The sequence below is a fragment of the Leptinotarsa decemlineata genome, unplaced genomic scaffold, assembly GCF_025532065.1.
Source record: "Leptinotarsa decemlineata unplaced genomic scaffold, Ldec_3_MD MMD2_tig00000035_RagTag_RagTag, whole genome shotgun sequence".
Taxonomy (NCBI): domain Eukaryota; kingdom Metazoa; phylum Arthropoda; class Insecta; order Coleoptera; family Chrysomelidae; genus Leptinotarsa; species Leptinotarsa decemlineata.
The window spans coordinates 3,513,264-3,585,352 of NW_027412540.1; positions in this window are offsets into that span (position 1 = coordinate 3,513,264).

The window sequence follows — 72,089 nt, forward strand, 5'->3', positions numbered from 1 at the left end:
AGATGAGAAATGTAAAAATGTTCGTCATCAGAATATGGTTTTTGATTCAAAATTCATATCATTCATATATTCATATCATTTATTCATATTAGACTTGCTAAATAAAATTACTGCATTTTTCGCAAAACAAAATTACGAAACTTATATTGAAGATAAATTCTAGGCTGGTAGGCCGTGGTGGAATGAAACTCGAATACCAAACGTTTCGTCTTCTGCTTTTGTCTTTGCAGTCAACGTATAGAACAGAATGAAAGAGAATACACATTCATTCTGTAAACCAACAAAAAGTTGGATAGAACATATCAACATGGTACTGAGTCGGCTATATTGGACACTTTCAAAAAGAAACTTCCGTTTTCAAAGTAGATAGATGAGAACTGATGGCTTTGTCTGAGGGTCAAATTTTATGAAAAACCTAATGGTGAAAACCGCAAATCGATATCTATCATCGTTCCTGAGTAACAGCATGTTTTTATTCGAAAGTGTGCATTTTCTAAAAAATGCTGTAACTTTTTTTCTGTCAAAAATTTCTCAATGCTATGAAAATATTTGCGAAGCAATTTTTACTTAGAATCTGTTCGTAGGAAAAATCTAATTTTTTGAATGAGATATCATTAGTTATTGATGGAAAGCTATTTTTTTAATGAGACACTTTGTATGTTCCTGCATATTTCAATAAAGTTCAAAATAACCTTGTCATAAATACTTGATGTTTTTTGCTAGAGTAATCTTTGAAATACAGAGCTTCTGAGTTTTTTCATGTAGACTTTCAAACGCACACTTTGATCAAGTAGGTTTTGGACGTCTCGACGATAAAACAGAAAGAAATTATTCAACAGTGAACGCATAGTTTCAATAAAACTGATAGCAATTCATACTAGTTATATTTAGTATTGATAAATGAAACTTCAATAATGATAATAATGATGATGAAGAACAAACAATGAAATATATTTCTTCAGAGAACGAATTCGAAATGTTTAACAGCTTCTCTCACATACAGGCGGTACCATTTCTGAACGATTTTTGCCGAAATAATCAGTTCAATAGAAGTGGGATGAGTAAAACTCCCATTCGTATCTAGAATTGGTCGGCAATTTGAAAATTAGATTTATAAACCTTTCCTAGAGGTAAAAGTCCATAAGCGTTGGGTCCGGTGACCTAACCGGCCAGCAAATGGGTCCTTGGTTGGCTATTCGATCACTACCAAAATTTTCACTCAAAAAATCAGTGACAATTGCAGTGTTGTGAGGCAAAGCCCCGTTTTGTTGGAAATATATTTTTCCGATCTCCATTAGTGGCAGTTCATCAACAAGCGGATCAATATTTCGCTTTAAAATTTTTAAATACCTCTGAGATGTGAAAGTGCCATTATGAATGAATGGGCCGATGATTCCACCTCTGAAAACACCCGCCCACATACTAAATCTAAATCTTCCTTGGCTTCTCTGCTCCACAATAGAATGAGGATTTTGTTGTGCCCACGTATAAGAATTGTAGCGGTGGTCTATCTGTCTGTCCAAATATGATTTGACGAAGAACAACGCCTGGCTTTTTGCCAGGAACCACTGGCAAAAAGCCAGGCGGCGTTCAAAATCTCCTGGTCTAGTTGATGAACTCTTCTAGTTCTGTATGGCTTGAATTTGTGTTTTTTCGAAATTCTCCTAACGTTAGTTCTTGGTAGGTCTGTTGATATTTTCAAATGTCGCGTTGATGTTTTCGGATTATTTCCAATACCTCCTGAAACGAACATTTCTTCCAACTCCTCATTTCTATTTGATTCATATAATCTGGTCATTTTCTTTTCAAATTAAGCACCATCAATTATGTTGTGTCACAATCTTTTGAAAATGTCTTTGAAAGGTCATCTTCTCTCTGGATACCTCACGTTATACAAATTGCTTCTGCATTTTCCACGGTTTGTATAAAACACACTAGCATATCCCATTTTTCATAATTCTCATACTTCATTGCAAATCTGTTTGAAAATTGAAGAAAAATCACCACTTTAAGAGCGTCTTTACTGCTCAAATGAAAATTCTACAGCTACCAGTAAATATCTGCATTCTGTTTCATCGCCGCATCGTCCCAAGCCTACTTGATCAAAGTGTGCGTTTCGAAGTCTGAAAAAACCTAAAAGTTCAGTATTTCAAAGATGACTAGCTAAACATCAAGTTTGTTACATTTTTGGGAAAGTAATTTTGAGCTCTTTTGAAATATGCAGGAATATACAGGGTTTCTCATAAAAAAAATCCATCAATAACTTTTGCTTAAAAATACTCAAAATTGCTCAAAAATACTCAAATACTCAAAAACTGTGATAGATATTTACAGAAAGCAAAGAATAAATTTACTCATATAATAATCGGTGACATAGAAGACCTTCTTTCTGATAGTGAAATAGTTGAAGAATATAATATATTGTTATATATTGAAAACAGAGGGATTCATTTCATATATTAATGAAGTGACTAGACCAAATAGTGGTACTTGTCTAGACCACATTCTTGTCAAAAGTGACTTGCAAATTAATTGTTATATCTTCAAAACGAGTATAACCGATCACTACACAATTGCCATAACACTTGATTTGGATAACACAGAGATCGATAAAGGAACGGAAACAAAAAAATTCACTAATTACGGAAAACTTAAACAAGATCTATTATCAGAAAACTGGAAGAATATGTTTATAATAGAACATGCCAATAATGCGGCAACAATATTTGTGAATAAATTACGATATCTTATTGAAAAGAATACAATTATAACGAAACCTAAGAAAAAACATAAAGTAAAAAAATCCTGGATTACTGTGGAGTTAACAGAGCTCATAAATATAAAAAATAAAAAGTATCCGGGAGTAAAACACTCAGAAAAGAATATAGTTCATTAAAAAATAAATTAAATAGGTTACTGAAAGCTGCCAAGAAAACATATGCTCAGAAAATAATAAATAACAATAAAAACTCAAAAGAACTATGGAAATGTGTCGATGAGATATGCAATAAATCTAGACCTGAAACGAAAATACCGATTATTCAATCAGAGAATGGCTCAGTGATAAAAAATACTTTGGAAATTTGCAATAATCTCAATGAGTACTATGCAAATCTTGGTCAAGAATATGCCCTTAAAATTAAAGAATCGGCTAATTACAATTACAATGAACAAAGATTACAGAATTCAATATATCTATCAGAAACTAATGAAGAGGAGGTTTACAAAGTTATTATGGAATTAAAACAGAAGAAATCTCCAGGTCATGATGGAATTCGCTCAGAAACGCTCAAATTGATTGTCAATGAAATTAAAACGCCATTAACTCACCTGATCAACAAATGTTTACAGGAAGGCTACTTTCCCAAAATATTCAAAATTGGAATAATAAAACCACTTTTCAAAAGTGGAGACAAAACAATAGTGAGTAACTATAGACCTGTATAACTGATCTCAAACATAGCCAAAGTTATAGAGAAAATTCTAAAAATAAGATTAGTGAATTTTACTAGGAAATTCAAATTGATATCTGATCAGCAATACGGATTCAGAGAGGGAAGGTCAACGGAAGATGCAATACAAAATTCAACTACTTGTATTTACGAAGCTCTTGACAAAAAAATTCCAGCAATGTGCATCTTCGTTGATTTATCCAAAGCTTTTGATACCGTTAGTCACACAAAACTCCTGAGGAAATTAGAGAACTGCGGAATACGTAGAAAAGCTTACGACATTTTCGAAAGCTATCTATGTGACCGAGAACAGAGAGTTAGTATCGATGGAATTATGAGTTATCCCAAAATTGTTACTTATGGTGTTCCGCAAGGAACGGTTCTAGGACCAATCCTGTTTACAATATATTTGAATGAACTATTGCAGATACCAACAAAAGGTAAAATTTTGAGCTTTGCTGACGATACGACTGTCTTGTATACCGACTCTTCATGGAACCAATTGAAAATGTTTGCAGAAAAAGATTTCATTGAGATCGAAACATGGTTTTGTCACAATAAACTTTTGATCAATTCCGAAAAAACTGAATATTTGCCTTTCACATCATACTGCAGTACATTACCCAATATGGTACCACTAAATATAGGAAACAATAATCACATACCTGACGGCGAGTCAATAAAATATCTAGGTATCCATCAAGATAGACATTTTCGATGGCACCTACATATGTAAGAAACAATCAGAAAGTTAAGAGGTACACTTTCTAAATTCATTAACTTAAAAAACTTTTTTGACATTCAACATTTAAAAACGTTGTACTTCGCACTTGTCCAATCCCAACTATCCTATGGTATAATAGGTTGGGGAGGAGTGAATGATTGTTATCTTAGGAATCTAAACGTCATACAAAAATGGATACTGAATATTATATTCAATAGGAAAAACACTCATCCAACTGCTGCCTCATTTCAAGAAGCGAATGTATGTGATATTCGACAAATTTTTTGTATGAGCATACTCAGTAATGTAAAAAAAGGAAACATCAAAATAAAACCAATCATCCACTCCTACAATACTAGGAAAAAGGCAAACTCTTTAAATGCACCACGATGTGACAAAACCATAGGATAAAGAAATGCAACATATCTGGGACCACGCTTATACCAAATATTACCAGTAAAAATAAAAAATATCAACAGTTCTCACATGTTTAAGAGAGAAGTAAAACCATTCATGAATACCAAAAGAGCTTTCTTTTCTGATTTTGTTAATCAAACTATTTCAAGCAGCAATTTAACTCAAGCATTTGTTGAGCAGACGAAAATAACTATGTATTCTGTCTGAAACTACTGTCTCTGTTAATAAGGTTATTGATTGATTTATCATTCATTATCTTTCAATGTTAGATCAAGTATTTATACAGTTAATTACAATGTATCCTTATCATGAACAAGCTAAAGATTTCTATGGCTTCTGTGATTATCTTGTTTTTTTTTTTCGATAGCACTCTATGTAATGTATGTCAGTGTATGCGATAATAGACATTATTATTATTATTATTATTATTATTATTATATATAGATACGCAATTTTCACTTTCGAGTTTGACATGACATTTGACCTGAAGGCACAGCCATCAGTTTTCATCTATCTATTTTGTAAATAGGAGTTCCCCTTACAAGTTTTCAGTTTGGCTCACTATGTACAATATGAAAAATCAATGCTATGTTGGAACATGCTATTGGAACATGAATAACAAATAAAAGAGACAACAACTATAAAACAACAACTATACTTGAAAGGGAAATAAATACAAAATAGAGAATTTGGGCAATTAAAAATAAACCATCTATACTGTAAAAACAGTTCTTGTAAAGAAATCATTTCATCTGATTCGAGATCTGTTCGTATTTCATTGCATATAATGGGGACTTCCAATGAAGAAATGAATTTTGGCTATGTAGAAGTTTGAGTTATTACGACTGGAATTATTGTGAATTTCTGCACAAGTTTTCAATTTGCTTCTATTGATATGAATTAACTCAATGATTTTTAGAGAAACTTTTCCACTGCTGGTAATAAATGGTTGCTTCATATTGTTACTAATGCTTGAATGAAGTAATGCGTCTGATACCATAATAGATGATGTCTGCCGCAGTGGCAGACAAAACGTTTGGTACTTCAGATTCCATTCGACCACGGACAAACAATTCGGATTTTCTCTCAATACTTCGGCCGTGAAAGCCTATGTTTATATATTGTTACACAATAGCCTAAAAAATGGCAAAGAAGAATAACACGAAGTAGCATTTCTCATTTCAAAAAACTTTGGGACAAATCGTCATGAAAACTGTTTATGATAGGATTTCCATCAAGCTGCTGATGATGCTAACTTGGTTAGGGTTGATGATACATTTTGAATTCTAGTTTTGATTTTGTTGTCTGTACTATGATCTGTCTGATATTAAAAATATTTCAAATCTTTTCATGAAAATAATGTATTTTAGTGATGTCTGAAAACCTTGAAATCTTTCACGATCAAGTCTTTTCCCTCTCTAATAATTATCTATTCATTGCTTCTCTAAAATGTTTACAAAAAATTCATCTTAACTACTATTGCAAAAAAATCTGAAATATATTTCTAGAGGAACATCTTCCTATCAACTGGGGTAGTAATTATCTGAACACTCAGTATATTCTCGACCATTCATGGTTTCATAAAAATGAGAACCAATGAATGAGTTTCTAGTGATACAGTTCAGTAAAGGATTCAAATCCGGCGACCTCAGTGGCGATCCTTCAGACACCGCTCAACTTATCCAGTACTTAATATATTCCGTGAAAATTCGCCTTCTGTTGATAGGTTGAAATTGTTTGATGATTATTCGAAAATACGTGTCAGTTGATGAAATTTTCCAATTATATGAATGTATTCTACGTAATGTCCTACTGACGAAGTAGATTCATTTCAGCTAGGGATATGATAATATAATGAATGTGAGGATTGAATGAATGAACAGTCTTTGAAATATATTCAAAATGGTGTTGAGAATGGGTTGAAGATTATTGTTTTCAACCAATGAAGGAGCTACACGACACATTTTGTTTTGAACTCAGGTTCAGCATCTATCATAAGAAACAATAAATGTCGTCAGAGTTCAATGCCATCAGCACCGATTAGATTGAAGCATTCTTCGATGACCAAATAAGTGATTTTTTTTTGGTGAAATCATTTTTTGATAGTCATTTGGAAAAAAATTTAATTTTTTGTAATTGATAGATGTAGCCCAAATTTTTATCTTTTTTCATCACTTTTATTTGTAAGTAATATTACTGCAGTTCCGTTCTATGAAGACATTTCTGAACAATTACAATCAACTCAGTTCATTGAAAATATCCTTATAGGACGAAACTTCAGTAACATTAGTTATACATAACAATGGTAAAAAAACATAGTAAGTTCTATTTTTAATATTTCATAGAAATAAACTGCAGTTGATTCCACCATAGTTTCAAAAAATTTGAATAAAACATCAATTCATCAGGAAAAATACACTAAAATGGTAGCGTAAAAAGGGCTGGTATCGTTATCAATCCATTTCGCTCAATAAAGTTCAATGGATAGGTGAAAGTAGTGTATTGAAGTTTTTAGTATTGACCTAAAGAATTACTAAGTTTTATGAAAACAAAACTAAAAAAGTACGTATCCCTGAAGTGTCTTCGTCATAATATCCCATATAGGGCTGATATGTTAAACACGATTCAACGTGAGACAAACTTAAATTGTACGTCATTAAATTACTCCTCGTTACAATTGATGATAGTAACATTCATTTCGTTTTCAAGAAAGGTACTGCCATTGATAGTTGTTATAAGGGTAGTTATTCGCGGAAAGATGATGAACCACCCATTGTGATCAATAATCTAATTGAGAATAGCTATTCAAAAGTCAAAATAATGGAACTCATCACAATTATCACAGGCAGAAGAAAGTCAATGAAACAATGAACATTCCTAAGGAATCAGTTCAATCGAGTATTTTCTAGGTTTTTTGATTGAGACAATCGCTTTGATCGATATCCACTTGGCGTATTCAGACACCAAATGAAGTACTCATTTATTACTCATCAAAATGTGTAGGCAAGAAGTGGATTCTTTCAGACAACTGGAACTGAATTCAACTTCTCCTTAAAAAATCAGATTCAAAACTCTTGCTCCTCGATTCATAGGTAATTTTCATCAAGACGTCCAGGAGTTTTTTCGTTATCTTCAAGAAGGTTTACATGAAGACGTTATTATAGATAATGAGAAACCTAAACCAATCTTAACGGATATTGACGAAAAATTCATTGCGGAAATGCACAAGAGCCATGGCTCACATATTTGAGGATGCATCACTTCAAGATTGTAGATAATTACCTTGGTCAATTTGAATCCAGGATTAAATGCACATACTGTGAACACTCATCAGTAACCTTTGTTCCTTTCTGGGATTTGTCTCTTCCCATACCACAAAGAACCGACCAATTGAGTTTGTGTCATTGCTTGGATTCGTTTACAAGAGAAGATACTTTGGATGGAAATGAAAAACTTACGTGTTCGAAATGCAAGAAAAGGAGAAGATGCACAAAGTACCTACTAGGACTTTGTAATTTATTTAAAAAGATTCTCTCCAACGGAAATATTTAAAGACAAATTGGATGTTGTCATCGAATTTCCTCTAGTAGGATTGGATATGGACAATTTTGCAGCAGAAAATGTGGTTGATTGTAGTTATAATCTATATGCACTTTTAAATCACAGTGGGACTAGTTACAGAGCATACAGCATACTGCAGACACCCGTATACTAGCGCGTGGCACAAATACAACGATTAAAACGTGTCACCAATTTCACCAAAATCGCTTGTGAGTGGGGAAGCATACGTCTTCTTTTATGAAAAGGATGGAAAAATATCGCACCTTTGAGATAACTGAGGAAAAGTTTCTTTGTGCAATTATTATTTATTTTTTGTTAAGTTCAAATAAAATAATCATTTATTGTTAAAAAAGTATTAAAAAATAAAATTAAAGTAAATTTTGTCAAAAAATAATGCAGCATGAAAAGTATGAAGGATTCAATTTCCATAGTATCTACCTGGAATATTAAACTAACATCCAGTCAAAAGTTTAATTAAATAGAAGAATTGATTTTTGCAATGGAAGGTATAAAAAATGAATTAAACTCAACTCATATATCTGTTGAATTGATTATTTTCTTCCTTTCTTTGGAAGATTCCCACTTTTTTCTGTAGTAAGACGGAGTAGTAGAAAACCAAAAACTTTATTTCCCAAAAATATATAACTGCTTCTTGCTGTTTGTTATTACTAATCCGCTCCTATGATTACATGATTCAAAACAGTGGAGTAGACAAAATGAATTACGATGATAATAGTGTATATTCACATATTCTGTATTGCAGTATATTTTCTATGGATTTGAGTCCCTGACTGAGTATCATTATCCTGTCGGATTCAAGTATTGCGACACCTCCCTCTCCTACAATTATGTTCTGAATCGTTCCGATTGAGCTCTGGAAATTCAAGTAGTACATTATGAAAAGTATCGCTATTTTCTGAATGGTCAAAATTCCTAAGTGAACAAAAACAAAATTCAGTTTATATCAGTTGTAAAAGGAAAAGGTGCTCGAATTTTCAGGAATCGTTTGAAAAAATAGAAAAAATGATCCAACTCTATCTCATGAATATCTTTTCAACTGAGCTTCGCCAACCCTGTAATAATCTACTCTACCTCGTGTATTCTGAAGCCACCTTCCACTTAACCCAATTAAATTAATGAATGCTTAAAATCTCTACCTGTGTATTCAGAAAAGCTTTACCAACCTCTCTCTGAGTCTGGTGTCTACACGCTTTAGTCTCGGTTTTTTTAGATGTATTTCAGTAAATCCAATTTTCAAGATTGAAACAAAAAGTGTAGTTGAACGGATATACTACTCGAGATGTTGAAAAACTCTGTTCAATTAGTTCAAAGAGGAAAATGGGAAATGTTCGACTATCCTTCTTATTTATCAAGTACCTACTCTACTCTTTCTTCAAAAACGTTAAGTTTTCATGGTGTGTAGGCTATCATTGGTGATGTCTAACAAATTATCCGATGTTTTCAGGTTTATTAGCTATGGTCTACATACGTGTCGTCTGCTACTGCGGCAAATATCATTAAAGGCGATGCAGCAATGATCGAAAGGTAATTTGATTCGTATTCTTTGGAAATACTTTGGAAATAATCAAACCGAAACATAGAGTTACTATATATTCATCGGCGAAATGAATATAAATCTTCTCAAAGATGATGAAAATAAATTTGAATATTTGGATACCCCAAATGAATATAGATATATTTCTACTATCAATGAATCAAAAAGAGTAAACTCATATCTCGACCATATTTTTATTGAATCAAAATTAAATATAACAGATATGATTTTACCCCTCATAGTGAAAACAAATATAACATAACACTCAACGACAAAACTACAAATAGTTACAAAAAGCACACTTCACAATCACAATGAATCTAACAGCAAATATATTCCATACATAAATTATAAGAAATTATACAAAAAGTTAGAAGACACAAACTGGGGAAACGTATACCCGACCCAAGATCCAAATATATAGCACTGAATAACTCCATGACTACAATCGTGAGCATTTTGAATAATTGTACCAATCTGAAAAAGAGACCTAGAAAAAATACCAAAATTGCATCACGGTTAACAAACTCTTTACTGAAAATGATTTACGAAAAATATGTTTTATCCAAAACTAGTCTGAAATACTTTGACAGCATTCTATTAAAAAACCGTTACAAAAGTTTGAGAAACAAAGTCACCACCAAGCAAGAACAAAATAGAATACAAAAACCAAGATACCAAACAACTATGGAATATTGTGAAAGAAATCACCGGCACTAAACCTGAATCAACCACAATTAAACCAATAAGAAATGATCAAGGAGTACTCCTAACAAACAACAGAGACATACCCAATGAATTCAACAATAATTTCATAGATACTGGAAAGAAATTGGCAAATGAAATAGTCAAAAATATTAACCTTCTTTAATCCAAACAATCCATATAGGATCCAAACTCTTTTGTCTTAAGCCCAACTGGCAAAAATGGAGTAAACGCTTTAATCTGCGATCTTAAAAAACAAAAAGGCGGTAGGAAAAGACGAAATTGAAGCAGAACTGCCATGATCAATATCACATTATATAGATTCTTTAGTTTTTATTGCTGATAAATGTATATCACTTGGTGTGCGGCCCGACTCATTCAAAACTATCCATAAAAAAGGAGATAAAACTGAAATCACAAACTATTTACCAATCTTGCCTATCACCAATCTGTCAAAAATCTTCGAAAAATTGTTAAAGGAAAGAATAAACTCATTTATAACCAAATACGAAATGATTTCAGATAGACAATTTGGCTTCAAAGAAAAAACCTCAACCGAAGACGCGATTCTTGAACTGACATAATTGATACATAAATCCTTGGAGGAAGGAAAACTTTCTTCATATCTATTTATAGACCTAACGAAGGCTTTCGATACTGTCGATCATCAAATACTCCTACAAACTTTAGATAATAATGGTATCAGAGGGAACTGTCAAAACGCTTTTTGAAAGCTATCTTCGAAATAGAATGCAAGTTGTGCGAATTGCAGATACAATTAGCAATCAAAAACAAATAGAATGTGGAGTCTCACAAGGTACGGTACTGGGTCCTCTGTTTTTCAATGTATATCTAAATGAATTATTCAATTTGGACAGCGTCTACATAGATAGAAACTTAAGCTGGGACTCTCATATAAAATATATAATGAAAAACTGCAAACATTGTTTCACAACTTCCGTTCCTTGAAAAATTACTTATCTCACAAAGAAGTCTTCCTCTTGAAGATGATCACTTAGTGATTGAAACACGTGTCGAGTTGTTGAAAATAGCGGTTTGGTATTGAGATAGAATTCCAGTTACATTCAAAATCATTGAAATAGTTGAAATGTTTTTTTTTTGTAGATTTGATAGACTTCCAAATGTACTTCTCTTCAATCAATGATACATATAGGATAATGAAATCGATTTTTTGTGAAATATGTATTAAGTATGGGTCAATACGAATTGAAGTTTTTTTCAAATTCATATCAACCATCTCAAAATATCATTCAATTATAAAAAAATCACAAAACTATTTGAGGAAGAAAAAGCTGTGAACCATTTTTTGTAACATAAAAATTCTTATAACCTATTTTGTTTTTTGAATCACTATTTCTAACCGCGAATGAAAAATTTTATTGAATGAGTAGTTTTCATTTTCCTTTGAAGTATATGTTACCTCTTTTGATTTTTTCTGCAGAACTATTTTTGATTCAAATATTCTCCACATATCCTCTTTCTATTCTCATTCATCAGTTTTTCGTAACACGATAGAACGTTTTTGAAAAATTGAGAAATCATTTCCTGATAATATTGTTTGATTTCTCGAAGGACTCAATATCGAGTGCTCTTCGAATGACTCCACAATTATTATTACCTGGCGATCTAAAAAGGTTGTGTCCTATCTATTTGGACAATTTGATAATAATGACAATGAAAATAATAATAATATTTATATTCCTTTTTTTTTGGGAAAGAAAGTTTTTGGCTTTCTACTACTCCATCTGATACAAAAAAAATGGATGAGAGAATCTTCCAAAGAAAGGAAGGATTAATCAATTTGAAAATAAGTAACTCTATACATGGATGTGTAGATCATGCAAAGAAGTAACTTTCAGACACAAACTGAAAGAAAGTCCTCCTGAAACAGCTACTTTCATATAAACATTGAATTACACGAAAGAAAAAATTCTTTCGAAACAAATACTTCTATATGAACACTGAATTATACAGAAGATACTTTTCTATTCAGTTTGTATATCGAACATTCGTGGAGGAATAAGAATCAGATATCATTCACATGAGTTCTACTTTGAATGAATGGTAATAAATTGTACTCACATGGAACACTGTCACCCTAACTGGTATACACGTGTTTCGCCTTAAGACACTTGCCCTAAGGCTCTTCAGTACCAAATTAGATAACATTATAGAAAATACACACACTTCATTCATGAATTACGATTTCCCAAAAAATTAATCACTCCTAAAAATATAACCCTTTCAAATCAAATGTATATTCCATTATACACGGATAACATGCATTGGAATCATCAAAGTACACATAAAGCCATGACATAAAATTCACAGTGAGTGTGAGTAACTCCGTTGTTGTTAAAACAACAGCAACAAAATTGAAATAAAATAAAATACAGCACAGATACACTTACATATTACGAATCATTAAATTCTTGCAGATTATAAAAACATTTCACAATTAAATAATTGTTCAACAAGTTACTGAATTTATTGAGGTTTGTTACATCTTTTAGACACCTAGGGAGCTTATTGAAAATAGTTATACCTACCACTGATGGGCATTTTAATGTTGTTTTATATTGACGAAACGGACCATGAATATCACTTTTTTGTCTAGTGTTCACATTATGAATACTGTCATTTGAATGAAGTGAATCTATTCTTGTTTTCAAAAACATAGATTGAAAGTTCAAAAATGTACATACAGGATAGGGTTAACATTCTAAACTTTAGAAATATATCCGTACAAGAAAATGTACTAGGAACTTCCGCTTCTATAGGAATATTTTTTTTCGATACAATAAACACATCTGAAGATACTGTATGCCATATGCCATTTCACCAGTTCGGACTTCCATTGTCTACTATATAAAATGATTTGAAATCCCTGAAACAAGTAAAGAGAATAATTAAAAAAGAATCCCACAAGAAACCTCGAGTCTGATTGAGATATGTTGACGACACCTTCATAATATGGAACCATGGGAATACTGAACTAGACGCCTTTCTGAAACACATCAACAGCGTGAGACCTTCCATCACTTTCACGATGGAGAAGGAAATCCACAATGAATTGCCATTCTTAGACGTTTTGGTGAAGAGGACCGACACTAAGTGGGAAACATCTGTATACCGAAAACCCACTCATACGGGACAGTATCTGAACCACGAATCCAACCACCATAAATCGACAAAAAGAGGAATCATCAAGACTCTATTAGACCGTGGTTTTGGGCTCTGTAATACAAAGGAAGGTCTCGAGAAGGAACTAGACATCATCAAAAATGATCTTCAGCGGAATGGATACTCCAAAGCGATGGTAGAAAAGACTTTGGCTAAAAGACAGCAGGAGCCTCGCAAGGAAGAGAAGCCGTCACAACCAGTGCTTGCACTTCCCTACATCAGAGGATTATCGGAGAGGATAAGAAGAATTGGTTCCAAGTACAACATTAAAACCTGTTTCAGATCCGGTAACACTATCCGTAGCAGCCTCACGAAAACCAGGCCCCCAAACGCGGACTGCGATTTCAAGAATTGCATTTAACGGATACCCTGTGAGTGCGGAAAATCCTATATTGGTGAAACTAAGAGGCCATTGAATGTTCGCATTGCCGAGCACAAGAAGCACACACAGCGAGGAGAAACCAGCAAATCAGGAATAGCAGACCATGTTTGGACCCATCAACACAACATCGAGTGGTCCCAAGCTGAGATCTTGCACAGAGAGGAACATTGGTTCAGGAGAAAATTTAAGGAAGCCGCATACATGTTGTCCAACAAAGTATTCAGCCAGGCCAGCGTAGATATACGAAACATATGGAAACCCATCATCAAACGAAAAATGACCAACTCCCGCCAAAACGGTCATCTCTCACGGAATCAGTGAAGCGGAAAATGGAAAGTAGAGAAAGTGAAAGTATTTCAACGGCCTATAAAATAGTCATCTCTCGGAGGAATCAGTCCAGTCATCACCCGAAGACGATTGTAGATACCAACAATCGAAACGTCGTGAACTAACGTGACTTGGAATCTCTACACTTTTTTATTTTTTTATTTTCTTTTTTTCATTCCTTTAATTTTTATTTATTCAATTATTATATTTTTACTTGTAGGTTATTTCACTATCATTTCATTTCAGGTTTATTGTTGCTTAATATAATTGTTATTTTCAACTATTCTTTTTTAATTATTCTTTTTACTTGTTTCAGGGATTTCAAATCATTTTATATAGTAGACAATGGAAGTCCGAACTAGTGAAATTCATCACGAAACATTGTCAATCACCTTCAAACAATACATATGCCATATCGCAACCTTGACGCAATTTGCGCGTGATATAATGATTATAGTTGTTGTTCTGTCAAAATGCTTCGGAGGTTTCTGAAAAGTTGACACAATGAATTCAATTTGTTCATCTCGAGGGTACAGTGTTTTTTCCCAGTCAGACATGCATCCATGGTTATCCCCAGAAATGATGTATCATCTGACCTGATGATTGTTTGATCATTTATTTGAATCTGTACTTTTTCGCACTGTCTTTGACGATTGTGGAATCTTATCAACTGAGTTTCTTCAGCATTGACGTACAATGAATTGTTTCCGCACCAATATACAACTGACTTCGGAGTACTTTCACACTTCTCAAACAGAAGATGATCCACATCACTGAACACCACCAAGGATGTGTCATCAGCGCACATCATTATGAATGAATCTATGATGGAGTTATCGATTTCATTTATATAAAAAAGGAATAATATCGGACCTAGCACAGATATTTGTGGTAGGTACACCCATCGTGACGTCCAAGCGCTCGGAATCAAAGGTAATAGTGGTAGACTCACTATGATATTTTAAGCTAACAAGCTACTGTCTATTCTTCAGAAACAATAGAGTCCAGTCATAGGCAACACCTCGTATACCATACAAATAAAGTTATGACATGAGTTGATTTTGATTGACACAGTCGAAAGGCCTGCTGAGGTCGCAGAATATGCCAACAGGGCATTCTCCTGATTCCAGAAGCATTGAAAGTGTTTCGATAAATGAAATTATTGAAGTGTTCGTGGATTTCTTTGTGCGAAAACTATGATGTTTATCTGAGAATATTTGATGTTTTTTTAGGAATTTCAGTAACCTATCTAATCTACTCATAAATCTTGGAAAAACCCGGACCTATCGTAATTGGCCTATAGTTTTCCAGTTTTTCTGGATCTTGCTTTTTAGAAATTGGTACAACTTTGCCGACTTTCAATAAGTGTCTTAAGGCGAAACACGTGTATACCAGTTAGGTTGACAGTGTTCCATGTGAGTACAATTTATTACCATTCATTCAAAGTAGAACTCATGTGAATGATATCTGATTCTTATTCCTCCACAAATGTTTGATATACAAACTGAATAGAGAAAAGTATCTTCTGTATAATTCAGTGTTCATATAGAAGTATTTGTTTCGAAAGAATTTTTTCTTTCGTGTAATTCAATGTTTATATGAAAGTAGCTGTTTCAGGAGGACTTTCTTTCAGTTTGTGTCTGAAAGTTACTTCTTTACATGATCTACACATCCATGTATAGAGTTACTTATTTTCAAATTGATTAATCCTTCCTTTCTTTGGAAGATTCTCTCATCCATTTTTTTGTATCAGATGGAGTAGTAGAAAGCCAAACACTTTCTTTTCCAAAAAATCACTCCTAAAAATATAACCCTTTCAAATCAAATAAGATTCGTCATGGCTGGGATTAAATCAAATAGGTGAATGAATGTCATTACGATATCATCGATGACATAAGCAGATCAAGCTTATTCCGTGACATTCAAAATCGTAATTCATGAATGAAGTGTGTGTATTTTCTATAATTTTATCCAATTTGGTACTCAAGAGCCTTAGGGCAAGTGTCTTAAGGCGAAACACGTGTATACCAGTTACGGTGACAGTGTTCCATGTGAGTACAATTTATTACCATTCATTCAAAGTAGAACTCATGTGAATGATATCTGATTCTTATTCCTCCACAAATGTTCGATATACAAACTGAATAGAGAAAAGTATCTTCTGTATAATTCAGTGTTCATATAGAAGTATTTGTTTCGAAAGAATTTTTTCTTTCGTGTAATTCAATGTTTATATGAAAGTAGCTGTTTCAGGAGGACTTTCTTTCAGTTTGTGTCTGAAAGTTACTTCTTTGCATGATCTACACATCCATGTATAGAGTTACTTATTTTCAAATTGATTAATCCTTCCTTTCTTTGGAAGATTCTCTCATCCATTTTTCTGTATCAGATGGAGTAGTAGGAAGCCAAAAACTTTTTTTTCCAAAAAAATAGCAAGAATTGTACACAGAAGCACCATCTGATTTTTCACGGAAAGTAGATCCGTCAAACAAATAATCCTATCTCATTATCCAACAGATCTGAAATTATTGGTTTATCTAGGCGGTCTAGAAAACAGGATAACAATTTTTTTCATCAAATGTTACCTTTTTCACTATTCTGATTTATGCAACGCATTACCGAGTTAGGAATTTCTAATACCCTTAAAATTTCTATTATAACTAGATAGCTTACCGAAACCAAAGCTCAAAAATAACGCATTCTTGATCAAACACCAGGTGTTGAGGAATCTTGGTCTTACAACATTCCTTCTTTGGGAACACCGTTTATCTTTGATATTCAACGTTTGATACTGAGCCTTCTGTCGATCCCAAAAATAGCTTCTTCCAATACATTTGAAAACCTATGCATCTGGCGCAATTTGAAAATTTTGCAATCGCAAACATCTGATTCAGTTTTCAAAAGGTGTTTAGCATCATTCTACTTCGTTAACTGAAGGCAGGTAATTCTTCCGTTAAAATTCTATCATATAATATAATTCTATAAATAGGGATGAATTATACGACTCACTAAGGGACTGTAAAAATCTTAGTCCTGGCAATGACGACATACCATTTATTTTTCTCCATAAACTTCCTCCAAAAGCAACAGAAACTCTGCTCAAAATCTACAACAGAATATGGACAGAAGGATGCTTCCCAGACACATGGAGAGAGGCTATAATAATACCAGTTATAAAGCAGAACCAATCCAACACGAGCCCAGAGTCTTACAGACCAATTTCACTCATCTGTACAATGTGTAAGCTACTAGAAAAAATCTTTACCGAAGGCTTCTGTGGTACTTGGAAAAAAATGGGCACCTGGACATTCTGGTAGATCTTGAAAGTTACGTCCACGAAGGATTCGCGAATAAACAGTTTTGCACAGCAATTTTTTTCGATAAAAAAAAGCCTACGATATGACCTGGCGGCATCATATAATTCAGTAGCTAGTATCGAAAGGAATACATGGACCTTGTTTGAAATTCGTTTGCAATTTACTGAAATGCAGATATTTCAGAGTGAGAAGCAACGGCGCCATATCATCCCTCAGAGAACAACAGAATGGGGTACCTCAAGGATCAGTTATTAGTGTCACTTTATTCCTACTTGCCATCAATGAAATTGCACAACAAATTGATTCCCCAGTACGAATGAGCATGTATGCAGACGACTTGCTAATATATTCTAAGGGTGAAAGCATGAACATTGTGCAAAATAACCTCCAAATTGCCATTAACAGTATCGAAAATTGGTTAGCAAATACAGGTTTTCAGCTGAATGTCAACAAGACCAAATGCATTTCATTCACTAAAAAATCGAAAATCGTCAAACTCACTCTCAAATTGAAAGGAACCAACATCGAAGTCACGGAGAAAGTACAATATCTCGGAATGATCCTGGATGAAAAGCTCAGTCGGGACACTCACATAAAAAAACTCGTATCATTATGTCGGAACAGCCTGAATTCAATGAAAGTATTATCAAATCAGTGTTGGGGATCAGACAACAAAACACTGCTCATGGTGTATAGAGCATTAATAAGATCAAAATTAGACTATGGTTCATTGGTATATGCTTCAGCTGGTAACAAATTACTCAATCTCTTGGATTCAGTTCATAACACCGCACTCAGAAGTGTTCTCGGTGCACTACGTACTACACCAATAGCCAGTTTATACTGCGAGTCGGGAGAGCCATCACTCTATAAAAGACGACAATATTTGAGTCTCTCATACGCATCAAAAATTGCAGCCAATACACACCATCTATCGCGCAAGTACACATTCTCCAAGAGACTCCAAAACCTATTGGCGAATAGAAGGAGAATTGATCTTCCATTTTATGAAAGATTGAATCGGTATCCCCTTACAAATCAGATTCAATTCAATAATGTAGCAGAAACCAGTTTCTCAGATATTCCCCCTGGGTGATCCCAAAACTTCCAGTCGATTTCTCCCTTACCCGTTTTAACAAGACCGAAAAACCATCCATAACGATAGTTCGAAACTTCCTTTCACTGATATCCAACTTTCCTGAACATAAAAAAAAATTACACGGATGCGTCAAAATCAAATGTCAAAGTAACGGCAGCTTTCGTAACAGCATCACAAGCATTTCTACTGTCATCAAGTTTCAGTATCTACAGCGCGGAGTTATTTGGCATTTTGCAAGCTATAAGATATATAACAAGACTCGGAACCAAAAAATCTCTGATAATCACTGACTCGCTGGGGGCAATACAGAGTTTGCAGCAATTGTATCCAAGCCATCCAACCATTATTCGTATGAAAGAGCAGATATATCTCCACACGTCTCACTCTAACAGTGAAATAAAAATTATATGGGCTCCATCACATGTCGCATCCCAGGCAATGAAGAAGCAGATAGAATAGCTAGAGAGGCAATGAATACATTGTCAGATATCAATGAACAAAAAGTATGATACAGCCAAATAAAGTTCCTCATCCAAGAATACTGTCAAATGCAGTGGCAACAAAACTGCTCCAAATTACTCGAAGTGAAACATTCGAAGTAAAACCTTGGAATATCTACCCTCCAAATAGACGGCACCAGGTGATTCTATCTAGACTGCGTTTAGGTCATACACGGTACACTCACGAACTAATCCTCAAAAGAGAACCAGAGAAAATATGTGAATTATGCGTAGTGCCTGTGAGTGTGAAACATTTATTAATCGAGTGTCCAAAGTATGCCAATCTTCGCCAGAGATTTAATTTGGAACCTGACCTTAAATCTATATTGAGAGAGAGATGTGACATAAAAAATTTATTATCATTTTTTAACGAACTCAACTTAACGGACAAATTATAGACGTTGCTTGGGGACTTGTTAGTATAATGAATAATGTGAGTGTAATTAAATATTAATCTTGTATGGTATTGTTGTTGCTAATAACCCTTCGTGGTTGATGCAACTTTCTTTCATAATAAAAAAAAAATTCTATCAGCTGTTGTTTTTCGTGTTCAGTAATATACATTTAATAAAGTTCAATTTACCAAAACTCTCTCACACGCTTCTCTGATCTGAAAACAGGCAAAAACAATAAAATTTCTATAAGCGTTTTCAGTCTCGTGAAAAATTGGTGGCGGGCATATGAATCAACGGTTGGAAAAAAGTGATGAACACAATGGTTATTGTTTTTCCAACATCAGGCTGTGGAGTTTTACAGTATATCGTTAGCTTTTTACGACTATTTATCAAGTAACTTGCTAGCCAATAACAAAGCGCTCTCACTTATCAAGTTGTAACATTTAATTTTTCCAATTTTCATTTTATATTGTTCGCGAATCTTTTTATTTTGGCAATTTCATTTTATAGATTGTTACACCAATTACTAAAATTCAAATTTTTAATTTTCATAGATCTGAGAGTGAGAAGTGCATTGGATTCTGATCGAGAGTTGTGAGGTTTAGTGCATCAATTCCTAAGGTGAGAAACTGTTTATTTTTCTTTCCTGTTGATACAGTCATTGAGAAGTCTAGAAAATTACAGAATTTTGAAACGCTGATTTCTTTTCTATTCATTCATTACAGGGTTAGGGATATGAAGCTATATTGAAACTCAAAAAGGGAAATTTTATTCTTTGCTTATTCGTACGCTTGAAGTGTCGTCACACTACTCTATTGCTCCAATTCAAGAAACTAGTAAGAAGACGGTATAAAGTCTATTTTTCAAATTCTAATTATCAATTTACACAGATATATAAAGTCCGTACGTGACAATTCATTATATTTCATTATAAATCATATATACAGTGTGACCCATTTTTAATGGAAACACCCCCCTAAAATTTGAAGTTGTGAACCGATTTTATTAATTTCTTTTTTGAAATGTCAAGTACTAGAAGGTCTCCCTTGGGACAAAATTTGAAATGTTTATTAAAGTTTTAGGGCATACTACGATATTTTTTCTTAGTCGAAAATCGGGATTTTTTATTAGCGATTTTTTATTGAAAAAATCACTACGCCACTGGATTCAGAGTGCCTCTAAACAGATGTGACCAGAATTTCATGAAAAAATATTCATTATTGACAAAGTTATGACAACTCAAAAATTCGAAAACTCACACAGCTAACAGTTACAAAAAACACCCTAACTCAACAGATATAGCCATGAGAATATTTTTTTATGATTTCAACAATAAAGTGCCGCCAGATGAAAAAAAAAATAAATAGCGTAAATATTTTTAATGAAAATAACGGAATTACATTCACGCAAATTAACTAAAACTAAGACCTAATATTTCAATTTAAATCTTAGTTGTCATGGAAATGATATTACATTTTGACACTTGTGAAAGATTTAAGTGTACTATTGTCAACAATATTCACCTTACAGTTCTTCGAATTATTTTGTGTCATGGCTGCAAGATTGAGCATAAGAGAGAAAATTGAAATTGTACGCCTTTCGGGAGATGACGTTAGAAGTGCTAGAGAGGTTTGTAGAGTATTTAATGAGAGATATCCAGATCTTCCTCGTATTAGCTGCGGTACGGTAAATAAAATAAATAAAATATTCAATCAAACTGGTGCAGTATCAAAAAGAAATTTCCTAAAAAATATTTTATATACCGACTTTCATTACAAATGGAGTAGTGTCATCACAGAATTGTCGCTATTGGGCAGGGGATAATCCTAACTGGGTAATAAACTGTAAAAGCCAGTATGCCAAAAAAATCAACGTCTGGTGTGGGATATTGCACGAACGAATTACTGGTCCTTTCTTTTTTGAAGAAAACATTAATGCGCAGAGGTTTCTAGAATTTTTAATCACAGAGTTTTGGGATGCTATTCACGAGCTGCCAATCAATGAACGATCAAATTTAATTATCCAGTTAGATGGGTGTTCAGTTCATTATGCCAGAGCTGTGAGGCAATGGCTTAACGAACATTTTCCAATCCGATGGATAGGCCGTGGTAGTTCGTTTATAGAGTGGCCACCCAGATCTCCAGACCTCACAGTTTTGGACTTTTTCTTTGGGGACTTCTCACATAAAAAGTTTATTAAAACCGCTTAAGAGATAGAAATGAACTTTGTGTAAGAATTCGACAGGTATGTGCAGATATTAGCCCTCAAGAACTAAAAAACGTAATCAGAAACATTCGTAAGCGCTACGACACATGTATCGAAATACGTGGTGGATTAGTAAAATATGAGTTAGAATTAATTATTGCACTGAATCGAAACATTTCAATTATTAGTTATTAGTTACGTTTATCAAAATTTTTTGCTTCATTGTTAGTTGAATTGTTTGAATGTAATTCCGTTATTTTCATTAAAAATATTTACGCTATTTGTTTGTTTTTTCATCTGGCGGCACTCTATTGTTGAAATCATTAAAAAAAAATGATATATTGTGACTGTTAGCTGTGTGAGTTTTCGAATTTTCGTGTTGTCATAACTTTGTTAATAATGAATATTTTCTCATGCAATTTTGGTCACACCTATTTAGAGGCACTCTGAATCCAGTGGCGTAGTGATTTTTCAATAAAAAAATCGCTAAGAAAAAATCCCGATTTTCGACTAAGAAAAAATATCGTAGTATGCCCTGAAACTTTATTAAACATTTCAAATTTTGTCCTAAGGTAGACCTTTCACTACTTGACATTTCAAAAAAAAAATATTGAAATCGATTCACAACTTCAAATTTTAGGGGGGTGTTTCCATTAAAAATGGGTCACACTGTATATTGATATTCCGAAGTTGGCAATTAGACAAGGGCAAGTTTTGATTGAATCATATTTACATAGGATTTTCAGCTTGACCTCACCTTATCCAAATGTATTCAGTAAATAGTAGCTGACGCAAGAGATTGTTTATTTTAGACTACATCATATTTCGTTAGGGTTGGAGATTATTCCGAACATAGTCATCCCAGAGGCCATGTATGATTCCCAGAGTTCTACAAAATTTAAAAGGCATGGTGAAGTTAACAAATCCTTGACGATTTTGTGTATATGGAAATGTAGTTACTTTCATTTCATCTTATTCGTTATTGAAGAGACTGTCTGACTGTCTGAGGACTGTGTCCTCATAATTTGGCCTACTTTGACGGTAACTACATCAATATAAAGAAACTTTAGGATGATCGGATTAGAGGGAGTTGATGTGTTTCAGGAATGCATGAAAACGTTCAACGAGCTAACTTTTCGTGAAACAGATTCAGCCTCATGTCTCCTCAAAAACATAAAGAGTATTACCATCAAAAAATCTCTCCATGTCAGGTTGATCCGCTTCCAAAAGTCACAGCCTTGTCTCCTCTACCAACCGAACCTTCGCTTTTTCAAAACGTCATTTGACCATGAAGATACATAACGAGAACGAGGCATGTGGAAGCGAGGCAAAGCAAAACGTATCCTACATTCGTAAACTGTTTGGCTTTCACCGAAGCAACCAATGGACACTGTTTCCACAGGCTGTTCATTGGTTAGCGAATTTGCAGTAATCTTTCAGATATCAGTACAATAATTGCTTGAACAAGTAAAAGTATGGAGTGTCCTATTGGGGAACAGATTATCGCGAGTTCAGCTTTTATAGTAATGAGCAGATGGCTAACGGCATCTTCTATTTCAGGATATTATAATATCATTTACTCGTCTCATTCCCCCATTGTTCGAGTTTTTTATAATATCTCGTTGAATTCAGTGCTCTTTCAGGATTTCACGAAGTCGACGAAGTAATGGTACATGAATAGTGCAGATATCGAACGAACTTAAAACGTTTTTATTAGCAGCGTCACCTATGATTTTCCACGAAATGAGATTGACCTAACTTTGTACACATGTTGATAGGTGGTGCAAAAATCGAAATTTGTTTTGGGTATTTCACTAGGTTCTTCAATTTATGAACTGTATTGTGAAACATCTTTCATCTGATATCAATATTGAAAATTGATGTCTCGATATACCCGTAATTTGGCCCTGTTGCAGTTTCTTCGCTAGCCTATAAACGAAAATGAATCATGTACGTCTACATCAAGACGCATCGTATACAAATTTTCTTGGAAGTACTGACATTCTATGAATACCCTTCGAAAAGCTGAATGCTGTTTGACGCGTCTCATTTGCACGTCTTTATCAAATTTTCGCGTGGTTTTCGTATGCCACCTTCACGTTCGCGTTCAGATAAATACGCACCCCAAAATTAATTCAGTTTTTCCGAGACACTTCGAAATTATATGAAGTCGCTAAAGTAAGACGTTTTACACTTCTTTTCAAAGCGTGTTGGTGGCCACCAAGCAGCACAATACTCATATTTATAGTATTCAAATGCTAAAAAGTGACCAATAGGACGAATGAGAACCTCAACGTTTGTTTCAAGGTGGTTTCGTAGTGTATTTCATCAGTTCGGACTTCCATTGTCTAATATAATATAAATATATTGGATTAATTTCAACTTTAAAACAACGATAAAAATAAAATAAAAGCAACAATAAAAATTAATTGGCGCTCCAGGGCGACTTCATTCATTCCACAATCTATTGTGGATACTAACAATCCAAACGTCGTGACGTAACTTGGTTTGGAATCTTTCAATTCTTTATTTTTCATTTTTCATTTCTGTTAATAATATTTTTTAATTTTGAGCTTTTATTAATATTTGAATTTTTTATTTTCTGGTTGTAGCTTGTATGTTATTTCCTTGTAATTTCAGTTTTTTGTTTTAATGAAATTGTTATTTTCGGCCACTCTTTTATTTTTTTCAGGGATTTCAGATCAATTTATATTATATCAGACAATGGAAGTCCGAACTGATGAAATGGGAACCTCAAGTTCCACGCTTAAATTTCTAGCTTATTTCAAGAGCCTCCGCGTATTATGGATAATACGCAAAGAGTTTTTTCATATTATAGAGATGGAGAAGACGAAAGCCAAAACCTTTTTTTTTCTAAAAACTGATATCACAGTGGAATAGGCTCGCTCCACTGTAACATCTATTCAGGTAAAATTACGAACAGAGCGGCTCACTTTCAGAAAGGGGGTATTCTAGGGCAATTTCCATAGTTCACTTATGTGTTGGCTAAGCAGGAGCGTAAGGGTTCGAACAGTAAAAGTGAACTGGAAATATCTCCAAGCCAATGGAGAAAAGAGAATCGAAACTTTCTCTGTTTCTTACCACTCTAACATATTTTGGAAAAGGAACAGAGATAATTGCGGGTTTATTCAGAAAAAACAATGTGGAAATGGCATTCAGCCAACAAGCCATGCCATGTCATGCCTTTTCAGTGCCAAAGATAAGGTGGACAAGTTGAAGAAATCTGGATTTCATAAGCATAAGTGTCCGGAGTGTAACAGTGTTCATGTGGTACAACGTGATGGAAATTTCTAAAAACGGTATGCTGAACATGTAAGGTCCTTCAGACTAGGAAAAAATGATTTGACATTTTCAAACCATTCCTTGGCATGCAACCACAAGTTTCCGACTCTAAACGATACGAAAATTTTGCACTATGCAAGAAAGGGCTACAAACCCAATTATTTAGAATCTTTGGAAATTCACAAGCATAAACATTGCGGGTGCAACTTGTTAAATGATCAAATCGATTCAGTTCACTCACCGGTTTTCAAATTAGCATATCCGCACTGTGAATTGTAAATTCAGGTACTCAATCAAGCCAAGTACCTCTATTATTATCTACAGGGTTGCTATATAAGGGCTAATGTAATCAATCATTGTTACTTGTGATGCACTGTTTGGAACATTTGGTGTAGTAATAAATAATACTGGCGTTTTTTCCCAACATCAAATCGTTATTGTTAACACCTGACACGTGTTTCGATCACCAAGTGATCATCTTCAAGAGAAAGAGTAAACTCTTGTTTAATCTTTCTCTTGAAGATGATCACTTGGTGATCGAAATACGTGTCAGGTGTTAAAAATAACGGCTGTTGGGAAAAAACTCCAGTAATCTTCATTAACCATTGTTAGTTTGATGTATAACTTTGAAAATGTCCTCATAGGACGAAACTGCAGTAACGTTAGTTACAAATGAAAGTGGTAAAAACGTAGAAAATTCCAATTCTCTTGTCTTCATTATGATTTCCTACCACGTAGTAACGGCTACAACCATCAATTTACCTCCTAACCAAGTTTATATTTGATTACTTGAAAATGCCGGTTATGAGACGCTGTTAAAAAAGTTACATGTCTGTTCAACTTTTTATCCTGCAGCCTTTAGTAATGCATCTCAAAGTCTATTTAAATGGGTTGCATTTTCCTAACAGTGCCGTGAGTATGTTGCTGAAATGAACAGAAAACAAACATGGAGTTGTACCTTGGCGAGGTTATAATTTCAGAAGTACTTCCCTGGCTAATTTCTTTTTAGGAAAGTTATTTTACATTATTTTATGAAATATAATATTTAGGCAAATGAGTGATAATATGATGATGATGACGAATACAACGTATGAAATAGAAATATGTGTGATCAAGTTTAAAAATCTGTTTGAAATCTGTTTTTCCATCAAACAGCTGTCGCACCCCTACGAACGACAACCCTCAGAAGTCGAAACTTGTGCGAGCTAATGATTAACGAGGTCTCACCTTTTAACGTGTGATTCCTAAAACGGGTTGGATGATAGCAAGTGAAAAACGATCGTTCAGACTAGGGCTTGAACCACCGATCAACACGGCAGTCAATTCGAGTGAGTGAACAAAGCACCTACGTCGAACCGCCTGGCTACCAACCAACCACAAAGTGGTTAAGTGCTTTTATCAATCTGATTGAATTTGGGTTTTCTCCGAGTTGTTATATAAAAACGCTTATTCTTTTAAAATAATCAATTTGATCATTAATAACAATTTGGTTTCAACTATTTAACAGAATTCGCATGATTGTTGTATTTTTATGAAGTAACCAACTTTTCTGACTGAAAAACTGTCAAAACTAATCATTATGTTCCCAAATACAAAGTGTCCAAAACCATTGAAATAACACATTAACACAACTGAATAAATAATCAACATATTTTCTTCCTGTCTCACATCTGCACTTTGTACACTACCACATTGCCCTTGATAAACGGCCAATTCAAGTCCCTTCAATCAGCAGTTTCTTGACATATTTGAGTCGATGATGACTACATCGTCTATCTTCAAATTTTCAGTCTTCTGAAAAAATTTTGTCCGTTTTGTGAGAGTTGGTGTATAGGTATTATCATGTCTAGCGCTTGTAAAAATGATCTGCTGAATACTGAGATTTGTTCCATTGTTTTCTGGTAACCATATCATATTCAGTAGGAATGCATGGAAAGTGGATTGGACTAGAAGTTTCTATCAAAAAATTGTTGGAAGTAAGCGCTTTCTCATCTTGAGCACCCAAAGATACACGAAATGACAGTCTGATTCTGATAATATTTTCTGCCTCTACTATCAGATCAGACAAAAATTTGTCTTTGGCATATCTTTCCTCGAGTGTTGATTTCAAATCTATCTTCACACTTTCAATAGATCCCTTTCAACTCGCAGAAGGTAGAATAAAACTCTTTAGTTTCGACGGCTTACTTTTGAATCACTTGGTCTTTATTTATTTCTTCTTGGTATTTTGTCAATTCGTTATCGGCTCCTTTCATATAGTTGATTATCGGAAGAAATTATTTTCGGTTTTTCTCTTCTGGCGATCATCCGCCCCAGTGCCATAATGACTGAGTCTGTACATGAAGAATGTACGGGTTTCAAATGAACAATTTTCATGAATGGGCACGAGAATAAGACTCCATCACGTTTTTAGTTATGCGCTATCATCAGCGTTACCAACAATAACTCTCATTGGCAGGTCTAACAAAACTACTCAATCTGCATTTAGGTACTTATAGGTAAAGTGAACTTTTTTTGTCTATTGGATATTTTACGGTTTCGTCAACTTCTGCTACGGCCAGTCGATCATCACTCTCGGAATATCCTTCTATTCTATTCTAACTGAAAGAGCCTGTTCGAACTGCAAATCAGTTTTCCATTTCGTATTGGAATTGTTTCTTTCTTGAAGTCTTGTTACTGAACAAAACGTATCCAAATATTTTTAGCTCTCCAAATTATTTGTGGAGTCGATTCCGAAAGTAATAATAGCGTTATACTAATAATAGCTTTATTGTCCAACGGTTACCCATTTACAGGACAATATAAAATTTTATTCACAATACTTAACCATAAACGAAAAATAGAATGAACAAAAAAGGAAAACTAATTCTAATTACCTACTTCAAGTACACGTTAGCAATTCTAATAATGTTATGAAGGTTAGTGAAGAATAAATCACCATGGGTACAAATGCTATTGAAATTTGTGCACATAACATACATTGGGGAATTGAGCATAATATTAGTTGTTGCTCTGAGAGGTTCAAAAATGGATTTTGATCGTGAAGCTGGCCATGGTACATTAAAGTTGATTCGTTCAAGAATTTTAGGACAGTCAACTCTCTCATTCACTAACTTCGATAAAAATATGAGCGACGCACATTTTCTGCGATGCTCTGAACTAAAAAGTTCCAAACGTTCATATATGACATCAATACTGATACCTCTCTCAGGGTGAAAACCATCTATTGTAAAGATTGAAAATTTACAAAACTTCCTTTGAGCTCTTTCAATAGCTATGTTATGAATCTCATAGAATGGACTCCAGACGATACTTGCATATTTTATCTTCGAACGTACGTAGGTGAAATACAATAGCTTCATGACTTCAATATTATGAACGTTCCTGCAATTTCTAACAATGAAACCATAAGCTATGAGAGATTCTGAAACTTCTTGTGAAATATGTCTACCAAATATTAATTTATGATCGAATATTACCCCTAGGTCTTTGATCTCATTACATCTCAGGAGATCAGAATCCTATATTACATACGGGAATGTATAAACCTTTTTTTTTTCGACTATAACTCACTACTTTACATTTCTCCACATTGAGTTTCAATTTATTATTGCTACACCAAACAAGAAATTCTAATTGAGGTTGAAAATGGACACAATCACCTACTTCCTTAATTATAGAAAATAATTTCAAGTCATCCGCGAAGCATAACCGAAGCATAAAGCTATACTTTTACATAAGTCATTAATAAACAATAAAAACAAAAGACAACCTAGGTTGGAGCCCTGAGGCACAACAGAAGAAGCTATATATTATAGGATACGAATTGTTTTCTACATGTCAGATAGGATTGCATCAGCTGACAGGCAGTATTCGAAAAACTGAAACTCATCACTTTATTGAGCAAGATAGCATGATCAATTTTATCAAATTCTTTAGAGAAATCCTTATATATAACATCAACTTGGCCATTTTTATCTAATGCTTCGGAAATAATTGAGTATTAATGACTAGATTTGTAACAGTAGAACGCTTAGTAATAAATCCATGTTGATGTTGAGATAGTTGCCGTTAATATGCGAGACATATGCCGCATATATGCGATTATATAAAATAATTTAAAAAATTTTAGGAAACATACATTGAATTAATGTAGTAATGTCAACTCCTTAATTTTGCTAGCTACGCGAAAAATCCAAGCTATACTTCTGATGAGCGCTTCAATAAAGACAAAAATCTTGTTATATCCGGAAGTGATTCTTTCAAATTCATTGTTGAAAAACACATTGTCACATACGCATAACTTTATTTTATACGATTTTTTTTAATTTCTGTATAATTCACTGCTTCTGTCGATTTGTGTAAAGAGTTCTCAAAGTTCAGATGAAAGAAATGGCGGGCCACCTGTTTGTTGTACTCCAATGCATTTTCAATGAGTCTTTGGTTCCTTCATCTGCTATATTGTAGGATGTGGGAAACCAATGCTAGTTTGAGGGTTTGAATAAACTAGTTATTTCACCCACTCTTACTGCTACAAAATGTTTGAATTCCTTGAGTCTCTTTTTGTCCAACTTTGACGAGTGCGGGAATCTGACCAATAATGGATATGTAAAATATCAAACAGGTTCTTTCTTATAAACATTTAGACATTCTAGTACCCATGACTGATCTAGCCTTTACAAAACTGATATGAATTTCAGATCATCAATGGAGGCTAATTTTCCGTATGTTTCTTCATTTACTCTGTCATTCCATCAGAGCCCCGATCTCCGTATATCTTGAAGAATTATTTCCGCTACGATTATAAAATCTCTTATGCATCCCGAAGGATCCAAAACCAACATCATTATATTTAAAATATTTCTATCCGTACTTTTCTTTCATTTATTTTTTGCATTCTTTCTTCATTTTGAATAAGAAATGCTTGTTATTCCAGAATGATCCAAAAACACGTTTTATGGCGGATTCTTTTCAATTTCCATATCCTTAATTGATTTTTGTTTTTTTTTTTTGAATTTTAAAGGCAATTACTTGTTCAATTACGAATCTTGATACCAACTCTTCTATGGATTTCAATAATCGACCAAATCAATTTTGAAGCCTTTTCCTCAGTATCAAGACTAAGGCCCTGTACATGATGCTGATGAAGGATAGCTCTGTCTGCTAGCGAAACTCCTTCCTAAAAATCTTGTGCATTCATTTTCATTATATATTGAGCTCAAAATTTTGCTCCAAAAATCATCATATCTATTTGATATTCCTCAATTACATTTTTCTCATTTTGCCACAGGAATCTGTGGAGATTAATATCCTATTGTTTAATAGTGCTGATTCCCTGGAACATATCTTGTATGTTCACTGTGAATGCTATTTTGCCAAATCTGAAATTGAAGAATACATTGAGTAAGGATTAAAAAGATCGAAACCTTCAAGAAGTACATCAATTTCAGAGGCAGCGTCAAAAACCAAAAGGAATTTGTTTTGTTTTTGTATTAATTCACCCAAAAACTCGTCGATTTGTTGTTCATGATCTCTGGCAAATATTAGCAACTTTCGACACTTTTTTCTCAATAAATTGTAATTCATGATCTTTTGTAGGTTTTGAATCTGAAAATTCTATTTCATTGTCCTCCCACAGTGAGTCAATTCTCCATTTATTTTTTTCATTCTTTTGGATGTATTTCTCATATATTTCAGAGATTTTCGAAACTGAAAATTGTTTCACTAATTCATATAACTTTTGTTCCATGACTTATATGCAGCGTGAAATTATCATCGACTCGTTGCGGAAATTTGTCGTGTTTTGAAAACATCTTGCCCCAATTTTGTACTAAACAAAACAAGGGCGTTTTTCCTTCATTTATCACTTCCCGGACAATGTTCCGAACTATATTATATTGCCCTATCAACATTTTTGATGATACGTTATTGATGTGAGGAATTTCAACTGATGCTAGGTGTTTCCACTTATTGACATATTTTTTCGAATATTTGATAATGAACAGAATGTTGCCCCATTTTCTCTTTTATCAGAAACATCCTTATTGTCACACATAACATCATCAAAAATAAATATTGAATCAGGTTTCGCTTCTAATGGTTCTATTTTGACTGTATTATTGGCGAAAGTGAAAAATTCCAACGCTTTGATTGGAGCTAATACTTAACGTGAGTACTCATATTTGAGTTGATGAACTTTTAATGAAGATAAACATTTGCCAATCGTGATCCTAGAGGATCTCCACCGAATCCTTTATGTAAATAGGAATTACGAGCCGATGTAGATGCACTACACTGCATTCGAATAAAACTGATGAATGATTGGTCAATATCCTCATTTATAGTCTCCTATTCGATTCGCACTCACCTGGTTATCAATATTGCGATCCTGGAACGACATGCCGTCGAGCTGCATTAAATTCAATCGAGTCCCAGGAACACTGCTGTTTGGGTCGGAATATTCCTGTACTGATGAGAAGTAATACCTCGAATAAGGTCTGTAGGTAATCAACTCGAAAGATTTCCACATGGTCCTGCCGCTGGATTAACGAGAAACATCTGCGAGACTAACCTCTGTGAGGTATCTTTCATACATGTCTGTCAGATATTAATCGATATCCAGCGTGGGATCATCCTGGAAAGAAGCAGGCATTTACCTGCATTTACTATCGTAGTTCTAAAAGAAATATGGACCAATGATGCCGCCAGCCCAAAATCCACACCAAACAGTGACTTTTTCGGGATGCATTCAACGCTTTTGGATCTCATGTGGATTGGTATCGTCCCAAATTGGGTAAGTGAACAAACAATAATTTTGTTTGTTCATTTACCCATCCCCTCCTGAAATGAGGTTCATCGCTGAAGATGATTTTTCGCTGAATATTAGGGTCAAATGCCAACTACTTCAGAGCCCATTCAGAGAACACACGTTGTTATCTACGGTCATTTATTTTCGGTTCCTGGGTCAGGAGAATTTGGTATGGGTGCAGGGCAGGCCCAAATCACGATGCCAAATTCGCCAAGTTGTGGTATTATGAAGGCTGTAGTCTCTGCGAATGTCTGTGCTCTTCTGAGCGACACGAAATTGAATGTCTCGAATATATCTGCACACTCTCACAGATAGTGGCGATGTTTACGACAGATCTTGCGTTTCGTCAATGTACGCTGAATTTGAGTCCACTGAACAAGTGTACTTATTTATTCACTACATTGCGAATAGTTCTCTCGGTAGGACGATTATGGTGATCGTAAAATGGACGAAGCAGGCGGTACGTTGCCTGAACAGATCACCCATTTTGATAAAACAATTTCATCATTTGCACTTGTTGTTGAATGCTATATTCGTAAATGATAATTTGGTAAAACAAATTGAATCAATGTCAACTAATTTGACAGATGTAGCTTCAACAAGATGGCCGTTATCAATTGTTAAAGTTCAGAAGTCCTTGTTGAAAGACCTTATATATAATTTTTCGCATAGGGAGCATCACCTCCTCCCAAATTCTTCCTATCTGTTTGAAAAATTTGTAATCAACTGTAATCTGCTGGGATATTCACGATAAAACAATTATTATTTATCGATAACAAATGTCTCATTATAGTCAAGTATGATGCTAGTTACAAAAATTTTCCAAAAAAATATTTTTCATCTTTCAACGTCTAATTACGGGAAAATACATTAGGTACATACTAAGTTGTTAATACTCTTTCTTTATTTTTCATCAAATTCCAACGTTCAATTGAAAGTTCATTATGTAAATGGTCAACTCTTATACTCTACATATATTTTGGATAGTATTTATTTTGAATATTTTTTGTATATTTCATTATTTATATTTTGGAATATAAATACTACTTTTTCATGACTGTATTTTGAAAAATACAATTCAACATAAACTTGTTCATTTTCAATTATTCTCCAAATGCACTCTTGTGACAGAACTTTCTCAATAGAAAACAGGTGAAAATAAAGAGAATTTATGCGAAGCATACTGCAAGGGTTTTGCTCACATGATGATCTTTTATTGATAGAACGTTTCGAAAAATGAACTACAGATCAAAACTATTCTGCGACAAATGTATTATTGAATTTGTGTTTATCTACCATTTTTATTATTGTTCCGTTTACTGACTTCCAACCATACAATTCAACATAGCCCAAATGAGTATTCGAATATAAAAAGGAGGTAACGTTTTTATCCTAGGAATCCTTCATAAAGGGGATTCAGAGACATATATATATATACAGTGTCACCGATAAAGTCCGCATCAAATGGAAAACTTTTTTATTTATCGTTTTATGTGAAATTTGATTTTGGCAGTAGATTTTGCTTAAGAAATGATGTCAAATGGCGTCTACAAAATAGGTCACGTGATTTCCTTAACCTGTCAAAATTGACATTTAAAAAAAGAAACATCGAAAAATGACATTATTCTTCAAAATATCCAAAAATATCAAAGGATAAAAACATTTTCTTTTGTAATTTTATACCCACACACCAAATTTCAAACCCATAATAAGTATTTTATATTTTCACTATTTTTACGCATTCCTGCTTTTTCTACTTATCAAAATTTAAGCACACCTGTACTAAATCATTTATTTTAACTGAACTCGTCACCGAATTTCTTTTTTTGTAATATAATAATATTTTAAGAGCCTCTTTGATGTTAAAAACAAATTTTGAAAAATGAAAGTTGTCAAATGGCCTCACAATATGAATTAGAACAAAACGGAACATTAGAAAACATCATTTCGTGATTCTTGAAGCCCATTCAATAAAAGAAAAAAACTCATAGTATTTACATTCACCTACTCCGCTAACAACACTAATTAAAAAAAAACTGGGTAGGCTGTGAAAAAATATGAAACTACATAATGTGTTTTAGAAAACGTCACTGTCACTGAATAAATTAATGCCCGTTAGTTCAATGTAATGTATGAAAATTAAAATAATATGTTATCTTTACAAGAAAAAATTGAAATAGTGCTAATTTGTGGTGAAAACACATTGCATCGACAAGTGGCTGATATTTTCAACGCAAGACATCCTGGTAGACATGTACAGCAATCCACTGTAAGTAGGATTTTAAAAAAATTTAAACTGACTGGTTCAGTTGAAAATACTTTTAAAAAACGTCATAATCCATCACGCAATAATGATGAGGTTCAGTTGGCTGTCTGCCTGGATGTTATCGAACAGGGAAAATCAAGTATTACCAATATTGTAGATAGAACTGGCGTTAAAAGAGAAAGCGTAAGAGCAATTTTACATAAAAATAAATTCAAACCCTACTAACCCAAATTTATAAATACCTTAAAGGAAAGAGATTTCGATGTTCGACTAGATTTCTCTTTCTGGTACCAAGGAGAAGTAGAATTGAACAGAAAATTTCCTTACAAAATCCTATGGACCGACGAAGCTATCTTTACATCGAACAGCGTAGTCAGTTCCCAGAATTGTAGGTGGTGGGCTCAGGAAGATCCTCATTTTGTGATAGAATGTCGGGACCAATATTCATTTAAAACAAATGTGTGGTGCGGTGTTTTGAATAATCAGGTAATGGGACCATTCTTTTTTAAACACAATTTAACTTCTCAGGATTATTTGCAATTTCTAAATATTGAGATCATTGATACCACAGTCTGTGGTATCAATGCGACGGGGCTCCTATTCATAGTTCAAGACAAGTCAAAGAGAAACTATTAGAAATGTTTAGGGGCAAAGTAATTGGGCGAAATATGGAGCAAATATGGCCGCCTAGGTCGCCAGATTTAACCCCACTAGATTTTTTCTTGTGGGGTTACTTAAAACAAATCGTTTATAAACAAAGACCTTTTCGTGACGTGAATCACCTAGAAACTTTTATTAGAAACTCTATTTTAAACATAAACCCTGTGAGTATCAGCAACTCAATAAAATATGTATCAAGAAGGACAATTATCTGCATAGAACGCGATGGAAGACATACAGAAATGTAGTGTATTTAATGTCGTGAGTCTTTTTTTCGTGTTTTTTTGCTATTAGGTTTAGGTACATGTTTATTTTCAGTTCCTTTTAATTAAGATTAAATTCCACTGTATTTTTTGTTAAAAAAACAATAAACACTCTAAGATATTGTTTCCTAATGTTCCGTTTTGTTCTAATTCATATTGTGAGGCCATTTGCTCATTAAAAAACTCAAGTACTGTATATTTTGGAAAGCCCCGTTGAAACTAGATGAACTTTGCATCAAGTTTGACAACTTTTATTTTTCAAAATTTGTTTTTAACATCAAAGAGGCTCTTAAAATATTATTATATTACAAAAAAAGAAATTCGGTGACGAGTTTAGTTAAAATAAATGATTTAGTACAGGTGTGCTTAAATTTTGATAAGTAGAAAAAGCAGGAATGCGGAAAAATAGTGAAAATATAAAATACTTATTATGGGTTTGAAACTTGGTGTATGGGTATAAAATTACAAAAGAAAATGTTTTTATCCTTTAATATTTTTGAATATTTTGAAGAATAATGTCATTTTTCGATGTTTCTTTTTTTAAATGTCAATTTTGACAGATTAAGGAAATCACGTGACCTATTTTGTAGACGCCATATGACATCATTTCTTAAGCAAAATCTACTGCCAAAATCAAATTTCACATAAAACGATAAATAAAAAGGTTTCCCATTTGATGCGGACTTTATCGGTGACACTGTATATATATATATATATATATATATATATATATATATATATATATCATCTGTTTTGTTTTCCGTTAATCAGCTTTTGCCCCTATACGAACGACAACTCTCAGAAGTTGAGAAACTTGTGCGAGCTAAGGACTAACGAGGTCTCACGTTTTAACGTGTGATATAGAAATCAAATATTTGCTCCTGAGCAAAATGATATCTCAACATCAAAAACCATCAGTCTTTATGTTCCCCCAACTATTCCATGAACCTCTGTTATAGAAACTCCATGATGAGGCAGCATTTTTTTGACTAACCTTTTCAGCATCACTGTTTTGATCAGAGAATATGCCTACAGGTCTTATATCCAACCACCGTTTACACCTGCTTCCTATTTTCTCGAACGAAAATAAAACCTATTATTTTTTGACATGCTGTAGCTTTGGGACATGAATCGGCGGGAATTAAATATAGGTGAAGCAAAAGGAAGGAAATGGCAAGACTGTGAGTCGGTACATATCGGGAATTCAATTTCGATCAGTGCCCCGGGCGAGTGGTTAACAAACGTCTGTTCTACACAACGCTGAAGTTCCCAGAAATTTTGTTTTTAGTCGTTTCATAGAGGTTTATTTGATGGATTCAAAGCTTAAAATAAATTGTATGTTGGAATGGTATGATGTGCCGCGTACGAAAGAGTTCCTGCTCACACAACTGAAGTTAGAATTGTTCAAGTAATCCTCACCTTTGTAGAAAAATTGTCAGCGTTACTAGCTCATTAATAGTATAATTGTAGCTATAGGCATTCGCTCTCGCCATGAGAAGATAGTCTTTTAACAATGAGGTTCAGTAGGTTACTCAATTTTATAGGTACTTGATGGCTCAATATTCTTTCGAAAGGCAAAGTATCATATAATAATAATAATCTTCATTTGCATCATAAAATAAAATCTTACAAAACAATGTAACACATGTAAAAAACAAATAAACAGAAATATCACAAAAGCATTTCAAACCGCTTGTACGTGATATAATGACATATCCAAGTAAAGTCATATTTGAGTTTTTTTATTTAAATATATAGTAAATTTCACACCTGGGTAAATATAATCAGGAGGTGAATGACATAATCATTAAGTAAATGACATGAATAGGAGGTACCTGTTTTTTCAAATACTCACTTAGAATTTATCATATAACTAAAAATGAGAATCCAATCAGTTGAAAAATTGTTGAATATTTAAAATTTCTCAATATTCTGAATCTCATGATGCCAGGTAATTGACCCTTCGTTGTCCAATCGTTTTGTCACATCAGGGTAAACATATAGAATCATTCTTTGGTGTATTATGAGCATGTTCATAAACTTACAACATAATGAGTAATAATATTTTCATACAGAAAAGATGTCTAATGTCAATGATTTGAGCTTCTTTATGTGAGGGATCACTGCTATTCTCACGTTTCTAGGCAAATATTAGTTTAAGAATCCATTTTTGAACCACATTTACATTTTCTGTACAACTATAACTAACACCCCCCCTCATCCCAGAATTCTAATATCCATAAATTTATTGAGGTATCTGAATTTCGGAAGAAACTTCTTAATTTTTTGAGAAGTTGTTGCATATGTACATCCCACTTCATATGTCGATCTATCGTGATACCAAGATATTTCAGCGATGTTGCTGATATAATAAGTGATATTAGTGAAATTCAAGAAATTTTTAAATTCCATGAGATCTACAGATACGATATGACTAAGATTGAAAACCTTTCACAGAGAACTATAATCAACTTACACAAAAAAATATCGTAGTGATTCTGAATAGGCCCTATCAAAATCGTGCCTCAGGAACAAACGGAAACCAAGGATATATTGAATGACAATTCGATCGTTCAGTAGAATCTGATTTTGTGGATTTACTTATGTATATATATAGATGACGGATAGTCTTTGCTGGAGAATTGAGAACAAAACTTGCAAAATATTCAGATAAACAGCAGAACGCAAGACTCTTATAACATCAAATGTTCCATAATTTTGATTTTGTTCATCATCTTCAAAATGAAGATAAAATAATTTTAATGCAAAACACCAGTCCCAAATTTAAAGAAAAGGGATAATTTATTGTTGATTGGGTTGGCCGAGTCACTATATGCTGTTCAAGTTACCTATACAGGATGTTTCAAATTCGATCCTCACCATTGGGATTTAGAAAACTATGAGAAATACGAAGATGGTTGAATTGAGGCAAAGTTGCGCATTTACCTGACAACAATATTCCGTTGGAAAAGTTCTGAAATTTCGAAAATATCCGGAGATATCCGGAAAAAACAGAAATTTCTGAAATTGGTATTTATTTCTTTCTGGCTTTAATTTTCGATACAATTTTTTAACAAATACGATAGAAACAGGACATCGGAAATGTTTTTAAACTTGTATCCCGAAAGACGACAATCACAACGAACTATGTTCAAATTATTGGATCAAAATCTCACGGAGTTTGGTTCGTTTGAAAAGCCAATGAAAAAATACCGAGACGAAATCAACAATCAAAATTTGAAAAATGAGGTGTGTATGAGGTAAATTAAACATTGTGTCCTTTGCAAGGAAAATAGCACTTTGAACAAGACAAAGTAAAGACAAAAGTGAATCACAGTGAAGCTCAACATGCTGGCCTTGTCCATGATAACACAACTGTACCCTTCTTCGAATATTATCCACTGCACGATTGATTTCCTTTCTCCTCAAACTTCTGAACTCTCTAACAATGCTGTGTTGAAGGTCCTCAATATTTTGATATCAGTGTACCTCATAAGAATGTATCCATAACACTCAAGTCTGGAGACCTTGCTGGCCACCTCACCGGCCCATTATTCCCTATCCATTCATCACCAAACCTTTTAGTCAGGTAATTAGGTACTCATTCGGTAGTATGTGGTGGAGCACCATCATGTTGGAACCAGATGTTGTTGTAGTTAGCCAAAGGTATATCATCCAAATAGTCTTCCAACTGCCTGGGGTTCTTTATGTTCCAAATGTCTTCGTCATTTTGGTTGAATATCCCACAATTTATGAAAGTTCTTTCATCTGGCCGAATTACAAAATTTTAATCTCATTTCGGGATCAATTGAATACAATTTTTGATATATGTGTATTTTGTAACATTTTGAACCGGTTTTTTTGCAAACACTTATATGACAAATATTCTTTTCAGATGAAATTTGATGTGTAGATTTTCCCAGGTTAATGTTTACCTGCAAATTATTAATTTTGATTGAAAAGGACATAATGTCCAACTTACCTCATACAAATCTCATTTATTGAATTTTCTTTGGTTTTCTGGTCCATTCCGTTTCCGTATTTTTACGTCTGCTTTTCAAATGAACCAAACTCCAACCCCATAGAACATAGTTCTATGACTATGAATCTATAACTAGTTTATACCTATACCCTTTGATTATTCGTATAAAGCCGTGATCAAGTTGAATTTAGTTAGTATTAACAAGCTTGAATGGATTTTCATTAAGTATCGGCCATTTCCAGCACATTTTTCCAAGCTAAAAATAATGTGAAAAATCTATATATGTGTTTTGAGGATCACATTAGATAGATTGATTCTGGCGGGTAGGCTGTCCTTGTTCATCTTTCACTGCCTGAACTACTGTGCATGCTGTTTTTGGCATTGGCTTGGAATGTGGGGGTTGAGCAAACCGGCCATCAGATGGCTGCTTTCACGTAACACCGCTGGATACGGGAGTGACAGAATCACTTGTAGTTCTGTTATTCCTTAACTGAATGGCATCCCAACGATGAGTTAATCCTAAGGTGTGTGTGTGCCGAGAGGATGAATGACCCTGAGCCTATCCGCTGTCTCAACGGAACCTACGAGATACCGGACGCCCTCTTGTCGTATCATCACTTCGTCACGGTAATGCGGGGCTCTGCCGTGGTTGATCTTCTTTCCCTAGCTACTCGTGGGACTTTTATGGACAGAGTAAACTTAAAAATTCTTTCTGACGCTGAGTCTAAAGAGGAGATGAATGTCGAGCTTACGACGCCAACTGACCTCCCTGTAAATTTAGATCAGGAGCGAGTCTACAGCAGAGATGGATGTCGAGCTTACGACTACAACTGACCTCCCTGTAAATTCAAATCTGGACCGAGAGTTTCTCAACTCTCCAACCCCTGTTCCAATAACTGAGCCTAAAAAAAATGTTTGGTGTTGCAGTCAAGAAACGACTGACTCGTCTCCTCAAGAGTGGGGTATCTTATGAAATCGTCTTGCAACAAATTCTTGAGCGGCGTACGCAGAATCTGTCTCAGGTGGAGGAACAAACCCCTCATGAGCAGGTTAGCAAACGTTTGCGCTCAAGTGATAATTCACCAAAACCAGAGGCGAAAAAGCTCTGAACGGGTGAATTTGCGGCATCATCGTCAGGTGTAGCTGATATGCAAAAACCCTCAGATGGGAAGGTTGTTGCGGTTATCAAGGTCGGAATCTTGCACCTTGACTATCCGACCACCTCATTGAAGATGAAACATCAGAGCATATACATTGTGCCTGCCCCGCTGGGTACCAAGTTAGGTTTTTAGAGTTCGGCAGAGCCATTTTCTTACCATCTGACTAGAAAAACCACTCACCATACAAACTTATCGGCTTCTTTAAGAAGCTGGGTTCAGTTAGTCAAGTGTGAATAGGTGTGAGCCACAATAAATCCCTGCGGGTTGCGGCGGAGGGTCGAATAGACCCGTCACTTTGGATCTAACTTAACCTAACCTGCCTCCCAAGAAAGCCGACTCGACTGTGAATAATCATGATGATTTCTAGTTGTTTCGAGAAGTTATATTGGCACCAAAGAAAAAATGAAATTTTGTCAAAAATTTCGAATAGCTCATATTTCATTATTTGCCTTGTTTGTATTGCCTTCATGCATTACAATTGGTTAAAAAATCTGCCAAAGAAGCAAAATATGTACTTTGACTTCGCAATGGCCAGGAATGTAGATGTGTCCAATGTTACATAAAAGTATGTTACATTTACCTCAAATTATTTCATCAATGATTTCCTCGAAACTGAAACTGCTAAAATTATTATCAACAAATATAATCAACTCATTAAATATTTTCCACTTTATTGTACTTATTAGAGGAGGATGTACTAAATCTCTATTACCTTCATTATTTTTCCATTGGCACTTTATTATGATTATGTCACCATTATTGTTGTGGTGAATTAATTACAGGTTCAGACATTCTATTAAGTAAATTCGGTCATAAATATCCGTACAATGGATAATTTACACCCGTGCTTTTCAATTAGATGTTATCATATATAAATCCCAATAATGGCTGTAAAGCTGTTTTAATTGGGCTTGCAACACGCAATCCTGAATTATGAAACAGATATCCTAGTCGGGATTCTTAGTGATGTAAACAGGGTTGTCTTTAATACACGTTCTCACTATTCGGAAATTTGAGGCGAATGTCCCTAAATATATATATATATATATATATATATATATATATCCTCGCCTCGAGGAGGCTGTATTCTTCTTCTTCGGATGTCTCCCCTTTTTTCTTAAACCAAGTGCGGGTTTCTCAACCTCGCTGGCTTCTGCATGGGTGAGAGATGAGACATGGTAAACCCCCAATGGTGTGGTTGGGTTATCGGGATAGGCAACTTCATAACTGACTGCGGATACCTGCCTCAGTATCTTGTAAGGTCCATCTCTTCTCGGATAAAACTTTGCAGTGAGTCCTTTCGTAGCATTGCTAAGCGCGTGTGTCTGCACCCACACTAGGTCACCAACCTTGAAAGGACATCTGCATAGACCTTTCGACGGTCTTGTGCTTTTTCATTCAATGCTTTGACCTCTTGCCAAGTCGTTGAAATTTTCTTTAGATAAGGAGTTATCTGGGGAATGAAATTCTTGGTATCCGTGACGAACCTGAAATCATGTTTCACGTCGTCAGGAGTTCATAACTCGCGCCCAAATGTTAAATAGGCAGCAGTATTTCCTGTAGTTTCACACCATATGGAGTTCATGGCAAATCTGGTCGTTGCAAGCTTCTCAGGCCATGATCGATGATCACTCCTCACCAGGATAGCGAGTCGTGGTTTGAGATCACGATTTTTCCTCTCGCCCATGTTGGCTGATGGGTGATAAAGAGGGGTAAATGTTTCCTTGATATCCAAGGTATAGCATAACTGTTGCATACCAGCGGATACAAACTGTTCGCCGTTGTCGCTAAGAATTTTCCGAGGAAATCCATAGCGGAAAAATATTTCATTAACTAGAGTGAGAGCACATTTCTCTGCAGTAGCACGTTGCAAGGCAAATAACTCGACCCACTTCGTAGAAATGTCTTCAACAATGAATATCCACCTTTCTCCACTTGGTCCTTCCGGTAACGGTCCGAAGAGATTTATTGCTAGGGTTTCAAATCTTTGTGCATATACAGGAGTTTGTAGAAGTCCACCTGGTTTCTGGTTTGTGGCCTTGTAGCGCTGACAATCTAGGCATTTACTCACATAGGCGGTCACGTATCGGCGCATTTCTACAAAGTAATACCCCTTCGCAATGCGTTGGAGAGTACGCTCAACACCATAATGAGCGGCTTCTGGTGCGTCATGATATTCACTAAGAATTCTGTCTCTTTCATGAATAGGTACTACCAACTGTGCTTCTTCTTCATCTTCTTCTGGGGAGTAATGATATAGTACTCCCTGGGGCAGGATATAACCTCGATCTGTACACTTGGCAAATTCTGTATCCGAAGGATCTTCGAAACGTTTGATTATTTTTGCCAGTTAAGGATCTTTCAATTGTTCGTTTCTTATCTCATCCGCCTTCCTATGAGGCAATTCGATAATAACCTCGCACAACTTGCAGGCCACTTGTTCTTCATGGTCGCAAGGAGGACGAGATAAAGTATCGGCAACCGTTTTCCTGGTAAGTACTCTATCTTGAAATCGTAACCTTGTATCAATAAAGGCCATCGTGCTAACCTACCAGTAGGTGATTTCAAACTGAGTAACCATCGTAGTGGTTGGTGATCTGTTTGCACGACTATCGGGGAACCTTCAACGTAGCCTCTGAATTTTCCTAGGGCCCACACCACAGCTAAGGCTTCCCTCTCTGACGTGGAGTAGTTTCGTTCTGCGGCATTCAGCAAACGGCTCGCGTATTCTACAGGATATTCATCTTCTCCTTCATCTTGTAGCAATACGGTGGCTAATGCATAACTACTTGCATCAGTACGTATAATGTATGGCTTCGTTTCGTCGCTTTGTCTAAGTATAGGGGCTGATACCAGCAACTGCTTAAGTTTGTCAAATGACGTTTGGCATTCGGGAGTCCACCGCCACACTGCCTTCTTTTTCGTTAAATCGCTGAGCGGGCGAGATACTTCTGCGAAGTTTTCTACAAATCGCCTATACCAGCTAGCAGTTTAAAGGAAGGATTGCACTTCTGTGACGTTCCGTGGTGGTAAATGTTCACTTATCGCCGAAGTCTTCTCGGGATCAACCGAAATATTATCCGGAGTAATGTAATGTCCAATGTATTTTACTTTGGCACTCGCGAACACGCACTTCTTACGGTTGGCGCGAAGTTTAAATTGTTCAAGTCTATAAAACACGAGCTTCAAATCATGTAGGTGTTCTTCAAATGTACTGGAAAGAACAATCAGGTCGTCCAAATAACTGAGAATCACGACACTGCCGAGACCACGTCGAAACTGGTCCATTAATCGTTGAAATGTTCCGGGAGCTACTTTCAAATCGAACGGCATAAAAAGGTAACGATATGTCCCGAAGGTCGTAACGAAAGCAGTCTCATCTTTGTCACGATCAATAACTCTTACTTGATGATAACCCGATCGTAAATCAATCGTGGTCATGTAGAATGTTCTTTTGGCTGCATGGAGTAAATCGTCCATTCGCGGAATCGGATACGAGTCACTTGTTGTTATGGCATTCAGCCGTTGATAGTCTACGCACAGTCGAATTCCACCATTTTTCTTAGGAACGAGTACAACCGGTGGGGCCCACGGACTTTCGCACTCTTCTATTATGCCTTCAGCTAACAGTCGATCCAACTTGGTTTTCAGTAAAGACTTCTTAGCTGGGGACATTCGATACGGAGGTAAGGCAATCGGAGGGTGATCGCCAGTGTTGATATGATGCTGTGCATAGGGAGTCGGTTCTCCCCCCAGACTGAATATATTCTCGTGCTGATTCAGAAAGAGTTGGAGTCGAGAACGTTGATCATCTGTGAGCATGGTTCCTTCTTCCGAACGCAAGTTATCAGCCTTTCTAGTTTCGGAAGTCGAGTAGGAAGCGAGATCGGAAGAATTGGTGGCAGATTCGAACATCAATTCGTAACGAACCGATTGGTTTTCTGAGAAGTACCACTGCTTATTATGGGCGTCTAGGATGAGTTTCGCATCCTGTATGAAATCTATGCCAAAGAGAGTTTTATTAGGCGCATCTGGGAAGATGATGAATTTGGTAGGTATATTCTTGCCTTTGACCTTCACGTCAACACAGGTTACAAGGACATTCTCCATTTTACCTTGACCATCAGCAAACTTCACCAAAATATTTTCTTCAGAAAATGATTGGACTTCGCGTTTCAAAATATCATATAAGGCCTTACCAGCAACACTCTGTTTTGCCGCTGTGTCTATGAGACCTTGACCGTAATGTCCTAAAATTTCTACATGAATAATTGGTCTTGAACGAGGAGCAATCAGCGTGTCGATGCTGAAAAATTCCATTGAAGACGTTTCAATATTATTACATGAAGGGCAATTAGTACGAATGAATCCTATCATACCGCATCCATAGCACGATAATGGAGAACTGGTATTACTCCGAGAAGTACTATCTGAGGTAGGATTGGATGAAGTAAATCGAGCGGTGTTCGAATCACGGGTATTATTTTGCTCACGCTCAGATGTTTTAGGTTTTCCGTTGTCCTGAGAATTTCTGTTTGAAAGTTTCCTACATTCGTCCTTTGTGTGGCCTATGTTTTTACAGTATTGACAGCGAATGCGTCTTTGAGTATCTTTAATGTCTTTCGTCGCGACCTTGTCAGTACGGTCGAAAGTTTTTTCAATCAACCTTGAGTTTATCAAAAGTTCACTAAAAGTTTTTACTTTATCACGTGGAACTTTCTCTCTAATTCTACGATTCAATAACCCATAAACTATATCCAATTGAACCTCTTCTGTAAGAGTTCCAGAAGAAAGCTGTGCTAGTATTGCACGCAGTTTAAAAATAAAAATGTCTGTTGGAGTATTTAGGTCTTGCTCGATGGCGAATAGTTCACGATAGACTCTATATGGTGGTTTTTGTGGACCGAATGTGGGTTTCATTAGAGCTAGCGCATCGTCCCATGTTTGCACTGTAGTCTTTACGCCTTGATACCACTTTGCCGCGAACCCATCGAATAACATCGGAAGTCCTTTGAGAGCATTTGCGTCGGATACTTGAGCACAATCTTTATATATACAAGCAGCATCAATGAAAGCATTCACGTCAGAGTCTTTAGAACCGTCAAAACGTGATAAGCACTTCGAAAAATTACCGCCAGTAGTAACACCCTGTGTAGTGTTACCTGCCAGTGATATTCGCGACATGAGTTCCGCCAATTGTTCGTTAGTCAAAACTACGTTTGCCATAGTATTTCGTTTTTGAGTACGTTCCTGACGTTCAACCGCACTAAATTGTCCACACGAACGTAAAAAATACGGGTGACCACCCTATTGATCCGTGATTGTACTTGGTTTTCACAAAGTGCAGCGAGTCAAAAGTATAAAGCGTACTTTCAGTTTTTTCGCTACGATGAATACTATACCAAATTCCAGCTTATTGCATCTCTGTTTTCGCTTGGAAGTCCAGAATTACAAATCACCAAATGGGATTTTAAAGCACACACTAAAATTTTAAATATTCGAACAGACGAACTGAATGCACAATAAACGAGTCATCAGAGTTCTTAGAATTGAAATCCAGAAGCAACGACGATCACGTTGGTCGTTTCAAATTGTTTAATGTCCATCAATCGGTGAAACCGGGAGCAAAGAAACAATTCTGTATTTGTCACATACGGAACGAAATAAAACCGGTAAAAAATCCACTGAGAATCTTACAACTTTTTCAAATATTCTGGCCCCACATTAGGCGCCACTATAAAAGGGTATTTATGGAAAGTTCCCAGAATCATTGAAACAGGAAGATATTTGATTAAATGGATTTTCGGCTGATGAATACACAACAATACATGGAAATTATTTCACAACACGGCAGGGTCGGCCCAAGAATGGGTAAAAGGCAATATATATATATATATATATATATATATATATATATATATATATATATTGAAAGGTCAAATTTAGTTGACTGGCTATTATATAACTATAAATTATTTTTGAAGCTTGAATAAAAAAAATTTGTGTTTCCATAGCCCGCAGATATTGACTGAAATACCCAAATCAAAAATAATTTATAGATATATATATATATATATATATATATATATATTTATATATACACTCGATAAAATCTATATATATATGAATATATGAATATATATATATATATATATATATATATATATATATATATATATATATATATATTAAATTTCACAAAAAGGATTTGAAGCTTTATTTTTTCTATCGATTACCTGCGAGCGCTTTCGACAGTTGGTAGTACTGTCATCTTCTAGGCACTCCTCAAACTGAACTTGTCATCCTGCCGAATGCCTGTATTTGTACTGCATCATACTTTTCTTTGTGTTAGATCTTCTCTAGGAATGTGTATGGTTTTGTTTAATATATTGAATGTGAGATCTTGTTGCGTTTTCATTTGTACTTGTTCCTCGATAAGTGATTTATGACTGTTAAATTTATGGATGTGCAAGTTTTCCCAAATGTCTATGCGGTTTCCTTTGTTTACTTGTTTTATGAGTTTTATGTTCTCTGGTGGAGGGAAATTATGTTTGTTTTGTATGGCGTGTGTTGCGAGGTATGATTTATATACTATTGGATTTATGTATGCCTTTTTGTGCTCATTGTACCTTTAGATTAGTTTTTTCTTAGTTTGACCGATATAGAATTTGCTGCAGTCCGAACATTGTATACTGTATATCCCGTTTTGGTCTTCGTCTTCTTCTTTTTCATAGTTGTCGATTTTTTGTGTTATCTTCGTGTTCGGCTTGTATGTGATGTTGATGTTCAGTGGTTTGAAGATGTTTGTTAGTTTTTTGGTTTGGTGTCCTACGTACGTAAATGCTGTCCATCGTTGTGTTGTTTTGTCTGTTGGGGTGGCTTGATCCTTGCTCTGTATTTTTTGTTTGATTCTGTTTTCTAGTTTATCTATTGTCTTTTGGGTGTATCCGTTTTCGTTCGCTATTTGGTATATGACTTTCCATTCTTTGTTTCGGGCTTCATTGCTGAGAGGTATCCTTAACATTCTATATTTGAATGCGTTATAGGCAGCCGTTTTGTGTGATGGTGGATGGTTTGAACTTGCAAGTATGGTGGAGCTTGTTTGTGTAGGTTTCCTGTATATTGCCATTTGAAATTGTGTTTTGTTGTGGTTATATCCTATGGTTATGTCCAGGTAGTTAAGTTTTGAGTTGTGTTCTTCCTCAATGCTGAAACATATTTTTTGATTTATTTCGTTAATTCCTTTTTTTATTTGTTCTATTCTTATTCCATTGTTTTGTGATATGTACAGTCCATCGTCAACGTATCTGAACCATTCTCCTCTTTCATCACGTGTTTTTATCATTGTTAAGATTTCCTCATCTATGGTTTGCAGGTATATTTAGGATATAATGCTAGATAGTGGGGATCCCATCGCTAGTCCATTTGGTTAATGTAGGTTTTGTCTATGTTTTGGTGTTTTAGTTTCTCAGATATGATGTTTATACTTTCATTGACTGGTATGTTGGAGTACATGTTTCTTATGCCGAACGAGAACAGTTTAGTCTTCAGGCTGACATTTGTCGTAGAGATTTTGTCTGTGAGTTCCATTGAATTCTTGATGCTGTGGTCGTTGTTCCTGTTGATTTTGTTTTTCAGTTCGTCGGCTATGATTTTTGAAATTTTGTGTGAAGGTGCTTTGGTGAAATTGATAACCGATCTCATAGGTTTACACATACACGGATCAAATACCCGGAAAAACTAGTTTAGCATATATATATAAATATATATATATATATATATATATATATATATATATATATATATATATATATATATATATATATATATATATACAGTGTGACCCATTTAAAATGGAACCACCCCTGTAGAATGTGCATTTTTCAATCAATCTCAAATTTTTTTTATTGAAATATTAAGCATGAAAAACTGTATCTTGACACTAACTTTCACAATTTTAGTTTCATTTCCAAGGCACTCTATGGTTTTTTTTGTTTGTTAAAAACGGCAAATTTTATTAGGCAATTTTTGTTTTCAAATTTGACTACACCACTGGATTCGTAGTCGTTATAAATCAAAACTGTCAAATTTTCATTAAAAAATATTTGTTAACAACGAAGTTACAACAACTTCAATTTTGGAAACAAAGTATTTGTTTGTAATTTTTATTCAGATTATAGACATATTTGAGATCTGACAACACTGTCATCACCAAGTAGAACACCAGTGAATTTGTACAGTGAAAATCCGAAGTCAACAGCTCAATGCGTTCTACAGTTATAACTCCTGAAAATATGGTAATGTGAGAGATTTGTGGTGCAAGCGTTTTGTAATAAAAATCTGACTACGCCACTGGATTTATGGATAATATTCCCTTAAAATCATTCATTTGAGTGTAGGTTACGAGAAGTGAAAATTAAAATAAAAATTGAATAATTGAACAACAGAAAATTAAAAGTTCATTTTCAAGTTATGCAGTAGTAGACCAAGTTCAGAATCTCATGTCATGGGATCTCCCAATTGCGCTTTTACCAAATCTTGATAGAATCTTGAAGTATTAATGGTCATACTTGTAAGCTTTTTGTTTGTAAGTTTCCCAATAATAAATAATAGTACTTTTGTAACAGCGCACCTGGAAAATCACATTTTATGAGATTCTGAACTTACTCTACCTTCTTCTATAGTTGATGAAAACAAAATGTATACAAACAAGTTTCAAAGTATTTATTCAACAATTAATTGCCATTAAGAAAAAACTGATACTAAAATAAACATTGATTTAAAACTAAACATTCAAATTTTTGTGGCTTCTACCAAACCTCCATTAAGTTCAATACATTTATCGTATCTCTTCCGAATATTGTTTACACTATTTCTTATTTGTTGAACTGTAATTTCGGCACAAGCTTGTCGTATCCTTTGCATGAGTTCAGCTCGATTCGTTGGTCTTGTTCTGTATACTTTTTGTGTCAGAATACCCCACAGAAAAAAGTCTAATATTGTTAGATCAGGCGATCTAGGTGGCCATTCAATTAAGTCACTACCTCGTCCTATCCAATGATTTGGAAACTGGTTATTTAGCCACTCTTTAACAATCCTCAAATTGTGCACGGAACAGCCGTCGAGCTGAAAATATAAATTTACTTGTTCCGCAAGAGGCATTTCATCTATTTCGTCCGATAATTGGTTATTTAGAAATTCCAAAAAAATTTGCCCGTTTATGTTTCCATCAAAAAAATATGGACCTATTATTCTATTTTGTACTATACCACACCAAACGTTAACTTTTTCGGAATATTGACTTTTACAATTTATGATCCAGTGCGGATTTTCCGTAGCCCAATACCGAGCATTTTGCGATGAAACTACCCCATTGGTGCTGAAAGAAGCTTCATCACTAAACATTATGCAGTTTAAAAAATTTCTTGTATTCAGGTACTCGCCTTGTGCCCACAAACAAAATTCCATACGTTTCACTTCATCACCTGCCTTTGAAGAGTGAAGAAATCTAGGTTTAAATGCTCTCATTTTGTTTTGTTTAAGACATCGTCGAATAGTCTCTCTCGGTAAGTTTAAATCCAAACTGGCGACTCGTAAACTTCTGTTTGGGTGGTTTCTAAAATAATCTAAAACAGCACCTTCGTTTAAATTTCTTCTTCGGTGATTATTTTTTAAAATATGTTTGCTGACTGCTGACTTTAAATGTTTTGTTAATTTTACTGACGGTGCTTCTGTCAATGGGAAGTCGATTTGGATGTCTGTGATTAAATATCCTAGCTGCTTCTCTTTCACTATGATAATTGTCCCCAGAAATTCTCACAATTTCAATTCTTTCTTCTAATGATAATTGCAAAGCCATTATTAAATGCACGTAACTAACAACTATTATTTTATTTATGATTAACTGTCAAAATCACAGCCTACTGTTGATTTATTATAAAACCTTTGTTAATGAGTTTTAAGGGAATATTATCCACACATCCAGTGGCGTAGTCAGATTTTTATTACAAAACGCTTGCACCACAAATCTCTCACATTACCATATTTTCAGGAGTTATAACTGTAGAACGCATTGAGCTGTTGACTTCGGATTTTCACTGTACAAATTCACTGGTGTTCTACTTGGTGATTACAGTGTTGTCAGATTTCAAATATGTCTATAATCTGAATAAAAATTACAAACAAATACTTTGTTTCCAAAATTGAAGTTGTTGTAACTTCGTTGTTAACAAATATTTTTTAATGAAAATTTGACAGTTTTGATTTATAACGACTATGAATCCAGTGGTGTAGTCAAATTTGAAAACAAAAATTGCCTAATAAACTTTTGCCGTTTTTGACAAACAAAAAAAACCATAGAGTACCTTGGAAATGAAACTAAAATTGTGAAAGTTAGTGTCAAGATACAGTTTTTCATGCTTAATATTTCAATAAAAAAAAATGAGATTGATTGAAAAATGCACATTCTACAGGGGTGGTTCCATTTTAAATGGGTCACACTGTATATATAAATATATATATATATATATATATATATATATATATATATATATATATATATATATATATATGTGTGTGTTTTTCATAATTGCATCTATCTCTGGCTGGAACCTATAAATCAATTATAGACAACATTATACATCAAAATCTTATGTAGATATCTGTTTTCAGTTGACGATTTATTTAATTTATACGATAGATATCTTAGAAATTTGTTCTCACAAAGTGGAAAGTGACTCATAGGTGTTCAACCGCTATTCTGAAAGTCTCCTGTTGTAAAGGATCCACTTTTCATCATACATGACGATCCGATACAATAAAAATAGTTTTGGTTGCACAAGAATAGACTTCGAAACGTGACAATTTCTGTCGATCGTTCATATCGATGGAACCCACTTTTCGAGCTTTTCATACCTTCGCAACATGTTTTAAAATAATGAAAATTGCTTGGGAGCTGACGACCAGTTCTTCCGCCATCTCACGCACCGTTCGTGATGGTACAGTCTTGACTAGGGTCCTCAAATCTTCATCTTGAATTATTGTAGGTCGACCACTTCGGGGAACGAAGATTCGCAAACCAACGTCGAACAGTACGTTCAGAAACACCATCATCGCCAAATGCCTGGTTAATTTTTCGGTCTGTTTCGGCAGCGCTTTGGTTCAATTTGAATTAGTAGATGAAAAATTGTCAAAAATCGCTTGAAGACATCATATAGTAATATGCTGAATAGAGGCAAAAAATATAAATGAAAGCCATTTAGAGTTTCCACTGTGGGATTCACTTTTTCATTGTGTTTTTATAACTATTTCGAACGTGTTCACAACTAGTTTATTTGTTTTTTATCGAAGAGTTGAATTTTGTTCACTTGATTGAATCGGGATAATATTTTTCAACATTTTCCATCAGTATTCGTATCAAGGGATGTCATTTCATGATCCTCTTGAGTAATCATGACGATATTTCAGTTTTTCATTTTCAACGATGAACACGTTTTTCTGACAGAGCTACCTAAGGGTTAGTATCTCGGATTCGATCAACTAATGTTTAGACTTGAAATACGTGCATTTTGTACATGTTAGACCACATGCCACAAACATAAAATTGGCGATGTATTTATCGAAAAAAGAAAAGGTGGTCACAATAAAGCCAGCTACATAATACATGAGATTGTAACCTTTATAGTATATGGTTATAATGGAGCCACATGCGATATAGACCAAATTTTGAAAGAACAAACAATGACTTCAACTAACAAGATGTTTCGTATGAAATCACTTTGTTTCAATGAAACTTTTTGATACTGTGAACACTTTTTCAAAACGTTGTCAAGATCTGGCTTGTTGCTGCATGCTAAACTTATTACATCATCCAGATGAGAGACTGTAAGTTTGTTTCTGTACATATTCTTTGTGTATTTCATTTCCGAAAAGGACGATTCACACACGAATGTAGACCCAAAAAATATTAATAAGATTTTGGCACTTCTTTGAACGCTTTTATATTTTTGGGAAACAATGCCCCAAAATTGCACATAATCCCTTTTTTTTGGAACAGGAGTTCTAGGTTGGTATCGTTTTTAAAATCGGTGAACTCATCGAACAACACTGAGTGATTACAATTGCAAAACTGATGCTAGCTCTGAAATAGTTTCTAGATGCCACGAATTTTCTACAAGCAACAAACATTTTTGATTTGTCTTAGAAATTGGAATCTTTTTTGAAATTAATCTAATAATGCAGTTATATTACTTGAAATTATGAAGCAGTTGTCCTCAAAAATGTCAATACGGTCCTCTGTAGGCTTTATCTTGGTTGAAAAATTTTGCATCTGTTTGTTCTGAATCTCTTCTTGATAACTATTTAGCTTTTCTTTGAAAGCAAATACTTCATTTGCCATCTGTGAGACTATGTTATTTTCACCTTGTAAATTTCGATTGGGGCTACTTAGTTTTTCTGTAATATCACATATAAAAGCTTAAAGACACCACCATCCATCCGTTTGCAATTCTGGGTACAAAACTTATTTTGCTCTCAAAACAGTATTATGTCATGGCGTAGAGAAATTAACCTTTCCAAAACTTTTTCTCTACCAAGCCATCGCACTGAGCTATGTAGAAGGACGTCGTTCTACTCACTTCCTAATTCTTCCAAAAGGCTTTTGAATTTTCTGTGATTCAATTCTCTTTCTAGAATATAATTGACAATATTGATAACAATCTTCATCACTGATACTATTTCTGGATTCACAACACGCGCCGTCATGTTTTCTTAGTGAATAATGCAATGAGATGTGATTAAATTTGTTACACTGTATTTCTTTTTTACCAATGTAATAAATCCACTTTTGGATCCAGTCATTGAAGGACAGCCATCCATGCAGTAACACACGATTTTTTTTAATGTCAATTTCATTCTTCTCTGAAAAATCCAAATAATATCAAGAAAATCTATGCCTCGGGTTTGATCTTTCATTGGAAGCGAAATCAAAAATTCTTCAAAGATTGAATTGTCTTCTGTACAGTATCTAACAAATACCGAGCATTGCGATGTTGCTGATCGCAATGCTCTGTACTTTACTGTAATCGAAAGCCAATCTGAAAACTTGCAATTCCTTAGGTTATCGAATATATTATCGCGAATACATTTGGAAATGTATTCAATACGCCTCATACAGGTTGAATCGGAGAGCTGTAGTTTTTTATATTAGAGAGTATTTGTTTTTTATTGCTTAATTCATCAAAAAGTATATTGGCAACACCAACAAAGCATTCTTTTACAATTTCTGCATATGTACATGGTTTCATATGCTAACCATATGATGCTAACATATGATGCCTTGTCAGTACTTCAATCAATAAGAGACCAGATGAATCCAATTAAATCCAAAATACATTGCATTGCTTCAATAGGGGTTGAATGTCAACTGAATTCGAAAATGAAATCACCAGTAAGCATGATATTTTTCAAGATAGTATGAAGTTGATTCAGAATATTTAGAAAGATTTGGTACGTTAATCAGGAAAATTCTCACTAAATCAATATATTCAAACATATCATTCAAATGATCTTGGTCATTTCCTCGTGTATATGGGGCTTTCCCTAAATCGCAGTTCATGAGGAAAGTCATGTAGATTCTCCACTGTGGAATTTAATATTGTATTTGGGCGTTTTCAAGCTTGTGAGGGAGTTTTTATCACTTTTTTGTTATATTTTTATAGATATTTTGTACGTGTTCACAACTAGTTCTTATCGAAGAGTTGAATTTTGTTCACTTGAATGAATCGGGATCATATTTTTCAACATTTTCCATCAGTTTTCGTATCAAAGGATGTCATTTCATGATCGTCTTGAGTAATCATGACAATATTTTTGTTTTTATTTTCAACGGCAAACACATTTTTCTGACAGTAGTTAGTAGGATTCGATAGATTAATGCTTAGACTTGAGGTACTTGATTCTGTACATGTTAGGCCATCTAGACACACTTTAGATCAACCTTCACTATAATTGAGTAATATTTTACCAAGTTTCTTCACATAATGCAATGAATGTGGATTAGTTACATACCATGGTAATTTCAATATCAATGAAACTCTGATTATATTTACATTTTACTGCGTGAAATGAGTAACTACGGGCTCAACTGTCATTTCGTTTTGAAAGAATGGTGTGAATATTATGTTGTTTTCCACTATGAGAAATTTATGATCTAAAAGACAAATTATATCCCGAATCATGAGATTCGGGATAGCAGATGGTTTTTTGATAACTCAGCATGGGAAATTCTTGAAATTGTTTCTCAACTCCAGAGAAAAAAAGGAAGCTCAGAAAAAATTAAAGTTTTTTCTCAGAACTCTACCAAATGTTATTCATTCTACATGTTGAAACTTCGAATCGAACACTGAGAACGATAACCCAATCAGGTTTGTCCGTATGAAAAATGACTCTTCTCAAAATGAAAACTCTGGACAAGTCTCTTATCTTCTGAGGATTCAAAGAGAAATGTGGCGAATGAAACAAGTAGTAAGTATGATCTTATTAATTCACTAACGAATTATTGAGTTAACCTACCGTCATTCGGGAAGTTACGAAAAGGAGTGATGAATGATATTGAAAGTATGGTGAATGAGGAGAATATTCTAGCTGCTTCTAGCTAGGTCCCAGTAAAATTTTCGTGATTGGTTTTATTTTCATTCTCTCAAAAATATTTTAACCATCAATGACATTTGGAAGTGATATTTAACCCAACGGGATTTTTCGAAAAATGGCCTGTTGCCGCCATTTGGAGAATTTGAGCAACTGGGAATGTGTGGGAGATGGAAAAATGTGAAAACCTCAAGTTATGGGTCTTGGGAACTCTTGATGAAGATAAAGAGAACTTTGAACTTCGTTGAGGTTGAAGTATCTAGAAAGGGTGATTCTAGCAAGATTTCACCCAATCAGTGGTGAAAGGATTACCTTGAATACGTGAGTGATTTTGGATTGAACTGGAATTTTGCGGAAAGTAATGAATTTTGTGAGAATTCTCGTTGCAAGGCTCACCGGTAACATTTCAACAATCACTACAATACGTGGACTGTTGAAGAAATGAGGTGAATGTTCTACTTCTGCGGTATATGTACATTTGATTGGCTATTTTTTCATTCTCCATGTACAGTGTGTCTCGCTTCTCATGGAAACACCCCCGTATCTTCCGTAATATTCGAGGTAGAACGATGAAACTCTCAGGACTGATGAAAATGATCAAAATGCACCCACCACCTGAATGGGGTTGGGCCAAAGTGATATACGCCACTCGCCATGGAACACACCATTTTTTCGGTAAAACATTTTAGGGGACAAAATAGGCTCGAAATTCCTTCAGATTCGTGATCAGGACTACCAACTAACTACGATCACACTTTTTTCCCAAAAAACTTTCACTCCTGAAAAATCCGAATTTGTCTCACTTCTTATGGAAACACCCCCGTATCTTAAATATTCGAGGTGGAACAATGAAACTCTCAGGACTGATGAAAATGCTCGAAATGCACCTACCACCTGAATGGGGTTGGCCAAAGTGATATACACTGTTCGCCACTCGCGATGGAACACCCCATTTTTACGGTAAAACATATTAGGGGGCAAAATAGGCTCAAAATTTCTTGAGATTCGTGATCAGGACTACCAACATACTATCATTACACTTTTTTCCTGGGAAAATGTCAGTCCTGAAAAATCCGAATTTGTCTCACTTCTTATGGAAACACCCCCGTATTTTCTGTAATATTCAAAGTAGAATGATGAAACTGTCCGGAGTGATGAAAATGCTCAAAATGCACCTACCACCTGAATGGGGTTGGCCAAAGTGATATACACTGTCCGCCACTCGCGATGGAACACCCCATTTTTACGGTAAAACATATTAGGGGGCAGAATAGGCTCAACTTACCAAGATTACACTTTTCTCCTGGAAAAATTTCAGTCCTGAAAAATCCGATTTTGTCTCACTTCTTATGGAAACACCCCCGTATCTTCCGTAATATTCGAGGTAGAACGATAAAACTCCCAGGACTGATGGAAATGCTCAAAATGCACCTATCACACTGTCCGCCACTTGCGATGGAACACCCCATTTTTACGGTAAAACATATTAGGGGGCAAAATAGGCTCAAAATTTCTTCAGATTCTTGATTAGGACTACCAACTTTACAATTACACTTTTTTCCTGAAAAAATTTCAGTCCTGAAAAATCCGAATTTTTTTTTTTTTTTGGTTTTGACATCAAAACATGAACGAAATTGTTTAGGAGAAACTCGACTTTTGTTCACATAAATAATTTATTTTTTATTTCTTTGTTAGGAAAGTTATTCCTTCTCAATAAGAGAGAAAATGGTAATTTTTTTAAGAGGAACGGAAACATGTAATCAGTGAAGTTTTATGATGGTTATTGTTAGTTCATCTTCTCATTTTTCCATTCTTTGAAAAAAAAACAAGGATATTTTGTGGCGAAAAATGTTATGTAGTTTAAAATTCTTTCGAAGTACTACTTTCGAAATCACATTTTCGATTGAAAAACAAAAATATCAATTTCAAATGATTTAACTGTTGACAATTTTATATTTTCGTGCCTTCTATGAAATTTCCATCCAATCGAACACATTTTTCTATGCGCCTTCTATTATTTCCTCCAACTCTTCTCAGTTCTCTAGGAGTGATTTCTCTACACGCTTGTATAATTCTTGCGGGGGGATCTTTCTTATTTGTTGGCCTATCCTTATAAACTTTATTTTTCAAGGCTATTGGGTCCTATCCATTCCATAGGTAGATTCCTATTCAACCAAACCCTTCTTATGCCACTATTGTGAACTGGTGAACCATCTAACTGAAAAATCATGCTGTGTCTCACATCCAAAGGTAGTTCTTCCAACACATCGGAAAATGCATTTTCGAGAAATTCAACGAATAGTCGTTCGTTTAAATTTTGATCGAAAAAAAATGGACCGATAATATTTTCGTTCAGGATACCACACCACACATTAACTTTCCGAGATATTTGGTCTCCACCCAATTTGGATTTTGTTAAGCCCAAAACCTCATGTCCCGGGAAGATACAACACCATTCGTGGAAAAGGTAGCCTCACCACTGTATAAGATATACTTTAAAAAATTCCTGTCATTGAGATAATTTCCCAGCATCTATAAACAATACTCCATACGGCGGATTTCATCTCCTTCGTGTAAAGTATATAAAAATTTGGGTTTGAACGCATGCATTTTATGCCTCTTTAAACACCTCCATATTTTACTGCGGCTCATATTGAGTTGAAGCGATAAGTTTCTCAAACTTATTCGTATCATCATCAATATGATGTTTTACAATTTTTCTGTCCTTTGTTACTTGGCCGGTGCTCACGAATAGATTATATATTTTATCTACAGTTCCAGGGTGTACAGCTACCTCTAGCGGGTGTCTTCTATTAAATTCAGCGGCCGCTTCACGATAAGACCTCACCCCTCCACCCACAATTAAAACAATTTAAATTTTTGTTTGAAGTGACAGACGTGCCATGTTGAACTTTGTCAATCAGAATGAGCTGATATCAGTCAAAATGGGAACTTCAGAAATATTAAAATATGAACAGGAACTCACGAACAGAAAACAACTGGAACACAGGAATAATATCCAACACAAATACAGGAACAATAAACACAATGGGAACAAAAACACGACAGAAACAACAGGAACAACGGTGATTCAAAGAACAACAATACCAAAAACAACAAATGCAATGAAAACTGGTCTGGGGGTTTATACAACAAGATCTTTCAACAATATTGTCAGGTTGACAGTAAATATCAATGAGCAACTGTTTTCCATGGTGATTTCAGGACCGCATGATTCAATGAAACTGATGTAATTCAATCCCTTCAAATGATTTCAGACAACAATTCAGCAAGTAGGTAAAATAATCTAAATTCTACCTGTTTACCGAGTGCGATTTTTTCTTTCAAAATCAACAGTTGTTTCGGTGTTGCAATGAGTATGAAGATCAATTTTGTTTCGTATGGTAAAATGTTTTCTCAATATTTTGATAAAGAACCCCGCACATTTCTTGTGAGAAATGGCTTGCCTTGAATTTTGCCAAAATTTTGATATGTTGTAGTTTTTGATGTGCTGATTGAAAGTATCCACAGCCAAAACTCAGAATTGTACAGTTTTCGAGATGTGAACCTTTGAATATAGATTTTTTCAATTTTTTGCAGTTTTTGCTCATTAATCGAGAGCTCTCACTTCTGGTTGGGATATAATTTGGATGTTCAGCAACCAGAATTAATTTTACGAATAATCTTTTTCAGTTATAATAGATGCCGCCATCGATAATTTTTCATACACTGCTTCATACACAGTATCTCAATAATCTGAGAATGTGGTGCTGTGCCATTCTCCTCAGATAGGCTCAAAATGGATGATAGCATCTCACAGCATCTGTATCTTTCATACCTGAAAGTACTCTCCGGATAGAATGAAGGGGTTCCGGTATTGGTAGCAAACTATTTTGCGCCGTAATACGTTTTACTTAAAAATGGGGTGATCCATCGCGAGTCGCGGACAGTGTATATCACTTTGGCCAACTCCATTCAGATGGTAGGTGTATTTTGAGCATATCCATCAGCCCTGAGAGTTTCATCGTTCCACCTCGAATATTACGTAAGATACGGGGGTGTTTCCATAAGAAGTGAGACAAATTCGGATTTTTCAGGACTGAAAGATTTTCAGGAAAAGAGTGTATTCGTTGTAAGGCGGTAGTCCTGATCACGAATCTGAAGGAATTTAAGCCTATTTTGCCCCCTAATATGTTTTACCGTAAAAATGAGGTGTTCCATCGCGAGTGGCGGCAGTGTATATAACTTTGGCCAACCCCATCCAGGTGGTAGGTGCATTTTGAACATTTCCAGCAGTCCTGAGAGTTTCATCATTCTACCTCGAACATTACGAAAGATACGGGGGTGTTTCCATGAGAAGTGAGACACACTGTAGATACACTCGTCTCCAACATATGTTCATAGTTTAGTGCATTTAGTTTGTTGGTGAGAGGCATAAAAGTCAGAAGTGTTTTGTTATCAAAAAAATGGATCAGAGAAATTGCATAAAAAATGGATTTGAATCCTGTAACCCTTTCATTTCTGTTGGGTTCACTTGCACGGTGCTCTTCATCTGGGAGCTTATGGGTCGTAAATTAGGAGGAAACTTTCAATTACTGATATTGATATGGGTGCCACCGGGTTTTGGTATTATGGTATTTAGAATTATATCAAACACGGAAAACATGTTATGACTGATGCTACGTAGAATTCTATTCTACCTGAAGGTGAAAAAACATATAATTATTTGACCTTTCAAATAAAAATAATGAAAAACGAATTTTCGGTGTGGTATAAATTAGTATGCGCATAGTACTATGTTCAGCTTAGCAATATTTGTCAAGATGTTTCTCTTTGTTACCGTTAAACGAAACTTCCATAACAAATTATCAAAATCAAATTTTATGGAATGAGATTTTATCTTAAAATGTTCACTAACAGTCTGATCAATGAATCTGTGATCAGATCAAAGTGATAACTCTGGGTAAGTCTCACCTTCTGAGAATTCAAAAAGAAATGTGGCGAATGAAACAAGTAGTAAGTATGATCTTATTAATTCACTAACGGATTGTTGAGTTAACCTACCGTCATTCGGAAATTTACGAAAAGAAGTGATGAATGATATCGAAAGTATGGTGAATGAGGAGTATATTCTAGCTGCTTCAACTCCATTACATAAAAAGTTTTCAGATGCCGAGGGAATCAGTTGAGTATCAGACATGTAGGCGACAACATGAGAGCAGAGAAGGAGACAAGAGTTGAGTAATTTGAATAGTTGAATATAATGCGTTATTGGAATGCAAATGTTATAGGTTAAATAAGGTGACGAAAAAATCAAATGATCAATTAGTGAGTGTGCTATTTACTTCAAGAACTGTATGCGCTATAACTCGTATCCATAAAAAAATTATCCACTTCTTAAGGAGGCACATAATGCAAGCTGCATATATTTTTGTGTCTGATAGTGGATCATTATAAAAACTTCATCAGAATATTAAATTTTTTCTTTCTAATTATGATTGCAAACTCCTAACTTTTCTATTTCTTGACGAACATCATGAAACAATGATTTTATTTAAAAAGTTGAAATCATAAATGTTTTTTATCTCGACACATCAATATTACTGGAGTTTTTTCCCAAAAGCAAACCGTTGTTTTAACACCTCGACACGTGTTTCGATCACCAAGTGACCATCTTCAAGAGGAAGATTAATTTTCCTACACCAAAGGTTCCAAACATTGCATCACAAGTTTATGTCGAGACATGTAATGAAGAAGTTCAAATCAACTCTCAAATATTTGTCAAGGACAATTTCAATTATCTCACTTCACATCGCTAGATTCGATATCTAATGTCTCGCTTATTATTATCTCTCGACTGACTTGACTATTGAAACGTCTTAGGAAACTTGAGAACGTCGAAGTCAGTCATTTAATTGATTGACGCCCAATGAAGTTCTTCTGAAAGTGCCCGAATTCCTATCGAGAGAAGTGGCGTGAGAAAGTCCAACTCCTACTTGTTGAAGTGAAAATCCTTGTCCTCGTGTGAATAGTTCCGTTACTTCTGTTATTTTCAAGAATTTACTGAGAAACTACAAGCTGGATGAAATTGTCGAAGCGAACTGTGGTGAAGTTTAAAATAGATTTTTTTTGTAATTTTGCATTAATATCAACCAGAATGAAAATTCATTAATGCTTTTGTGAAAAAATATGAAATTTCTGAATGTGGGGTAAGTTATCTGATGAAAATTTTAATTAGTTTGTTCGAAATTTCGGAAAGAAAACATATATCAGGATATGTGTGTGTATACATTATCCTCAATGAGATCTTGAATCAATTCTGTTTCATTGGGCAGAACTTTTGCTTCAAGGTAGAACGATGAAACTCGCAGAATTGATGAAAATGTTGAAAATACATTTACGGGTTGAATGGTGTTGACCTAAGTGATATACACTACCCGCCAGTCGCTATGGCTGAAAATTTTCTCAGATTCGTTATCGGAACTACCATATTACTACAGGTACACTATTGTCCTGAAAAAAATTCAGCCCTGAAAAATACAAATTTGTCTCACGTTAATGGAAGCATCCCCGTAAGTTCCGTAATTTTCAAGGTATATAGGATGATGAAACCTGCAGGATTGATGAAAATGCTGAAAATACACTCACCGGTTTAAGGGTTTCAACAAAGAAATAGATATTGTTCATATTTGTATATTTCAATTGTCTTATATTTTTTTCTATAATCTGTGGGTAATTTTTAAAACGGAAATATCTAATTTTTATTGAAAATTTGTCTACTTGATTATCTACAAAAATAATTGATGACTATGTTGTTTTTTGGAAGTCATGCAATGAAATTAGGAAATAACTGCGAAAATAATACAATTTTATGGAGTTAAGAAAATATAATTGCATCATTCGAAGTCAATTCAACAATGAAGGGTTGAGAAAAGTTCAATATGAAATATATCCAGCAGCAAACAATTGACGGCATTTCTCATGTTTCTCATGTATTTGGATTTTTCAGGTATATTTTTTCAGAAAAAGGGTTTATCTGTAGTAATATGGAATTTTCAGCCTATTTTGCCCCCTAGTATGATTTACCGTAAAAATGCATTTTTTCATCGCGAAGGAGACTTCGAAGAATTTTCCATTAAAAATGTGTTTGGGATTGATAAGACGAGCTAAAACTAAAAAACTTACTTGCAAACTATTGAAATCATTGAACATTGAAATGTAGCATTGTTAAACTCCAGTTCTGATGTAAGAAAAGTGCTTTGACTAGCATCACTTTACAACACACGTTGTAATCCTACCTATTGAACACACATGGTTCAAGTTGAAGGAGCAACTGGAGACGTGCGAATGCTAGAGCTGTGAATATCGTTTGGGAGAAAAAATGTAGGAAGACTTCCAGTAAAATTTTCGTGATTGGTTTTATTTTCATTCTCTTAAAAATATTTTTACAATCAATGACGCCGTTTTGATTCAATCATTGACATTTTGAAGTGATATTTAACCCAACAGGATTTTTCGAAAGATGGCCTGTTGCCGCCATTTGGAGAATTTGAGCAACTGGGAATGTGTGGGAGATGGAAAACTGTGAAAACCTCCAGTAATGAGTTTTGGGAACTCTTGATGAAGATAAAGAGAACTTTGAACTTCGTTGAGGTTGAAGTATCTAGAAAGGGTGAGTCTAGTAGGATTTCACCCAATCGATGAAAGGATTACCTTGAATACGTGAATGATCTTGGATTCACATGGAATTTTGCGAAAATTATTAAATTTTGTGAGAATTCTCGTTGCAAGCCTCACTGGTAACATTTCAACAATCACTAGAATACGTGGAGTTTTAAAAAAATTACGTGAAACTTTAGCGGTATATGTACATTCGATTGGCTATTTTTCATTTTCCATGTAGATACACTCGTCTCCAACATATATTCATAGTTTAGTGCATTTAGTTCGTTGGTGAGAGGCATAAAAGTTAGAAGTGTTTCGCTATCGAAAAAAAAATGAATCAGAGGAATTGCATAAGAAATGGAGTTGAATCCTGTAACCTTTTTTTTGTTGGGGTCACTTGCACGGTGATTTTCGTCTAGGAGCTTATGGGTCGTAAATTAGGAGGAAACTTAAGAAAATTTGCATATAAAGCAATTTGCTGGGTTGAATTGGCAAGCGCCTCCAAATAGATATCACATCACTGTTCGATTATCGAAAATTAATTTCAGAGGATAGGATGCTTGGATTCTTTCCTGAATTCAAATAACTGAAATGGTATGCCATCTTTTGTGTACCGATGAGTACCTAAATGTCATCAGTGTAGGAACCTTAACTGGATTGAGCGAAATGCATTGATTAAAAGAGATCTACTTTGATTTTTTTTCATCATATCAGACGTATATACAGTGTACATTGTCGTTAAGGTTTTCCTAAACCGTGGAAAACAGAACAGAAAATAAAATGCTACAATTCCATAAAACACTCGAAATGTTGACATTGGCATACGGTGATTGTACTCATAGTCAGATGAATGTTCACAAGTAGTACAAGCTTTCCACAGAAGCTCAAGAAAATGTGAATGACGACGCTCGCTCTGAACGATGTAACGCCCCTGCAAATCAGCAACTGATGATAATATTGAGAAAGTGAAAAATACTGTTATGGAGAATCATCGAATCACTAATAGGGGAGTTGCTTAGGTTGTCGGCTTTTGGGATGGCTCATGCCATGTAATTTTTCAGGAAAGTTTGGAGATGAAGCTTCTGACAGCAAAATTCGTTCCAAAACTGTCGAATTTTGACAAAAAAAACCTCGCATGAGCATCGCTTAGGAATTTCTGAGTAACTTCAACGGTGATTTAAATTCGACTGAAATAGTCAAATCATGGCAAATCATGGGTATATGGTTTTGACATCGAAACTAGAGTCCAATCGTCCCAATGGAAGAGCCCGGGAGTGCCAAAACCAAAAAAGCACGATCAAATGTCAAGGTTTTGCTCACTGTTTTCTTCGCTTACGGTGGCATAGTGCATAAGAGTTTTTGCCCCATGGTCGTATGGTCAATAAGGAGTATTATCTGGAAGTTATGCGCTGCTTGCGAGAAGCAATACGGAGAAAACGTCCGTTAATGTAGTGTAGTGTATGTAGTCTATATTGTGAAGACTTGTAATTATTATCAATGAATATGTTTTTTATTTTTACCTAGTAAGCGGTCAATGTATTCAAAATTCGACTTTTCTGCTTGTGGTTGAGTTGCCTCATATATGATAATGATAGTTGGTCAGCAGCCTACCCCAGTTTCATTAAGCATTCATTGAGTTTGTTGAATAGCGAATTGAAATTCGCTATTCAACGAAATTCAATTTGTCTGCCTGAGTATATTGAAAGAAGATTGATGTAGGTAACTCACATAACTTGAAAATCATAGAGTTCAGTCTATCCGTAATCTTAAGCTCTTACATCCATTCTCTATAATACATTATGGAATTGGCCGATACATTATGAAAATCTATTACTAACGTATTCAAAAAATACTTCATTGTGAGATTTTGACTGAACAGTTTCACAAAAACCCAACACGTGTTTCGCCATACAACGGCTTCTTCGGGCGTGTCTCTAAAAACAAATGTTTTTTGAATACGTTCTCTATGTATACGTTTTGTTATCGATACTGATATTGAAATTGGGCAAAAAGAATCATACTCAGCTTGACCCGCATATCACGAAAACACACTTTACAGGACTGAGCTTCGAATTATGAGCGGAAGTGCCGTCAAATGGCGATTATTAGTAATTTCGTCCAGAATTGCCTTTTCTATGATGAAAAAATAATGTATCTGTCTGTCATTGGCATAAGGTGAAATATGCAATTGATAGCGTTTTTGTAAAGATCGAATATATAACTGAAATCATTTGTGTTCTATTGTTGTTAGAACTGCTGATACATTGTGTTTAGCAAAGTTGAACACCCAAGAATTCGATTTTTTCATACAGCATTTTCTGATCAAGTGGATGAAACGCTTTATTGTAGTCGAATAGTAACATTATTTGTACATTTCACGAAAGATGTTATCCGTCATATCTGGAAATGCAGTATATGTGCTATAGTTGGAAAGAAATTCAGACTAGACATCAGTAATGAGATTAGTAGCCTTGGTAAAGTTATTCATTTGATTGTTCCAAATTATTTCGAAAGCTTTGGCAACAGTTGAATGCTAATTGGTCTCAGATCACCTCATCACTTCTCGCCATTAGTGGAATGAACTTTAACAGGGTTTTGACGAAGTGCTCATTTCTTGTGAGAGTATTGTTCTGGATGCTTGTCATATATTGGTTTGTTTATTAACCTTCGCATATAAAAACAGTTTTCTTTTCTGTACCTTTCTGTCGACCTACGATAAGCAGAACACATTGTTAGTTGATAGAGTGCCATATTGAACATTTTAAATCAACATTGCGGTGTTATAATTTCTACACCTTGGTCTTTACCAAGTGGCGACGAGGATATTTCTTCAAAACATACAAGCCGTCTGGTTCAAATATTTTTTTCGATCAAGTTGTCGAAATCAGTGATTGTATTTCTGATAAAATGGCATTCAGTTGCTGGGAACAGCAACTCAGGGAAAAAGCAAATTCCATTGGCGGAGCATCCGCAGGCCCATCCAGTGAGTACAGAAACTATTGACCACAAATCGAAAACATGTAGGTGCACAATTTGTGGCAGGTTAAATCACTCTGCTAAAGTGTGTTCATACAAAGATTGCATATGTCACAGGTGTGGTGAGAAAGGCCATTTGGCACCACACTGTCGACGATTTGAGCATAATTTTTCAGTATACGATTGTACTTCTAATGAACTCAAAAATTACTCCATATTTTGTTTACGGGAAAAACAAGAGTACTCAGTTGATAAAAATACTAAGGATAATGATGACTTTCAAAATTTCGAATTTGATCATAATGATACTCTGGGAAATGTCAAGCCTGCTTTCGTGAAATTGTTGGTGGAAGATATTCCCATTGAATTTAAAATAGATTCAGGTTTCGCTCATTCATCTATCTCGGAAAAATTGTTTAAAAAAAATTTTATGAATAAAATTCTTCATGACAATGATTTATCACCAAGGGATTGAATTGGCTTAAGATTCAAACCATTTGGGTTTTTGCAGTTGAAAGTACTCTTTGAGAATACGAAATTTCACATTGAACTGTACGACATTCAAAATGGAGGACCGCTGTTGCTCGGCAAGAACAAAATGAAAATGTTCAATATAAGAATATGTAAAATAAATTTTAACGACCAGGTAGCTTCAGTTAAAGAAAGTTTTTCTGACAAAATTAGTTTTTTGCTAAACTTTTATAAAAATTTTTTTGATAATTTGGGAATTTTCTATAAATTTAAAGTATCTTCAAAATTAAAATCGACCGTTAGTCCAAAATGTTTCAAGGCTAGACCGGTCCCTTTCGCAATTGAACCGAAACTTGAAGCGGAATTAAATAGGTTGGTACAAAATGGAGTTTTGATTCCGGTAGAGTTTCCGGAATGGGCAACACCTGTTGTTCCAATATTGAAGCGACTATGTGGCGATTTTAAGGTCACCCTTAATCCACAACTAGAAAATCAACATATTTCTCTATCTAGAATTGAATATATTTTCAGCCAACTAAAGGATGGGCAAACATTTTTGAAAATTGACTTATCAGAAGCGTATCAGCAGATTGTTTTAACGCCTGATTCACAAAAGTTAGTTACCATGGAGGTTTATTTTCTTATACTCGCTTACCATATGGAATTACATGTGCTCCTGCTATTACATAAATATTACAGAACAGATGTTTAATAAGCATGGCACAGTAGGTATGCTTTCTTGATGACATTTTAATCACTGGTAGAAATGACCAAGACCATTTAGAGCGTTTGTCATCTGTATTCAAAATTTTACAGAAAAATGTTAATTCTTTTAAAATTCTGGCAACTATTCAGGACACGATATTGATAGGGATGAGTTATACACCTCCAAAGACCGGGTTCGGGCAATAACAGAGGCAGCTATACCATCTACGGTAACTGAACAGAAATCATTTTTGGGTGCGATTAATTTTTACTGTAAATTCTTATCAAAAATCTCGCAAGTCTTGGAGCATCTGTATAGATTACTAAAATAAGATACTGAATAACTATGGTCTGATGAATGCAAGGTTAGTTTTGAAAATGCAAAAAAAATCTGCTCTCAAATTCGGTTATCACGCATTTTAACCGTAACAAAAAAATTAAACTCAGCGTCGATGTTTCTCAGTTTGCATTCGGGGCTACCATTTCACATTTTTTTGGAAACAATACTGAAAGACCAATAGCTTTTGCTCTCAGACTCCTAAATTCATCTGAAATTAAATACTTTCAAATCGAAAAGGAGGCGGCAGCTATCATCTTTGGAATTAAAAAAATTCATCAATATTTATTTTGCCGAAAATTCATATTGATAACCGATCATAAGTCATTGTTGGCTATTTTTGGAAATAAACGGGGTTTACCCATGTTTGCTGCAAATCGGCTCCAACGGCGGGCCTACACTTTGTCAGCATTTGATTTCGATATCAAATTTGTCAATTCGGATAAAAATTATTCCGATTTATTATCGCGCTTACCAATATCAGATTCCCCTTCCGAGGGATCTTCACCTTGCCGTGATGGGAGGGCTATGTCAGCGGCAGCTTAGCTGCTGGTAGGGTCTCCCAAGCCGAAGAGGCCGTAACAGAACAGTCAGACCAAGAAGTACCCAGGCTTAATCCAAGGTGTTATGCGACACGTGCCAAAGGATGAATGGTACCTGAGCCTCATCAAGTATCACTAACGGAGCCTTTGGGATACCAGGCGACCTCCCAAAGTATCCAGCCTTACATCCATGCAGGGGGCACCATGGATGTGGACAAGCCTTTCCCCCATACTTGTGGGATTTGGATGGATACAACAAGAACTACCAGAATATCAGAGGAGGACTCTTCGAACGACTCGTCGCAAAACCAGACTATCCTGGACGTGCAAACTGACCAGAAAAGTCATAGTCAAACGGAGGGAAACACCAGCCTTGCCGAAAGCACAACTGCAGGATTGACGGAAGTCGAACTGCAGAAGAAAAGGCCATCAGAGGCGCAAAAACGGAAACTGATGAAAGCACGAAAAATAGCTGCGGGAACATGGACTGAAAAACCATGTAACACAAAAGACGGCAGAAAAACGGAAAAAACAAAAGTAACTTCTGTGGAAAGGGCCAAAAAGAGACCTAGAGAGGATGTAAAAATTCCCCCACAGAAGATACTAAAAAAACCCAGGGCTTCCAGACTGGAACCTATAGCAAGTCTGCTAGGAGACTGAGGGAAAACTCATTACCTCCAGGTTATATTCTGATCAGCCTAGATGTGATTTCACTTTTCAGCAATACACCTAGGAATCTAGTGGAGAAAATTATTATCAAAAAATGGAATGATACAAATAAAAATAATTCAATAACCCAAAAAAAATTATTGAAATAATTGATTTCATCTTCAACTCAAGTTATTTCTCTTTCGGAGGTAAATACTATGAACAAGTTCTTGGTACACCAATGGAAGTTACTATTTCTCCTATTCTAACTCAATATGTAATCTGTTTAAAATCTATTTTTCCGTCAATCAACTGTCGCCTCCAAACGAATGACAACTCTCAGAAGTGGAGAAACTTGTGCGAGCTAAGGACTAACGAAGTATTACCTTTCAACGTGTGATTCCTAACACGGTTGCAGAATCATCCCAGCTTCAACCAGATGAATTCTCTCGAGAAAAATATCTGGTCGAGGCGGGTATCGAACCCATGGCCTTCCGGTCGTGAGTCGGGCGCACTACCACCGCGGCCAATTCCACAATGGACGATCTTTTTGAAAACATACTTCCTAAACTAAGTTTTAAAATTTCTTTTTTAAAGAAATACGTTGATGATGTCATTTGTACAATACGTTATGACAAATCTCATGAAATTCTTGATGTTGTCAATAGATATGACGTGTGATTCCTAACACGGGTTGGACGATAGCAAGTGGAAATCGAGCGTTCAGCCTGGGGCTTGAACCATTGACTCACACATCGGCCGATTGATTGAGTGAACAATAGCACCCACGTCGAACCGCCCAGATACCGACCGACTGCTGATTTTTCAGGTCTTCTATATTTTAAATGTGCTGAGTGTTCCTTATATCTCATTTTAGTAGATCTTTTTGTCTGTCTATAATATTTTGCATCGCAGTCTTTATATTAAATTTCGTAAATTCCAGCCTTTTCCGAATTTTTGACTTTTTCTTTTGGATTTCCTAAAAGGCTCTGTTGTTAATGTATGACTTGTTTTGAGTACCACCTCCATACCTAGTTCCTCAAAAATCTTCCCAGAATTCTACATGTATTGGTGGTTTGAAAATGAGATATATTTATCTTGGTTTTTGTCGATTTTGAAAGTCAACATTTCCTTCATTTTTGACCTAAACTTTTTCTTCCTTATTATATCATCTACAATACCTCTCGAAACCGTTAGTGGCTGCTATTTCCTGTATTGTACGTTTTTCTTTTGTGAACCTCTCATGTGTGAGAGGGAAAGTCAAAAGACGATGCACTAGAAAATTCAGCCCAACCCAGGACAGCACAAACGAAATTTCGACTTTTAAAATCGACAAAAACCAAGATGAATATATCTCAGTTCCATAGCACCAATACACGAAGAACTCTGGAGAGATTTTCAAGGAACTAGGTATGAAGGTGGATTTTAACACAAGTCTTATACTACAGAGTCATTTGGGAAATCCAAAAGACAAGTTTGAGATTTCGAAAAAGTCTGGAATGTACGAAATTGAATGTAAAGACTGCGATGCAAAATATTATGGACAGACAAAAAGATCTATTGAAAAATGATATAAGGAACACTTAGCACACTTAAAATATGAAATACCTGCAAAATCAGCAGTCGCCCATCATATTTTGCAACAAAACCATTCCGTAGACTTCAGTTTATTAGGATTAGTTAGACAAGTTAACAACAACAGGCATCTAAATGGCTATGAGAGTGATAAGTAAACATAATAATATTATGAATAACGATGGTATACCAATACCTAATAGTATACTATATAGCTTGTTAAAATAATATTTTAATGAGATTCACATAAGGACACATTGTAAATTAATTTAGGACTAGTAGATAAGGCAATATTGTAAAATTGATTAAGACACATTTTAGACGCACGTTCTTAGAAGAGGTTTCTATGGTATGAAATAGGATAACTTTGTAAGTATGATTAGTTTGATCTTCCTCTTGAAGATAATCACATCTATTATAATTTCGTCACTATCTATATCTTTCTCCGAAATGAGTTATTAAGTACGGTCCATTTCTGAAAATGTGTTGAAATACACTTCTTCCAGTTTATTTGAGCTTACGCCTTCCAGCTTGTGGTTCATTGAAAATCATTCTCATCTTGTTCCATTCCACTCAATGTTCTCCCTCTGATTTCAATGACTGTTGATTGTCTTTCTCTGATGTAATATCGATATTCATTCCCAAGTATTTTCATTGATCGTGAAGTTCTAGCACAACAACGTTCACTACAAAAATAGAGGAATGCCTTTTTGTTCTTCCTTCTATATTGCTGAATTTTGTATTTGTGAGTATAGAGTAGGAAGTTATAAGATCACATCTATTTCAAGTTCGTCTACTCTTCTCAGATGGCGGGTTGGCTGTCCTTGTTCATCTTTCACTGCCTGAACCATTGTACATGCTGTTTTTGGCGAGTGCATTGGCTTGGGATGTGGGGGTTGAGCAAACCGGCCATCGGATGCATGCTTCCACGTAGCCCCGATGGATGGTTCTGTTATTTCCTAACTGAATGGCATCCCAACGATGGCTTAATCCTAAGGTGTGTGTATCCGTGCCGAGAGGATAAATGACACTGAGCTTATTAGCTGTCTCTACGGAACCTTCGAGATACCGGGCGCCCTCTCGTCGTAGTGTCGCCTTTTCACGGTAATGCGGGGCTCTGCCGTGATTGATTTCCTTTCCCTAGCTACTCGTGGGTCTTTTATGGACAGAGTAAACTTAAAAATTCTTTCTGACGCTGAATCTATAGAGGAGATGAATGTCGAGCTTACGACAACAACTGACTTCCCTGTAAACTCAGATCAGGAGCGAGTCTACAGTGGAGATGCATGTCGAGTTTACGACTCCAACCAACCTCCCTGTAAATTCAATACAGGAACGAGTCTACAGAGGAGATGGATGTCGGGTATACGACTCCAGCTGACCTCCCTGTAAATTTAGTTCAGGAGCGAGGTTACAGAGAAGATGGATGTCGAATTTACGACTCCAACGGACCTCGCTGTAAATTTAGTTCAGGAGTGAGTCGACAGAGAAGATGGATGTCGAGTTAACGACTCCAATTGACTTCCCTGTATATATAGTTCAGGAGCTAGTCTACAGAGAAAATGGATGTTGAGTTTACGACTCCAACTAACCTCCCAGTAAATTTATTTCAGGAGTGAGTCTACAGAGGGGATGGATGTCGAGTTTACGATTCCAACTGACCGCCCTGTGAACTAAGTTCAGGAGCGAGAGCTTCTCAACTACCCAACTCCTGATCCAACAACTGAACCTTACAAAAAAGTTTTGATGGTGCAGCCAGGAAACGAATGAGTCGTTTCCTCAAGAGCGAGGTACTTTATAAAACCGCCTTGCACCAAATACTTGAGCGGCGTACGCAGAATCTGTCTCAGGTGGGGGAATAAACCCTCCATGAGCACGTTAGGAAACGTTTGCGCTCAAGTGATGATTCATCAAAACCAGAGGCGAAAAAGCCCTGCACGGCTGAATCTAAGGCATCGTCAGGTGTAGTTGACGTGCAAAAACCCACATATGGGAAGGTTGTTGTGGGTATCAAGGTGAGAATCTTGCAACTTGACTATCTGACTACCTCATTAACAGAGCATATATTTTGTGCCTGCCCCGCTGGGAACCGAATCAGGTCTTTAGAGTTCGACAGGGCCGTATTCTCACCATCTGACCTGAAAGATCAATCACCATACAAACTAATAGGCTTCGTTAAGAAGCTGGGTTTATTTGGCCTCGTGTGAATAGGTGTGAGCCACAATAAACCCTTGCGCGT